This window comes from Euprymna scolopes, chromosome 46 (assembly GCF_053919585.1).
Source record: "Euprymna scolopes isolate OS-2025 chromosome 46, ASM5391958v1, whole genome shotgun sequence".
NCBI classification, from domain to species: Eukaryota; Metazoa; Mollusca; class Cephalopoda; order Sepiida; family Sepiolidae; genus Euprymna; species Euprymna scolopes.
Window position 1 is genome coordinate 94,448,489 of NC_136527.1, and position 72,089 is coordinate 94,520,577.

General features: G+C 34.9%; 1 protein-coding gene across 1 annotated transcript; it reads right to left on the reverse strand.

Moving 5' to 3' along the window:
• Positions 1 to 37,008: 37,008 nt before the first annotated feature.
• On the reverse strand, positions 37,009 to 51,806 carry LOC145271005 (nuclear valosin-containing protein-like). The gene is made up of 9 exons (XM_080126568.1): positions 51,626 to 51,806; positions 49,505 to 49,578; positions 47,612 to 47,661; positions 46,116 to 46,218; positions 44,961 to 45,045; positions 42,610 to 43,134; positions 41,769 to 41,853; positions 41,177 to 41,241; positions 37,009 to 37,681 (listed from the first exon to the last, which is right to left on the reverse strand). The coding sequence occupies exons 1-9, from the start codon at positions 51,704 to 51,706 to the stop codon at positions 37,469 to 37,471; spliced, it is 1,281 nt and encodes a 426-aa protein (XP_079982694.1). The 5' UTR covers positions 51,707 to 51,806; the 3' UTR covers positions 37,009 to 37,468.
• Between the last annotated feature and the right edge of the window lie 20,283 nt (positions 51,807 to 72,089).

The following is a 72,089-nucleotide window of genomic DNA, read 5'->3' on the forward strand; positions in this document are numbered from 1 at the left end:
TGGCAAAAAAAAAAAAAAATCCAGAAAATGTCGGCATGAGTTTGTTGCATCCGTCATCTGGTCGTCTTTTTATACGCTTGCATGTGGCGAGCAAAAAGGCGTGAAGGGGGCAGGCTGAAAGGAGAACAATACCCGAAAGATGTAAACCGAACGAAAGAGAAAAATGGGCCTCCCTCCAAGGCCCTGTGTTCTCCCCAGCCTGCTCCCAGTTTCCCCGACTTTGCATGCAACTGGTTTTGAGCTTTTGGAAAGCTCTTTTCTCAGTGTCGGGGTGTTGACTCCACTTCCAAGTTAACAAATAGCTGCAAGTCTGGGTACGGTCCGATTGGTTCCGAAGCTCTTCCGCTGTGAGGTGCGCTTTCGAATCTCCCGAAGGGGGCTACCCTCTAAGCAGGCGACACGTGCTCGTGTTACTATGTAATGCATGTTTGCCTCAACTCGACTAAGGACGACTAGAGTTCGACTAGATTGTGTGCTCACAAGCCGCTTTAAGGCCGCTTTTATTATTCCTACTGTCTAGGAACTCCGAAACGGTATGGTAGTGCAATTATATATGACCGTCCTCCAATACGAAATGGTAGTGCAATTATATACGACGGTCCTCCGATATGATAGTAGGAATGCCAGTTTTGTGAGCGATCATCGCCGTCTTATGAACACAAACTAGTGGTATCTTTACGAATCCTGTTGGGTAGAGAGAACACCCCTGTTTTCTCCTCCGCCTGTTATTCTGAGTAGAAACCGCTTTTTAGGAGATGTTCGCAGCAAAGCTTGTTTTTATATAGTGCCCCTCCTTTCGGGAGTTCATCACCTCGCTGCCCAGACGAGAGCTTTCCCCGGTGGAACCTCTTTTTTTTTTCTTATTTTTATTTTATTTTCCAGTTTAATGGCGAACGAACAGTCACCAGCAAGTGGTCTGAACCGACAGGAAGATGAGTATAGTATCACCCTTTCTTCTTTCTGTTTCGATTTCAGTCTTTGTGATTTGAAAATTTAATTTAACTGTTTCCATTGTTCCAGCTTTCACACAGCAGTAGATTATCAACACTATAAATATCATCTCTTTTTTATAGATTAGAACAAGCAACAAAACCTAGCAGCATCACCGTTCCTGTCTGCCACATGTCTTGTGCAGTTTGAATCAAGTATTTCTTTCTTTGCGTTCAAGCACATCTGGGTACAATCAAACTGTGTATGATGTATGTCTATCTGTTTCTTCCAACATTAGCATCTCAAAGTCTTGGCAGCAATCATTGTCATAGAAGTAGAGTAAGTATTCTTTTTCTTTCCTTCTGTGTGTATATTTTTGTAATTTCAGGTACTCCTCTTGATCATGATGGAATTCTACTATCAGCTATTGTGAGAATTATGTGGATTGGAAAAAACAACTGAATCCAGCAGCATCAGCTATCCTAGCTGCCACATGTTTCCTGTAGTTACAGAAGTCCTCAAGTAAGTGTTTCTTTCTTTGTGTACATGCACATCTGGATCCAATCAAATTCTAAACTATTAGCTTTATTTAAATGAATGCAGTTCTGCTTGTATTTCTTCTCATCAGCTAACTTATGCAACTGCAAAAAAGAAATAGTAGTACATGTGTGTTTGATCATAGCCAGAAAGTTAAATATATCATTTTTAAAAAATCCATTAGTTATGTTGTCTCTCTTTATTATATAAATCAAAAAAAAATTGTTAATAATTAAAAGAAAAAAAATCATCACAGTAAAAATTATATATATGTAACAAAGAACACAAACAAACATGAAATTGCCATGAGTTTCAGCAAGAAGCAGAAAAGAGAAAAAGTGGAGATAACACCTGGGAAGTAACAGGTAAGAATTTTCTTTATTTCTTTTATTTTTTGTCTCGAATAGCACATAGATTTTTTTCATGTATATATTAAAAAAGAAATAACCCAAGTCCAAAAATTGATGGAAAAACTAAGCATTAAAGTTCAATTAAGCATTAAACAAATAACTTCTAATAATTATGTGATCTATATACAAATTGTCTCCCTTGAATATATATATATATACATATGTATGTATAAATATGTATAAATATATTTATTCAAGGGAGACAATTTATATATTGTCTCCCTTGAATATATATATATATAACCAACCCAGAGATGTCTCGTGATGCGGAGTTCGAATCGTTCCACTGGTATTAATCGTGACACCCTGCACTGAAGATTCCCGAAAGGATGAAACACTAGTGTCTGTAGGTATTTAATAATTATTATAGTAAAAAAATAATTATATATATATATATAAATTGTATCCCTTGAATATATACTAGTATGGGTTCCTGGCGTAGCCCCGGTGTTTGGTGAGGAATGCTCACCCCCCCCCAACCAAAAAAAAAAAAGCAAAAAAACGGTTAATTTTTTTTGATTTGCCCCCTATTATGAACCCTTAAAATTGTTTGTTTTGGGCTCAAATCAAGATATAAAGTTAGATCCATGTCCAAGAAAACTATATCTAAAATTTCAAGTGTTTAGACCCATAATTGTCGGAGGAGTTTTGTAGAGTTCTCAAAGGTCAAATCGTTGAACTTTGACACCTTAATCGACAAATTTCTGTCCAAATACCAATCGCATAGATTTTCCAAAATCTCAGTACCCTGTATATCAAATTTTGAGTCTGTAGACTAAAATTGACAGAGTTATTGCCTAGGGAAATGTACACACACACAGACAGACATTTTCACTTTTATAGATAGAAAGGTATATAATGAGAGACAGAAAGATAACTATATACAATTATTAATGAATTAGTAGAGATAGTTGTTAAATTTTTGGGGATATGTATGGCAATTTAGATGACAAGACTTACTGCTAGAGTGCTCAATGCATTAGTAAAGGTTACTGTTTAGACTTAAAATATATAGAGAGAAATTCAAATGGCAGGACTTATATGTAGATCGCTCAATAAATCAGTAGAGCAAGGTAATAAGTTTAAAAAATGCATACGTCAATTTAGATAACCACACTGTTTTTGGTATTCATGTGTGAATATGACATAATGTAATATAAATTTTAATAATTTTATTCAAAATGTTATGATTCTCAATAAAAAATCCAAAATGTCAATATTGCTCTATGTATGATAAAGCATTGGCATATAATTTTCTTTCAATAATATAAACGTTTGATAGTATCAGCTGTTTCTAGTGATGAGCACTTATTTTAAAGTGTATTTATTAAGTAAAAATCTAAATAAATGTGTTTATTGCTCTGTCTTACTCATATAACTTTAGTTAAATCTTAATATTTATATCTCTTGTAATAAAATAAACGTTTTATAATATTAGCTCTGTCATGTGTTGAGCACTTACTTCAAGTGTAATTATAAAGTAAAATTCTAAATAAAATGTCTTCATTGCTCTATGTCTTATTAGGCACTCTTATATAACTCCAGTCCAATCTTAATGTTTATTAATCCTTTAATACAATAAACGTTTTATAATATCAGCTCTGTCTAGTGTTGAGCGCTTATTTCAAGTGTAATTATTAAGTAAAAATCTAAATAAAATGTGTTCATTGCTCTATGTCTTATTGAGCACTCTTATATAACTCTAGTTAAATCTTAATATTTATATCTCTTGTAATAAAATAAACGTTTTATAATATTAGCTCTGTCTAGTGTTAAGCAGTTATTTAAAATGTAATTATTAAGTAAAAATCTAAATAAAATGTCTTTATTGCTCTATGTCTTATTGAGTACTCTTATATACCTCTGGTTAAATCTTAATGATTATTTATCCTGTAATTAATTAATCGTTTTATAATATCAGCTCTGTTTAGAGTTGAGCACTTATTTTAAAGTGTATTTATTAAGTAAAAATCTTTAAAAAATGTCTTTATTGCTCTATGTCTCATTAAGCAGTCTTATATACCTCTGGTTAAATCTTAATGATTATTTATCCTGTAATTAATTAATCGTTTTATAATATCAGCTCTGTCTAGAGTTGAGCACTTATTTTAAAGTGTATTTATTAAGTAAAAATCTAAATAAAATGTCTTTATTGCTCTATGTCTCATTAAGCAGTCTTGTATACCTCTGGTTAAATCTTAATGATTATTTATCCTGTAATTAATTAATCGTTTTATAATATCAGTTCGGTCTAGAGTTGAGCACTTATTTTAAAGTGTATTTATTAAGTAAAAATCTAAATAAAATGTCTTTATTGCTCTATGTCTCATTAAGCAGTCTTATATACCTCTGGTTAAATCTTAATGATTATTTATCCTGTAATTAATTAATCGTTTTATAATATCAGCTCTGTCTAGAGTTGAGCACTTATTTAAAATGTAATTATTAAGTAAAAATCTAAATAAAATGTCTTTATTGCTCTATGTCTACTTGAGCACTCTTATATAACTTTGGTTAAATCTTAATATTTATATCTCTAGTAATAAAATAAACGTTTTATAGTATTAGCTGTGTCTAGTGTTGAGCACTTATTTAAAGTGTATTTATTAAGTAAAAATCTAAATAAAATGTCTTTATTGCTCTATATCTCATTAAGCAGTCTTATATACCTCTGGTTAAATCTTAATGATTATTTATCCTGTAATTAATTAATCGTTTTATAATATCAGTTCTGTCTAGAGTTGAGCACTTATTTTAAAGTGTATTTATTAAGTAAAAATCTAAATAAAATGTCTTTATTGCTCTATGTCTCATTAAGCAGTCTTATATACCTCTGGTTAAATCTTAATGATTATTTATCCTGTAATTAATTAATCGTTTTATAATATCAGCTCTGTCTAGAGTTGAGCACTTATTTTAAAGTGTATTTATTAAGTAAAAATCTAAATAAAATGTCTTTATTGCTCTATGTCTTATTGAGCACTCTTATATAACTTTGGTTTAATCTTAATGTTTATTTATCCTGTAATAAATAGACGTTTTATTATATCAGCTCCGTCTAGTATTGAGCACTTATTTAAAATGTAATTATTAAGTAAAAATCTAAATAAAATGTGTTTATTGCTCTATGTCTCATTGAGCACTCTTATATAACTCTGGTTAACTCTTAATGTTAATTTATCCTGTAATAAATAGACGTTTTATAATATCAGCTCCGTCTAGTGTTGAGCACTTATTTAAAATGTAATTAATCAGTAAAAATCTAAATAAAATGTCTTTATTGCTCTATGTCTCATTAAGCAGTCTTATATACCTCTGGTTAAATCTTAATGATTATTTATCCTGTAATTAATTAATCGTTTTATAATATCAGTTCTGTCTAGAGTTTAGCACTTATTTTAAAGTGTATTTATTAAGTAAAAATCTAAATAAAATGTATTTATTGCTCTATATCTCATTAAGCAGTCTTATATACCTCTGGTTAAATCTTAATGATTATTTATCCTGTAATTAATTAATCGTTTTATAATATCAGTTCTGTCTAGAGTTTACCACTTATTTTAAAGTGTATTTATTAAGTAAAAATCTAAATAAAATGTCTTTATTGCTCTATGTCTCATTAAGCAGTCTTATATACCTCTGGTTAAATCTTAATGATTATTTATCCTGTAATTAATTAATCGTTTTATAATATCAGCTCTGTTTAGAGTTGAGCACTTATTTTAAAGTGTATTTATTAAGTAAAAATCTAAATAAAATGTCTTTATTGCTCTATGTCTCATTAAGCAGTCTTATATACCTCTGGTTAAATCTTAATGATTATTTATCCTGTAATTAATTAATCGTTTTATAATATCAGCTCTGTCTAGAGTTGAGCACTTATTTTAAAGTGTATTTATTAAGTAAAAATCTAAATAAAATGTCTTTATTGCTCTATGTCTCATTAAGCAGTCTTATATACCTCTGGTTAAATCTTAATGATTATTTATCCTGTAATTAATTAATCGTTTTATAATATCAGCTCTGTCTAGAGTTGAGCACTTATTTTGAAATGTAATTATTAAGTAAAAATCTAAATAAAATGTCTTTATTGCTCTATGTCTCATTGAGCACTCTTATATAACTTTGGTTAAATCTTAATATTTATATCTCTAGTAATAAAATAAACGTTTTATAGTATTAGCTATGTCTAGTGTTGAGCACTTATTTAAAGTGTATTTATTAAGTAAAAATCGTAATAAAATGTCTTTATTGCTCTATATCTCATTAAGCAGTCTTATATACCTCTGGTTAAATCTTAATGATTATTTATCCTGTAATTAATTAATCGTTTTATAATATCAGTTCTGTCTAGAGTTGAGCACTTATTTTAAAGTGTATTTATTAAGTAAAAATCTAAATAAAATGTCTTTATTGCTCTATGTCTCATTAAGCAGTCTTATATACCTCTGGTTAAATCTTAATGATTATTTATCCTGTAATTAATTAATCGTTTTATAATATCAGTTCTGTCTAGAGTTGAGCACTTATTTTAAAGTGTATTTATTAAGTAAAAATCTAAATAAAATGTCTTTATTGCTCTATGTCTCATTAAGCAGTCTTATATACCTCTGGTTTAATCTTAATGATTATTAATCCTGTACTTAATTAATCGTTTTATAATATCAGCTCTGTCTAGAGTTGAGCACTTATTTTAAAGTGTAATTATTAAGTAAAAATCTAAATAAAATGTCTTTATTGCTCTATGTCTCATTAAGCAGTCTTGTATACCTCTGGTTAAATCTTAATGATTATTTATCCTGTAATTAATTAATCGTTTTATAATATCAGCTCTGTCTAGAGTTGAGCACTTATTTTAAAGTGTATTTATTAAGTAAAAATCTAAATAAAATGTCTTTATTGCTCTATGTCTCATTAAGCAGTCTTATATACCTCTGGTTAAATCTTAATGATTATTTATCCTGTAATTAATTAATCGTTTTATAATATCAGCTCTGTCTAGAGTTGAGCACTTATTTTAAAGTGTATTTATTAAGTAAAAATCTAAATAAAATGTCTTTATTGCTCTATGTCTCATTAAGCAGTCTTATATACCTCTGGTTAAATCTTAATGATTATTTATCCTGTAATTAATTAATCGTTTTATAATATCAGCTCTGTCTAGAGTTGAGCACTTATTTTAAAGTGTATTTATTAAGTAAAAATCTAAATAAAATGTCTTTATTGCTCTATGTCTCATTAAGCAGTCTTATATACCTCTGGTTAAATCTTAATGATTATTTATCCTGTAATTAATTAATCGTTTTATAATATCAGCTCTGTCTAGAGTTGAGCACTTGTTTTAAAGTGTATTTATTAAGTAAAAATCTAAATAAAATGTCTTTATTGCTCTATGTCTCATTAAGCAGTCTTGTATACCTCTGGTTAAATCTTAATGATTATTTATCCTGTAATTAATTAATCGTTTTATAATATCAGTTCGGTCTAGAGTTGAGCACTTATTTTAAAGTGTATTTATTAAGTAAAAATCTAAATAAAATGTCTTTATTGCTCTATGTCTCATTAAGCAGTCTTATATACCTCTGGTTAAATCTTAATGATTATTTATCCTGTAATTAATTAATCGTTTTATAATATCAGCTCTGTCTAGAGTTGAGCACTTATTTAAAATGTAATTATTAAGTAAAAATCTAAATAAAATGTCTTTATTGCTCTATGTCTACTTGAGCACTCTTATATAACTTTGGTTAAATCTTAATATTTATATCTCTAGTAATAAAATAAACGTTTTATAGTATTAGCTGTGTCTAGTGTTGAGCACTTATTTAAAGTGTATTTATTAAGTAAAAATCTAAATAAAATGTCTTTATTGCTCTATATCTCATTAAGCAGTCTTATATACCTCTGGTTAAATCTTAATGATTATTTATCCTGTAATTAATTAATCGTTTTATAATATCAGTTCTGTCTAGAGTTGAGCACTTATTTTAAAGTGTATTTATTAAGTAAAAATCTAAATAAAATGTCTTTATTGCTCTATGTCTCATTAAGCAGTCTTATATACCTCTGGTTAAATCTTAATGATTATTTATCCTGTAATTAATTAATCGTTTTATAATATCAGCTCTGTCTAGAGTTGAGCACTTATTTTAAAGTGTATTTATTAAGTAAAAATCTAAATAAAATGTCTTTATTGCTCTATGTCTTATTGAGCACTCTTATATAACTTTGGTTTAATCTTAATGTTTATTTATCCTGTAATAAATAGACGTTTTATTATATCAGCTCCGTCTAGTATTGAGCACTTATTTAAAATGTAATTATTAAGTAAAAATCTAAATAAAATGTGTTTATTGCTCTATGTCTCATTGAGCACTCTTATATAACTCTGGTTAACTCTTAATGTTAATTTATCCTGTAATAAATAGACGTTTTATAATATCAGCTCCGTCTAGTGTTGAGCACTTATTTAAAATGTAATTAATCAGTAAAAATCTAAATAAAATGTATTTATTGCTCTATATCTCATTAAGCAGTCTTATATACCTCTGGTTAAATCTTAATGATTATTTATCCTGTAATTAATTAATCGTTTTATAATATCAGTTCTGTCTAGAGTTTACCACTTATTTTAAAGTGTATTTATTAAGTAAAAATCTAAATAAAATGTCTTTATTGCTCTATGTCTCATTAAGCAGTCTTATATACCTCTGGTTAAATCTTAATGATTATTTATCCTGTAATTAATTAATCGTTTTATAATATCAGCTCTGTTTAGAGTTGAGCACTTATTTTAAAGTGTATTTATTAAGTAAAAATCTAAATAAAATGTCTTTATTGCTCTATGTCTCATTAAGCAGTCTTATATACCTCTGGTTAAATCTTAATGATTATTTATCCTGTAATTAATTAATCGTTTTATAATATCAGCTCTGTCTAGAGTTGAGCACTTATTTTAAAGTGTATTTATTAAGTAAAAATCTAAATAAAATGTCTTTATTGCTCTATGTCTTATTGAGCACTCTTATATAACTTTGGTTTAATCTTAATGTTTATTTATCCTGTAATAAATAGACGTTTTATTATATCAGCTCCGTCTAGTATTGAGCACTTATTTAAAATGTAATTATTAAGTAAAAATCTAAATAAAATGTGTTTATTGCTCTATGTCTCATTGAGCACTCTTATATAACTCTGGTTAACTCTTAATGTTAATTTATCCTGTAATAAATAGACGTTTTATAATATCAGCTCCGTCTAGTGTTGAGCACTTATTTTGAAATGTAATTATTAAGTAAAAATCTAAATAAAATGTCTTTATTGCTCTATGTCTCATTGAGCACTCTTATATAACTTTGGTTAAATCTTAATATTTATATCTCTAGTAATAAAATAAACGTTTTATAGTATTAGCTATGTCTAGTGTTGAGCACTTATTTAAAGTGTATTTATTAAGTAAAAATCGTAATAAAATGTCTTTATTGCTCTATATCTCATTAAGCAGTCTTATATACCTCTGGTTAAATCTTAATGATTATTTATCCTGTAATTAATTAATCGTTTTATAATATCAGTTCTGTCTAGAGTTGAGCACTTATTTTAAAGTGTATTTATTAAGTAAAAATCTAAATAAAATGTCTTTATTGCTCTATGTCTCATTAAGCAGTCTTATATACCTCTGGTTAAATCTTAATGATTATTTATCCTGTAATTAATTAATCGTTTTATAATATCAGTTCTGTCTAGAGTTGAGCACTTATTTTAAAGTGTATTTATTAAGTAAAAATCTAAATAAAATGTCTTTATTGCTCTATGTCTCATTAAGCAGTCTTATATACCTCTGGTTTAATCTTAATGATTATTAATCCTGTACTTAATTAATCGTTTTATAATATCAGCTCTGTCTAGAGTTGAGCACTTATTTTAAAGTGTAATTATTAAGTAAAAATCTAAATAAAATGTCTTTATTGCTCTATGTCTCATTAAGCAGTCTTATATACCTCTGGTTAAATCTTAATGATTATTTATCCTGTAATTAATTAATCGTTTTATAATATCAGCTCTGTCTAGAGTTGAGCACTTATTTTAAAGTGTATTTATTAAGTAAAAATCTAAATAAAATGTCTTTATTGCTCTATGTCTCATTAAGCAGTCTTATATACCTCTGGTTAAATCTTAATGATTATTTATCCTGTAATTAATTAATCGTTTTATAATATCAGCTCTGTCTAGAGTTGAGCACTTGTTTTAAAGTGTATTTATTAAGTAAAAATCTAAATAAAATGTCTTTATTGCTCTATGTCTCATTAAGCAGTCTTATATACCTCTGGTTAAATCTTAATGATTATTTATCCTGTAATTAATTAATCGTTTTATAATATCAGCTCTGTCTAGAGTTGAGAACTTGTTTTAAAGTGTATTTATTAAGTAAAAATCTAAATAAAATGTCTTTATTGCTCTATGTCTCATTAAGCAGTCTTATATACCTCTGGTTAAATCTTAATGATTATTTATCCTGTAATTAATTAATCGTTTTATAATATCAGCTCTGTCTAGAGTTGAACACTTATTTTAAAGTGTAATTATTAAGTAAAAATCTAAATAAAATGTGTTCATTGCTCTATATCTTATTGAGCACTTTTATATAACTCAAGCTAAATCTTTGTTTATTTATCCTTTAATAAAATAGACGTTTTATAATATCAGCTCTGTCTAGAGTTGAGCACTTGTTTTCAAGTGTATTTATTAAGTAAAAATCTAAATAAAATGTCTTTATTGCTCTATGTCTCATTGAGCACTCTTATATAACTTTGGTTTAATCTTAATGTTTATTTATCCTGTAATAAATAGACGTTTTATAATATCAGCTCCGTCTAGTATTGAGCACTTATTTAAAATGTAATTATTAAGTAAAAATCTAAATAAAATGTCTTTATTGCTCTATGTCTCATTGAGCACTCTTATATAACTTTGGTTAAATCTTAATATTTATATCTCTTGTAATAAAATAAACGTTTTATAGTATTAGCTGTGTCTAGAGTTGAGCACTTATTTTAAAGTGTATTTATTAAGTAAAAATCTAAATAAAATGTCTTTATTGCTCTATGTCTTATTGAGCAGGGTTATATACCTCTGGTTAAATCTTAATGATTATTTATCCTGTAATTAATTAATCGTTTTATAATATCAGCAAGTTAAATCTTTGTTTATTTATCTTTTAATAAAATAGAAGTTTTATAATATCAGCTCTGTCTAGTTTTGAGCACTTATTTCAAGTGTAATTATTAAGTAAAAATCTAAATAAGATGTCTTTATTGCTCTATGTCTCATAGAGCACTCTTATATAACTCTGGTTAAATCCTAATGCTTATTTATCCTGTAATAAAATAGACGTTTTATAATATCAGCTCTGTCTAGTGTTGAGCACTTATTTAAAATGTAATTATTAAGTAAAAATCTAAATAAAATGTCTTTATTGCTCTATGTATCATTGAGCACTCTTATATAACTCTGGTTAAATCTTAATGCTTATTTATCCTGTAATAAAATAGACGTTTTATAATATCAGCTCTGCCTAGTGTTGAGCACTTATTTAAAATGTAATTAATCAGTAAAAATCTAAATAAAATGTCTTTATTGCTCTATGTCTCATTGAGCACTCTTATATAACTTTGGTTTAATCCTGATGTTTATTTATCCTGTAATAAATAGACGTTTTATAATATCAGCTCCGTCTAGTATTGAGCACTTATTTAAAATGTAATTAATCAGTAAAAATCTAAATAAAATGTCTTTATTGCTCTATGTCTCATTGAGCACTCTTATATAACTTTGGTTAAATCTTAATATTTATATCTCTTGTAATAAAATAAACGTTTTATAGTATTAGCTGTGTCTAGAGTTGAGCACTTATTTTAAAGTGTATTTATTAAGTAAAAATCTAAATAAAATGTCTTTATTGCTCTATGTCTCATTGAGCTGTCTTATATACCTCTGGTTAAATCTTAATGATTATTTATCCTGTAATTAATTAATCGTTTTATAATATCAGCAAGTTAAATCTTTGTTTATTTATCCTGTAATAAAATAAACGTTTTATAATATCAGCTCTGCCTAGTGTTGAGCACTTATTTAAAATGTAATTAATCAGTAAAAATCTAAATAAAATGTCTTTATTGCTCTATGTCTTATTGAGCACTCTTATATAACTCTGGTTAAATCTTAATGTTTATTTAGCCTGTAATAAAATAAACGTTTTATAATATCAGCTCTGTCTAGTGTTGAGCACTTATTTAAAGTGTAATTATTAAGTAAAAATCTAAATAAAATGTCTTTATTGCTCTATGTCTTATTGAGCACTCTTATATAACTCTGGTTAAATCTTAATGTTTATTTAGCCTGTAATAAAATAAACGTTTTATAATATCAGCTCTGTCTTGAGCACATTTTTAAAATGTAATTATTAAGTAAAAATCTTAATAAATGTCTTTATTGCTCTATGTCTCATTGAGCACTCGTAATTAACTCTGATAAATCTTAATATTTATATCTCTTGTAATAAAATAAACGTTTTATAATATCAGATCTGTCTAGTGTTGAGCACTTATTTAGAGTGTAATTATTAACTAAAAATCTAAATAAAATGTCTTTATTGCTCTATATCTCATTGAGCACTCTTGTATAACTCTGGTTCAATATTAATGTGTATTTATCCTGTAATAAAATAAACATTTTATAATATCAGCTCCGGCTAGTTTTGAGCACTATTTCAAGTGTAATTATTCAGTAAAAATCTAAATAAATTATATAATGCTCGGTCATAGATATTTGAATAAAAGTAACCTGTTATAATATCAGCTCTTTTTTCGACGCTTTGTATTTAGTTTTGAAAACATTTGTCATTTATAGCAGAGAAATTTCCTTTAAGAGTGCTCAATGTTTGAGTTAATTTTTGGAGTTATTTGAAAAATACAAATTTCTGTTATGCGATCCAAAATTTTCTTTGAGACTGCAAAATAGATAAGTACAGCTCTGTAGTGAGTTTTAAAATTGTGTATTGCGAGTATGCTGGAAAAGTAATTACCAGAGTGCTTAATACTGTGGTAGAGTTCTGTGGAAAGATTTGAAAGAATTTTTCTCATTTGTGCTAGACAAATTTACTTTGAGTAAAGCTCTTTCGTACGTTTAAACAATATATATATATATATATATATATATATATATATATATATATATATATATATATGCCAATGATGCTTGCATGTGCTCCATAGTTTAATATAGTTGTGTAGTAAATTTAACAATTGTGTTTAATTATGCAAGACGATTTTACTTTAAGAGTGCTCAATGCATTTATAGAGCTTTGTAGTAAGATTTGGAAACATTTTGGCAATTATTTTAGACAAATCTACTTCCAGAGTGCTTAATATATTAGTAGAGCTTAATAAAACCTTTGAGAAACAGATATGACATTTCAACTGCATAAATTTATTTTTACAGTGTTCAATGCATTAGTAGAGCTAAATATAGACTTTCAAAAAATATGTATGGCAATTCAGCTACACGAATATACTTTGAGAGTGCTCAATACATTAGTAGACGAAAGCATAAAATTCAGAAAACATGAAGAGCTCTGCAGTATGTTTTAAAAACCTAAATGTCAATACGTAAGTATAGATATACTGTAAGTTTTTAATATATATATATATATATATATATATATATATATATATATATATATATGACAAGTATTTGAAACAAGCTTCCTATTTGAGTGCCTAATATATTTGATAGCTCTATGGTAACTTTAAAAAACATATTTCCAAATTATGTTAGACAAATTGTCTTTGAGAGTGCTCATTTTTAAGTAGAGCTCTGTAGAAAATTTTGGAGACATGTTCAGCCATTTAAATTCATATCAGTTAATAAATAGAGCTATATAGTGAGTTTTGCAAGCTTATATGTCACTTATCCTAGACAAGTTAACTCTTGTAGCTGTGCAATACATAAGTAGAGTTCTGCATTAGTTTTGGGGGTATGGTTCTCACTTTATTAGGGCAATAACTTGGACACATTATACTCTGGACAAATCCATTGAGGACAACCAAAGGTACCCTGTTTTTTTTCCACTCTGTTGAATAAGACTCATCCGTCTTGGTTCACTCTTGGGACATTAAAACAAAAAAGGTGAAGAATTAAAAAAAACGAATGAAAAAATATAAATGTCTTTGCAAGTCATTCATTTTCATAACACAAAAATATCTGTAAGAACTTGATAAAAGAATGCACAAACAATAAAATACAACTTTGCTGTCTTGGAATCTAAAATCAGTAGAAACTTCCCCTACTGAAATTCCCGCACACCTAAAAAAAAAAAGAATCCTTCCTAATGCAATACTTTTCAAGCAATTACAGTGTCAGACTTGGTACTGCAATGACTCTGTAAACTGAAAAAATATGTATAAAAAAAATTAAGCAAAATTGATTCATGTCAACACCTCTCCCAACACCACAGATTAACTACAAAAATACTTGATAAAGCAAAACACAATTACAAATGTATATGAAAAAAATAAAAATAAAAAAATTAAAAAAATCAACCAAGCAATGGATCATGATTTTCTGGTGTTTGATGGAATGTGAGTAGGCATACAGCCTGGATAATTTTCCAAGGTAAGTGATGATATTCATTATTATTGTCTTTTTGGATTAGTTCAGATATATCTCATAGCTATAATTGTTTTATGTATATATTTATATGTCTAGATGTTATGTGTGCTATTTGCATGTTCCCTTTAGAAAAGAAAATCTACAAGTGTATTCTGATGTAAAATTAACCAGTAAAACCAATGCTTGTGTTTCTGATACACCAACTATTTCTTATTAGCATATAAGTTGAATCATGAAATTTATCTCCCTTGCCTGTCTCTCTTTATACCTCTGTATTTATCTAGATCTGTCTATCTCTCTCTTCTTATTCTTTATCCCTATAAGCCGTCTTGCCAACCCCTATGTGCGAACTTATAAATTTCAACATGTCTAGATTGATAAGCTTCTCATTTACCGGTACCTAACTCCCGTTTTGAAGTTAGAAGTTTAAACTTGAATACACGTTGATATGTCAAGGTAACAGCAGGCATCGATCGGGCACTTCCAGACGCCAACCTACACGGTGCAGAGAAAGAAAAGAAAAGAAACTAAGTCCCGATGTGCCTAGCAGATTAAAAGGCATTTTGCGACGCCTACATGCACCCAACATGGAAGTAGGCGTCGATCGGGCACTTCCAGACACTTACTTACACTGTTTTGATCTTTTGGACTTAGACATTTTCAATTGAATGCACGTTGACGACTTGGTCTATAGGATTCTCACCTACCTATACCAACGTCCCCTCTTGTTTGGACTTAGAAATTTTCAATTGAATACACGTTGACTTGACTTGGTCTATAGGATTCTCATTTACCTATATCCACATCCCCTCTTGTTTGGACTTAGAAATTTTCAATTGAATACACGTTGAGATGACTTGGTCTATAGGATTCTCATCTACCTATATCCACATCCCCTCTTGTTTGGACTTAGAAATTTTCAATTGAATACACGTTGAGATGACTTGGTCTATAGGATTCTCATTTACCTATACCTACGTCCCCTCCTCTTTGGACTTAGAAATTTTCAATTGAATACACGTTGACTTGACTTGGTCTATAGGATTCTCATCTACCTATACCTACGTCCCCTCCTCTTTGGACTTAGAAATTTTCAATTGAATACACGTTGACTTGACTTGGTCTATAGGATTCTCATTTACCTATACCTACGTCCCCTCCTCTTTGGACTTAGAAATTTTCAATTGAATACACGTTGACTTGACTTGGTCTATAGGATTCTCATTTACCTATACCTACGTCCCCTCCTCTTTGGACTTAGAAATTTTCAATTGAATACACGTTGACTTGACTTGGTCTATAAGATTCTCATCTACCTATACCAACGTCCCCTCTTGTTTGGACTTAGAAATTTTCAATTGAATACACGTTGAGATGACTTGGTCTATAGGATTCTCATCTACCTATATCCAGATCCCCTCTTGTTTGGACTTAGAAATTTTCAATTGAATACACGTTGAGATGACTTGGTCTATAGGATTCTCATTTACCTATACCTACGTCCCCTCCTCTTTGGACTTAGAAATTTTCAATTGAATACACGTTGACTTGACTTGGTCTATAGGATTCTCATCTACCTATACCAACGTCCCCTCTTGTTTGGACTTAGAAATTTTCAATTGAATACACGTTGACTTGACTTGGTCTATAGGATTCTCATTTACCTATACCAACGTTCCCTCTTGTTTGGACTTAGAAATTTTCAATTGAATACACGTTGACTTGACTTGGTCTATAGGATTCTCATCTACCTATACCAACGTCCCCTCTTGTTTGGACTTAGAAATTTTCAATTGAATACACGTTGAGATGACTTGGTCTATAGGATTCTCATCTACCTATATCCACATCCCCTCTTGTTTGGACTTAGAAATTTTCAATTGAATACACGTTGAGATGACTTGGTCTGTAGGATTCTCATTTACCTATACCTACGTCCCCTCTTGTTTGGACTTAGAAATTTTCAATTGAATACACGTTGACTTGACTTGGTCTATAGGATTCTCATTTACCTATACCAACGTCCCCTCTTGTTTGGACTTAGAAATTTTCAATTGAATACACGTTGAGATGACTTGGTCTGTAGGATTCTCATTTACCTATACCTACGTCCCCTCTTGTTTGGACTTAGAAATTTTCAATTGAATACACGTTGACTTGACTTGGTCTATAGGATTCTCATTTACCTATACCTACGTCCCCTCTTGTTTGGACTTAGAAATTTTCAATTGAATACACGTTGACTTGACTTGGTCTATAGGATTCTCATTTACCTATACCAACGTCCCCTCTTGTTTGGACTTAGAAATTTTCAATTGAATACACGTTGACTTGACTTGGTCTATAGGATTCTCATTTACCTATACCTACGTTCCCTCTTGTTTGGACTTAGAAATTTTCAATTGAATACACGTTGACTTGACTTGGTCTATAGGATTCTCATTTACCTATACCTACGTTCCCTCTTGTTTGGACTTAAAAATTTTCAATTGAATACACGTTGACTTGACTTGGTCTATAGGATTCTCATTTACCTATACCAACGTCCCTTCTTGTTTGGACTTAGAAATTTTCAATTGAATACACGTTGACTTGACTTGGTCTATAGGATTCTCATTTACCTATACCTACGTCCCCTCTTGTTTGGACTTAGAAATTTTCAATTGAATACACGTTGACTTGACTTGGTCTATAGGATTCTCATTTACCTATACCAACGTCCCTTCTTGTTTGGACTTAGAAATTTTCAATTGAATACACGTTGACTTGACTTGGTCTATAGCATTCTCATTTACCTATACCTACGTTCCCTCTTGTTTGGACTTAGAAATTTTCAATTGAATACACGTTGACTTGACTTGGTCTATAGGATTCTCATTTACCTATACCTACGTCCCCTCTTGTTTGGACTTAGAAATTTTCAATTGAATACACGTTGACTTACCTTGGTCTATAGGATTCTCATTTACCTATACCTACGTCCCCTCTTGTTTGGACTTAGAAATTTTCAATTGAATACACGTTGACTTACCTTGGTCTATAGGATTCTCATTTACCTATACCTACGTCCCCTCTTGTTTAGACTTAGAAATTTTCAATTGAATACACGTTGACTTGACTTGGTCTATAGGATTCTCATTTACCTATACCAACGTTCCCTCTTGTTTGGACTTAGAAATTTTCAATTGAATACACGTTGACTTGACTTGGTCTATAGGATTCTCATTTACCTATACCAACGTCCCTTCTTGTTTGGACTTAGAAATTTTCAATTGAATACACGTTGACTTGACTTGGTCTATAGGATTCTCATTTACCTATACCAACGTTCCCTCTTGTTTGGACTTAGAAATTTTCAATTGAATACACGTTGACTTGACTTGGTCTATAGGATTCTCATTTACCTATACCTACGTCCCCTCTTGTTTGGACTTAGAAATTTTCAATTGAATACACGTTGACTTACCTTGGTCTATAGGATTCTCATTTACCTATACCTACGTTCCCTCTTGTTTGGACTTAGAAATTTTCAATTGAATACACGTTGACTTGACTTGGTCTATAGGATTCTCATTTACCTATACCTACGTCCCCTCTTGTTTGGACTTAGAAATTTTCAATTGAATACACGTTGACTTACCTTGGTCTATAGGATTCTCATTTACCTATACCTACGTTCCCTCTTGTTTGGACTTAGAAATTTTCAATTGAATACACGTTGACTTGACTTGGTCTATAGGATTCTCATTTACCTATATCCACATCCCCTCTTGTTTGGACTTAGAAATTTTCAATTGAATACACGTTGACTTACCTTGGTCTATAGGATTCTCATTTACCTATACCTACGTCCCCTCTTGTTTGGACTTAGAAATTTTCAATTGAATACACGTTGACTTACCTTGGTCTATAGGATTCTCATTTACCTATACCTACGTCCCCTCTTGTTTAGACTTAGAAATTTTCAATTGAATACACGTTGACTTGACTTGGTCTATAGGATTCTCATTTACCTATACCAACGTTCCCTCTTGTTTGGACTTAGAAATTTTCAATTGAATACACGTTGACTTGACTTGGTCTATAGGATTCTCATTTACCTATACCAACGTTCCCTCTTGTTTGGACTTAGAAATTTTCAATTGAATACACGTTGACTTGACTTGGTCTATAGGATTCTCATTTACCTATACCTACGTCCCCTCTTGTTTGGACTTAGAAATTTTCAATTGAATACACGTTGACTTGACTTGGTCTATAGGATTCTCATTTACCTATACCAACGTTCCCTCTTGTTTGGACTTAGAAATTTTCAATTGAATACACGTTGACTTGACTTGGTCTATAGGATTCTCATTTACCTATACCAACGTCCCTTCTTGTTTGGACTTAGAAATTTTCAATTGAATACACGTTGACTTGACTTGGTCTATAGGATTCTCATTTACCTATACCAACGTCCCTTCTTGTTTGGACTTAGAAATTTTCAATTGAATACACGTTGACTTACCTTGGTCTATAGGATTCTCATTTACCTATACCTACGTTCCCTCTTGTTTGGACTTAGAAATTTTCAATTGAATACACGTTGACTTGACTTGGTCTATAGGATTCTCATTTACCTATACCAACGTCCCTTCTTGTTTGGACTTAGAAATTTTCAATTGAATACACGTTGACTTACCTTGGTCTATAGGATTCTCATTTACCTATACCTACGTTCCCTCTTGTTTGGACTTAGAAATTTTCAATTGAATACACGTTGACTTGACTTGGTCTATAGGATTCTCATTTACCTATATCCACATCCCCTCTTGTTTGGACTTAGAAATTTTCAATTGAATACACGTTGACTTACCTTGGTCTATAGGATTCTCATTTACCTATACCTACGTCCCCTCTTGTTTGGACTTAGAAATTTTCAATTGAATACACGTTGACTTACCTTGGTCTATAGGATTCTCATTTACCTATACCTACGTCCCCTCTTGTTTAGACTTAGAAATTTTCAATTGAATACACGTTGACTTGACTTGGTCTATAGGATTCTCATTTACCTATACCAACGTTCCCTCTTGTTTGGACTTAGAAATTTTCAATTGAATACACGTTGAGATGACTTGGTCTATAGGATTCTCATTTACCTATACCAACGTTCCCTCTTGTTTGGACTTAGAAATTTTCAATTGAATACACGTTGACTTGACTTGGTCTATAGGATTCTCATTTACCTATACCAACGTCCCTTCTTGTTTGGACTTAGAAATTTTCAATTGAATACACGTTGACTTGACTTGGTCTATAGGATTCTCATTTACCTATACCAACGTTCCCTCTTGTTTGGACTTAGAAATTTTCAATTGAATACACGTTGACTTGACTTGGTCTATAGGATTCTCATTTACCTATACCAACGTCCCTTCTTGTTTGGACTTAGAAATTTTCAATTGAATACACGTTGACTTGACTTGGTCTATAGGATTCTCATTTACCTATACCAACGTTCCCTCTTGTTTGGACTTAGAAATTTTCAATTGAATACACGTTGACTTGACTTGGTCTATAGGATTCTCATTTACCTATACCAACGTTCCCTCTTGTTTGGACTTAGAAATTTTCAATTGAATACACGTTGACTTGACTTGGTCTATAGGATTCTCATTTACCTATACCTACGTCCCTTCTTGTTTGGACTTAGAAATTTTCAATTGAATACACGTTGACTTGACTTGGTCTATAGGATTCTCATTTACCTATACCAACGTTCCCTCTTGTTTGGACTTAGAAATTTTCAATTGAATACACGTTGACTTGACTTGGTCTATAGGATTCTCATTTACCTATACCAACGTTCCCTCTTGTTTGGACTTAGAAATTTTCAATTGAATACACGTTGACTTGACTTGGTCTATAGGATTCTCATTTACCTATACCAACGTTCCCTCTTGTTTGGACTTAGAAATTTTCAATTGAATACACGTTGACTTGACTTGGTCTATAGGATTCTCATTTACCTATACCAACGTTCCCTCTTGTTTGGACTTAGAAATTTTCAATTGAATACACGTTGACTTGACTTGGTCTATAGGATTCTCATTTACCTATACCAACGTCCCTTCTTGTTTGGACTTAGAAATTTTCAATTGAATACACGTTGACTTGACTTGGTCTATAGGATTCTCATTTACCTATACCAACGTTCCCTCTTGTTTGGACTTAGAAATTTTCAATTGAATACACGTTGACTTGACTTGGTCTATAGGATTCTCATTTACCTATACCAACGTTCCCTCTTGTTTGGACTTAGAAATTTTCAATTGAATACACGTTGACTTGACTTGGTCTATAGGATTCTCATTTACCTATACCAACGTTCCCTCTTGTTTGGACTTAGAAATTTTCAATTGAATACACGTTGACTTGACTTGGTCTATAGGATTCTCATTTACCTAAACCTACGTCCCCTCTTGTTTGGACTTAGAAATTTTCAATTGAATACACGTTGACTTGACTTGGTCTATAGGATTCTCATTTACCTATACCAACGTTCCCTCTTGTTTGGACTTAGAAATTTTCAATTGAATACACGTTGACTTGACTTGGTCTATAGGATTCTCATTTACCTAAACCTACGTCCCCTCTTGTTTGGACTTAGAAATTTTCAATTGAATACACGTTGACTTGACTTGGTCTATAGGATTCTCATTTACCTATACCAACGTTCCCTCTTGTTTGGACTTAGAAATTTTCAATTGAATACACGTTGACTTGACTTGGTCTATAGGATTCTCATTTACCTATACCAACGTTCCCTCTTGTTTGGACTTAGAAATTTTCAATTGAATACACGTTGACTTGACTTGGTCTATAGGATTCTCATTTACCTAAACCTACGTCCCCTCTTGTTTGGACTTAGAAATTTTCAATTGAATACACGTTGACTTGACTTGGTCTATAGGATTCTCATTTACCTATACCAACGTTCCCTCTTGTTTGGACTTAGAAATTTTCAATTGAATACACGTTGACTTGACTTGGTCTATAGGATTCTCATTTACCTATACCAACGTTCCCTCTTGTTTGGACTTAGAAATTTTCAATTGAATACACGTTGACTTGACTTGGTCTATAGGATTCTCATTTACCTATACCAACGTTCCCTCTTGTTTGGACTTAGAAATTTTCAATTGAATACACGTTGACTTGACTTGGTCTATAGGATTCTCATTTACCTAAACCTACGTCCCCTCTTGTTTGGACTTAGAAATTTTCAATTGAATACACGTTGACTTGACTTGGTCTATAGGATTCTCATTTACCTATACCAACGTTCCCTCTTGTTTGGACTTAGAAATTTTCAATTGAATACACGTTGACTTGACTTGGTCTATAGGATTCTCATTTACCTATACCAACGTTCCCTCTTGTTTGGACTTAGAAATTTTCAATTGAATACACGTTGACTTGACTTGGTCTATAGGATTCTCATTTACCTAAACCTACGTCCCCTCTTGTTTGGACTTAGAAATTTTCAATTGAATACACGTTGACTTGACTTGGTCTATAGGATTCTCATTTACCTATACCAACGTTCCCTCTTGTTTGGACTTAGAAATTTTCAATTGAATACACGTTGACTTGACTTGGTCTATAGGATTCTCATTTACCTAAACCTACGTCCCCTCTTGTTTGGACTTAGAAATTTTCAATTGAATACACGTTGACTTGACTTGGTCTATAGGATTCTCATTTACCTATACCAACGTTCCCTCTTGTTTGGACTTAGAAATTTTCAATTGAATACACGTTGACTTGACTTGGTCTATAGGATTCTCATTTACCTAAACCTACGTCCCCTCTTGTTTGGACTTAGAAATTTTCAATTGAATACACGTTGACTTGACTTGGTCTATAGGATTCTCATTTACCTATACCAACGTTCCCTCTTGTTTGGACTTAGAAATTTTCAATTGAATACACGTTGACTTGACTTGGTCTATAGGATTCTCATTTACCTATACCAACGTTCCCTCTTGTTTGGACTTAGAAATTTTCAATTGAATACACGTTGACTTGACTTGGTCTATAGGATTCTCATTTACCTATACCTACGTCCCTTCTTGTTTGGACTTAGAAATTTTCAATTGAATACACGTTGACTTGACTTGGTCTATAGGATTCTCATTTACCTATACCAACGTTCCCTCTTGTTTGGACTTAGAAATTTTCAATTGAATACACGTTGACTTGACTTGGTCTATAGGATTCTCATTTACCTATACCAACGTTCCCTCTTGTTTGGACTTAGAAATTTTCAATTGAATACACGTTGACTTGACTTGGTCTATAGGATTCTCATTTACCTATACCAACGTTCCCTCTTGTTTGGACTTAGAAATTTTCAATTGAATACACGTTGACTTGACTTGGTCTATAGGATTCTCATTTACCTATACCAACGTTCCCTCTTGTTTGGACTTAGAAATTTTCAATTGAATACACGTTGACTTGACTTGGTCTATAGGATTCTCATTTACCTATACCAACGTCCCTTCTTGTTTGGACTTAGAAATTTTCAATTGAATACACGTTGACTTGACTTGGTCTATAGGATTCTCATTTACCTATACCAACGTTCCCTCTTGTTTGGACTTAGAAATTTTCAATTGAATACACGTTGACTTGACTTGGTCTATAGGATTCTCATTTACCTATACCAACGTTCCCTCTTGTTTGGACTTAGAAATTTTCAATTGAATACACGTTGACTTGACTTGGTCTATAGGATTCTCATTTACCTATACCAACGTTCCCTCTTGTTTGGACTTAGAAATTTTCAATTGAATACACGTTGACTTGACTTGGTCTATAGGATTCTCATTTACCTAAACCTACGTCCCCTCTTGTTTGGACTTAGAAATTTTCAATTGAATACACGTTGACTTGACTTGGTCTATAGGATTCTCATTTACCTATACCAACGTTCCCTCTTGTTTGGACTTAGAAATTTTCAATTGAATACACGTTGACTTGACTTGGTCTATAGGATTCTCATTTACCTATACCAACGTCCCTTCTTGTTTGGACTTAGAAATTTTCAATTGAATACACGTTGACTTGACTTGGTCTATAGGATTCTCATTTACCTATACCAACGTTCCCTCTTGTTTGGACTTAGAAATTTTCAATTGAATACACGTTGACTTGACTTGGTCTATAGGATTCTCATTTACCTATACCAACGTTCCCTCTTGTTTGGACTTAGAAATTTTCAATTGAATACACGTTGACTTGACTTGGTCTATAGGATTCTCATTTACCTATACCAACGTTCCCTCTTGTTTGGACTTAGAAATTTTCAATTGAATACACGTTGACTTGACTTGGTCTATAGGATTCTCATTTACCTATACCAACGTCCCTTCTTGTTTGGACTTAGAAATTTTCAATTGAATACACGTTGACTTGACTTGGTCAATAGGATTCTCATTTACCTATACCTACGTTCCCTCTTGTTTGGACTTAGAAATTTTCAATTGAATACACGTTGACTTGACTTGGTCTATAGGATTCTCATTTACCTATACCTACGTCCCCTCTTGTTTGGACTTAGAAATTTTCAATTGAATACACGTTGACTTGACTTGGTCTATAGGATTCTCATTTACCTATACCTACGTTCCCTCTTGTTTGGACTTAGAAATTTTCAATTGAATACACGTTGACTTGACTTGGTCTATAGGATTCTCATTTACCTATACCTACGTCCCCTCTTGTTTGGACTTAGAAATTTTCAATTGAATACACGTTGACTTACCTTGGTCTATAGGATTCTCATTTACCTATACCTACGTCCCCTCTTGTTTGGACTTAGAAATTTTCAATTGAATACACGTTGACTTACCTTGGTCTATAGGATTCTCATTTACCTATACCTACGTCCCCTCTTGTTTGGACTTAGAAATTTTCAATTGAATACACGTTGACTTACCTTGGTCTATAGGATTCTCATTTACCTATACCTACGTCCCCTCTTGTTTAGACTTAGAAATTTTCAATTGAATACACGTTGACTTGACTTGGTCTATAGGATTCTCATTTACCTATACCAACGTTCCCTCTTGTTTGGACTTAGAAATTTTCAATTGAATACACGTTGACTTGACTTGGTCTATAGGATTCTCATTTACCTATACCAACGTCCCTTCTTGTTTGGACTTAGAAATTTTCAATTGAATACACGTTGACTTGACTTGGTCTATAGGATTCTCATTTACCTATACCAACGTTCCCTCTTGTTTGGACTTAGAAATTTTCAATTGAATACACGTTGACTTGACTTGGTCTATAGGATTCTCATTTACCTATACCAACGTCCCTTCTTGTTTGGACTTAGAAATTTTCAATTGAATACACGTTGACTTACCTTGGTCTATAGGATTCTCATTTACCTATACCTACGTTCCCTCTTGTTTGGACTTAGAAATTTTCAATTGAATACACGTTGACTTGACTTGGTCTATAGGATTCTCATTTACCTATACCTACGTCCCCTCTTGTTTGGACTTAGAAATTTTCAATTGAATACACGTTGACTTACCTTGGTCTATAGGATTCTCATTTACCTATACCTACGTTCCCTCTTGTTTGGACTTAGAAATTTTCAATTGAATACACGTTGACTTGACTTGGTCTATAGGATTCTCATTTACCTATACCTACGTCCCCTCTTGTTTGGACTTAGAAATTTTCAATTGAATACACGTTGACTTACCTTGGTCTATAGGATTCTCATTTACCTATACCTACGTTCCCTCTTGTTTGGACTTAAAAATTTTCAATTGAATACACGTTGACTTGACTTGGTCTATAGGATTCTCATTTACCTATATCCACATCCCCTCTTGTTTGGACTTAGAAATTTTCAATTGAATACACGTTGACTTACCTTGGTCTATAGGATTCTCATTTACCTATACCTACGTCCCCTCTTGTTTGGACTTAGAAATTTTCAATTGAATACACGTTGACTTACCTTGGTCTATAGGATTCTCATTTACCTATACCTACGTCCCCTCTTGTTTAGACTTAGAAATTTTCAATTGAATACACGTTGACTTGACTTGGTCTATAGGATTCTAATTTACCTATACCAACGTTCCCTCTTGTTTGGACTTAGAAATTTTCAATTGAATACACGTTGACTTGACTTGGTCTATAGGATTCTCATTTACCTATACCAACGTTCCCTCTTGTTTGGACTTAGAAATTTTCAATTGAATACACGTTGACTTGACTTGGTCTATAGGATTCTCATTTACCTATACCTACGTCCCCTCTTGTTTAGACTTAGAAATTTTCAATTGAATACACGTTGACTTGACTTGGTCTATAGGATTCTCATTTACCTATACCAACGTTCCCTCTTGTTTGGACTTAGAAATTTTCAATTGAATACACGTTGACTTGACTTGGTCTATAGGATTCTCATTTACCTATACCAACGTCCCTTCTTGTTTGGACTTAGAAATTTTCAATTGAATACACGTTGACTTGACTTGGTCTATAGGATTCTCATTTACCTATACCAACGTCCCTTCTTGTTTGGACTTAGAAATTTTCAATTGAATACACGTTGACTTACCTTGGTCTATAGGATTCTCATTTACCTATACCTACGTTCCCTCTTGTTTGGACTTAGAAATTTTCAATTGAATACACGTTGACTTGACTTGGTCTATAGGATTCTCATTTACCTATACCAACGTCCCTTCTTGTTTGGACTTAGAAATTTTCAATTGAATACACGTTGACTTACCTTGGTCTATAGGATTCTCATTTACCTATACCTACGTTCCCTCTTGTTTGGACTTAGAAATTTTCAATTGAATACACGTTGACTTGACTTGGTCTATAGGATTCTCATTTACCTATATCCACATCCCCTCTTGTTTGGACTTAGAAATTTTCAATTGAATACACGTTGACTTACCTTGGTCTATAGGATTCTCATTTACCTATACCTACGTCCCCTCTTGTTTGGACTTAGAAATTTTCAATTGAATACACGTTGACTTACCTTGGTCTATAGGATTCTCATTTACCTATACCTACGTCCCCTCTTGTTTAGACTTAGAAATTTTCAATTGAATACACGTTGACTTGACTTGGTCTATAGGATTCTCATTTACCTATACCAACGTTCCCTCTTGTTTGGACTTAGAAATTTTCAATTGAATACACGTTGAGATGACTTGGTCTATAGGATTCTCATTTACCTATACCAACGTTCCCTCTTGTTTGGACTTAGAAATTTTCAATTGAATACACGTTGACTTGACTTGGTCTATAGGATTCTCATTTACCTATACCAACGTCCCTTCTTGTTTGGACTTAGAAATTTTCAATTGAATACACGTTGACTTGACTTGGTCTATAGGATTCTCATTTACCTATACCAACGTTCCCTCTTGTTTGGACTTAGAAATTTTCAATTGAATACACGTTGACTTGACTTGGTCTATAGGATTCTCATTTACCTATACCAACGTTCCCTCTTGTTTGGACTTAGAAATTTTCAATTGAATACACGTTGACTTGACTTGGTCTATAGGATTCTCATTTACCTATACCAACGTCCCTTCTTGTTTGGACTTAGAAATTTTCAATTGAATACACGTTGACTTACCTTGGTCTATAGGATTCTCATTTACCTATACCAACGTTCCCTCTTGTTTGGACTTAGAAATTTTCAATTGAATACACGTTGACTTGACTTGGTCTATAGGATTCTCATTTACCTATACCAACGTTCCCTCTTGTTTGGACTTAGAAATTTTCAATTGAATACACGTTGAGATGACTTGGTCTATAGGATTCTCATTTACCTATACCAACGTTCCCTCTTGTTTGGACTTAGAAATTTTCAATTGAATACACGTTGACTTGACTTGGTCTATAGGATTCTCATTTACCTATACCAACGTTCCCTCTTGTTTGGACTTAGAAATTTTCAATTGAATACACGTTGACTTGACTTGGTCTATAGGATTCTCATTTACCTATACCAACGTCCCTTCTTGTTTGGACTTAGAAATTTTCAATTGAATACACGTTGACTTGACTTGGTCTATAGGATTCTCATTTACCTATACCAACGTTCCCTCTTGTTTGGACTTAGAAATTTTCAATTGAATACACGTTGACTTGACTTGGTCTATAGGATTCTCATTTACCTATACCAACGTTCCCTCTTGTTTGGACTTAGAAATTTTCAATTGAATACACGTTGACTTGACTTGGTCTATAGGATTCTCATTTACCTATACCAACGTCCCTTCTTGTTTGGACTTAGAAATTTTCAATTGAATACACGTTGACTTGACTTGGTCTATAGGATTCTCATTTACCTATACCAACGTTCCCTCTTGTTTGGACTTAGAAATTTTCAATTGAATACACGTTGACTTGACTTGGTCTATAGGATTCTCATTTACCTATACCAACGTTCCCTCTTGTTTGGACTTAGAAATTTTCAATTGAATACACGTTGAGATGACTTGGTCTATAGGATTCTCATTTACCTATACCAACGTTCCCTCTTGTTTGGACTTAGAAATTTTCAATTGAATACACGTTGACTTGACTTGGTCTATAGGATTCTCATTTACCTATACCAACGTCCCTTCTTGTTTGGACTTAGAAATTTTCAATTGAATACACGTTGACTTGACTTGGTCTATAGGATTCTCATTTACCTATACCAACGTTCCCTCTTGTTTGGACTTAGAAATTTTCAATTGAATACACGTTGACTTGACTTGGTCTATAGGATTCTCATTTACCTATACCAACGTTCCCTCTTGTTTGGACTTAGAAATTTTCAATTGAATACACGTTGACTTGACTTGGTCTATAGGATTCTCATTTACCTATACCAACGTTCCCTCTTGTTTGGACTTAGAAATTTTCAATTGAATACACGTTGACTTGACTTGGTCTATAGGATTCTCATTTACCTATACCAACGTCCCTTCTTGTTTGGACTTAGAAATTTTCAATTGAATACACGTTGACTTGACTTGGTCTATAGGATTCTCATTTACCTATACCAACGTTCCCTCTTGTTTGGACTTAGAAATTTTCAATTGAATACACGTTGACTTGACTTGGTCTATAGGATTCTCATTTACCTATACCAACGTTCCCTCTTGTTTGGACTTAGAAATTTTCAATTGAATACACGTTGACTTGACTTGGTCTATAGGATTCTCATTTACCTATACCAACGTTCCCTCTTGTTTGGACTTAGAAATTTTCAATTGAATACACGTTGACTTGACTTGGTCTATAGGATTCTTATTTACCTATACCAACGTCCCTTCTTGTTTGGACTTAGAAATTTTCAATTGAATACACGTTGACTTGACTTGGTCTATAGGATTCTCATTTACCTATACCAACGTTCCCTCTTGTTTGGACTTAGAAATTTTCAATTGAATACACGTTGACTTGACTTGGTCTATAGGATTCTCATTTACCTATACCTACGTCCCCTCTTGTTTGGACTTAGAAATTTTCAATTGAATACACGTTGACTTGACTTGGTCTATAGGATTCTCATTTACCTATACCAACGTTCCCTCTTGTTTGGACTTAGAAATTTTCAATTGAATACACGTTGACTTGACTTGGTCTATAGGATTCTCATTTACCTATACCAACGTTCCCTCTTGTTTGGACTTAGAAATTTTCAATTGAATACACGTTGACTTGACTTGGTCTATAGGATTCTCATTTACCTATACCAACGTCCCTTCTTGTTTGGACTTAGAAATTTTCAATTGAATACACGTTGACTTGACTTGGTCTATAGGATTCTCATTTACCTATACCAACGTTCCCTCTTGTTTGGACTTAGAAATTTTCAATTGAATACACGTTGACTTGACTTGGTCTATAGGATTCTCATTTACCTATACCAACGTTCCCTCTTGTTTGGACTTAGAAATTTTCAATTGAATACACGTTGACTTGACTTGGTCTATAGGATTCTCATTTACCTATACCAACGTTCCCTCTTGTTTGGACTTAGAAATTTTCAATTGAATACACGTTGACTTGACTTGGTCTATAGGATTCTCATTTACCTAAACCTACGTCCCCTCTTGTTTGGACTTAGAAATTTTCAATTGAATACACGTTGACTTGACTTGGTCTATAGGATTCTCATTTACCTATACCAACGTTCCCTCTTGTTTGGACTTAGAAATTTTCAATTGAATACACGTTGACTTGACTTGGTCTATAGGATTCTCATTTACCTATACCAACGTCCCTTCTTGTTTGGACTTAGAAATTTTCAATTGAATACACGTTGACTTGACTTGGTCTATAGGATTCTCATTTACCTATACCAACGTTCCCTCTTGTTTGGACTTAGAAATTTTCAATTGAATACACGTTGACTTGACTTGGTCTATAGGATTCTCATTTACCTATACCAACGTTCCCTCTTGTTTGGACTTAGAAATTTTCAATTGAATACACGTTGACTTGACTTGGTCTATAGGATTCTCATTTACCTATACCAACGTTCCCTCTTGTTTGGACTTAGAAATTTTCAATTGAATACACGTTGACTTGACTTGGTCTATAGGATTCTCATTTACCTATACCAACGTCCCTTCTTGTTTGGACTTAGAAATTTTCAATTGAATACACGTTGACTTGACTTGGTCAATAGGATTCTCATTTACCTATACCTACGTTCCCTCTTGTTTGGACTTAGAAATTTTCAATTGAATACACGTTGACTTGACTTGGTCTATAGGATTCTCATTTACCTATACCTACGTCCCCTCTTGTTTGGACTTAGAAATTTTCAATTGAATACACGTTGACTTGACTTGGTCTATAGGATTCTCATTTACCTATACCTACGTTCCCTCTTGTTTGGACTTAGAAATTTTCAATTGAATACACGTTGACTTGACTTGGTCTATAGGATTCTCATTTACCTATATCCACATCCCCTCTTGTTTGGACTTAGAAATTTTCAATTGAATACACGTTGACTTACCTTGGTCTATAGGATTCTCATTTACCTATACCTACGTCCCCTCTTGTTTGGACTTAGAAATTTTCAATTGAATACACGTTGACTTACCTTGGTCTATAGGATTCTCATTTACCTATACCTACGTCCCCTCTTGTTTAGACTTAGAAATTTTCAATTGAATACACGTTGACTTGACTTGGTCTATAGGATTCTCATTTACCTATACCAACGTTCCCTCTTGTTTGGACTTAGAAATTTTCAATTGAATACACGTTGAGATGACTTGGTCTATAGGATTCTCATTTACCTATACCAACGTTCCCTCTTGTTTGGACTTAGAAATTTTCAATTGAATACACGTTGACTTGACTTGGTCTATAGGATTCTCATTTACCTATACCAACGTCCCTTCTTGTTTGGACTTAGAAATTTTCAATTGAATACACGTTGACTTGACTTGGTCTATAGGATTCTCATTTACCTATACCAACGTTCCCTCTTGTTTGGACTTAGAAATTTTCAATTGAATACACGTTGACTTGACTTGGTCTATAGGATTCTCATTTACCTATACCAACGTCCCTTCTTGTTTGGACTTAGAAATTTTCAATTGAATACACGTTGACTTACCTTGGTCTATAGGATTCTCATTTACCTATACCTACGTCCCTTCTTGTTTGGACTTAGAAATTTTCAATTGAATACACGTTGACTTGACTTGGTCTATAGGATTCTCATTTACCTATACCAACGTTCCCTCTTGTTTGGACTTAGAAATTTTCAATTGAATACACGTTGACTTGACTTGGTCTATAGGATTCTCATTTACCTATACCAACGTTCCCTCTTGTTTGGACTTAGAAATTTTCAATTGAATACACGTTGACTTGACTTGGTCTATAGGATTCTCATTTACCTATACCAACGTTCCCTCTTGTTTGGACTTAGAAATTTTCAATTGAATACACGTTGACTTGACTTGGTCTATAGGATTCTCATTTACCTATACCAACGTCCCTTCTTGTTTGGACTTAGAAATTTTCAATTGAATACACGTTGACTTGACTTGGTCTATAGGATTCTCATTTACCTATACCAACGTTCCCTCTTGTTTGGACTTAGAAATTTTCAATTGAATACACGTTGACTTGACTTGGTCTATAGGATTCTCATTTACCTATACCTACGTCCCCTCTTGTTTGGACTTAGAAATTTTCAATTGAATACACGTTGACTTGACTTGGTCTATAGGATTCTCATTTACCTATACCAACGTTCCCTCTTGTTTGGACTTAGAAATTTTCAATTGAATACACGTTGACTTGACTTGGTCTATAGGATTCTCATTTACCTATACCAACGTTCCCTCTTGTTTGGACTTAGAAATTTTCAATTGAATACACGTTGACTTGACTTGGTCTATAGGATTCTCATTTACCTATACCAACGTCCCTTCTTGTTTGGACTTAGAAATTTTCAATTGAATACACGTTGACTTGACTTGGTCTATAGGATTCTCATTTACCTATACCAACGTTCCCTCTTGTTTGGACTTAGAAATTTTCAATTGAATACACGTTGACTTGACTTGGTCTATAGGATTCTCATTTACCTATACCAACGTTCCCTCTTGTTTGGACTTAGAAATTTTCAATTGAATACACGTTGACTTGACTTGGTCTATAGGATTCTCATTTACCTATACCAACGTTCCCTCTTGTTTGGACTTAGAAATTTTCAATTGAATACACGTTGACTTGACTTGGTCTATAGGATTCTCATTTACCTAAACCTACGTCCCCTCTTGTTTGGACTTAGAAATTTTCAATTGAATACACGTTGACTTGACTTGGTCTATAGGATTCTCATTTACCTATACCAACGTTCCCTCTTGTTTGGACTTAGAAATTTTCAATTGAATACACGTTGACTTGACTTGGTCTATAGGATTTTCATTTACCTATACCAACGTCCCTTCTTGTTTGGACTTAGAAATTTTCAATTGAATACACGTTGACTTGACTTGGTCTATAGGATTCTCATTTACCTATACCAACGTTCCCTCTTGTTTGGACTTAGAAATTTTCAATTGAATACACGTTGACTTGACTTGGTCTATAGGATTCTCATTTACCTATACCAACGTTCCCTCTTGTTTGGACTTAGAAATTTTCAATTGAATACACGTTGACTTGACTTGGTCTATAGGATTCTCATTTACCTATACCAACGTTCCCTCTTGTTTGGACTTAGAAATTTTCAATTGAATACACGTTGACTTGACTTGGTCTATAGGATTCTCATTTACCTATACCAACGTCCCTTCTTGTTTGGACTTAGAAATTTTCAATTGAATACACGTTGACTTGACTTGGTCAATAGGATTCTCATTTACCTATACCTACGTTCCCTCTTGTTTGGACTTAGAAATTTTCAATTGAATACACGTTGACTTGACTTGGTCTATAGGATTCTCATTTACCTATACCTACGTCCCCTCTTGTTTGGACTTAGAAATTTTCAATTGAATACACGTTGACTTGACTTGGTCTATAGGATTCTCATTTACCTATACCTACGTTCCCTCTTGTTTGGACTTAGAAATTTTCAATTGAATACACGTTGACTTGACTTGGTCTATAGGATTCTCATTTACCTATACCTACGTCCCCTCTTGTTTGGACTTAGAAATTTTCAATTGAATACACGTTGACTTACCTTGGTCTATAGGATTCTCATTTACCTATACCTACGTTCCCTCTTGTTTGGACTTAGAAATTTTCAATTGAATACACGTTGACTTGACTTGGTCTATAGGATTCTCATTTACCTATACCAACGTCCCCTCTTGTTTGGACTTAGAAATTTTCAATTGAATACACGTTGACTTGCCTTGGTCTATAGGATTCTCATTTACCTATACCAACGTCCCCTCTTGTTTGGACTTAGAAATTTTCAATTGAATACACGTTGACTTGCCTTGGTCTATAGGATTCTCATTTACCTATACCAACGTCCCCTCTTGTTTGGACTTAGAAATTTTCAATTGAATACACGTTGACTTGCCTTGGTCTATAGGATTCTCATTTACCTATACCAACGTCCCCTCTTGTTTGGACTTAGACATTTTCAATTGAATACACGTTGACTTGACTTGGTCTATAGGATTCTCATTTACCTATACCTACGTTCCCTCTTGTTTGGACTTAGACATTTTCAATTGAATACACGTTGATATGACTTGGTCTATAGGATTCTCATTTACCTATACCTACGTTCCCTCTTGTTTGGACTTAGAAATTTTCAATTGAATACACGTTGACTTGCCTTGGTCTATAGGATTCTCATTTACCTATACCTACGTCCCCTCTTGTTTGGACTTAGAAATTTTCAATTGAATACACGTTGAGATGACTTGGTCTGTAGGATTCTCATCTACCTATACCTACGTCCCCTCTTGTTTGGACTTAGAAATTTTCAATTGAATACACGTTGACTTGACTTGGTCTATAGGATTCTCACCTACCTATACCAACGTCCCCTCCTGTTTGGACTTAGACATTTTCAATTGAATACACGTTGATATGACTTGGTCTATAGGATTCTCATTTACCTATACCTACATTCCCTCTTGTTTGGACTTAGAAATTTTCAATTGAATACACGTTGAGATGACTTGGTCTATAGGATTCTCATTTACCTATACCTACGTCCCCTCTTGTTTGGACTTAGAAATTTTCAATTGAATACACGTTGACTTGACTTGGTCTATAGGATTCTCATTTACCTATACCTACGTCCCCTCTTGTTTAGACTTAGAAATTTTCAATTGAATGCACGTTGACTTGCCTTGGTCTATAGGATTCTCATTTACCTATACCAACGTCCCCTCTTGTTTGGACTTAGAAATTTTCAATTGAATACACGTTGACTTGACTTGGTCTATAGGATTCTCATTTACCTATACCAACGTCCCCTCTTGTTTGGACTTAGAAATTTTCAATTGAATACACGTTGACTTGACTTGGTCTATAGGATTCTCATTTACCTATACCAACGTCCCCTCTTGTTTGGACTTAGAAATTTTCAATTGAATGCACGTTGACTTGCCTTGGTCTATAGGATTCTCACCTACCTATACCAACGTCCCCTCTTGTTTGGACTTAGAAATTTTCAATTGAATACCCGTTGAGATGACTTGGTCTATAGGATTCTCATTTACCTATACCTACATTCCCTCTTGTTTGGACTTAGAAATTTTCAATTGAATACACGTTGAGATGACTTGGTCTATAGGATTCTCATTTACCTATACCTACGTCCCCTCTTGTTTGGACTTAGAAATTTTCAATTGAATACACGTTGACTTGACTTGGTCTATAGGATTCTCATTTACCTATACCAACGTCCCCTCTTGTTTGGACTTAGAAATTTTCAATTGAATACACGTTGACTTGCATTGGTCTATAGGATTCTCATTTACCTATACCAACGTCCCCTCTTGTTTGGACTTAGAAATTTTCAATTGAATACACGTTGACTTGCCTTGGTCTATAGGATTCTCATTTACCTATACCAACGTCCCCTCTTGTTTGGACTTAGAAATTTTCAATTGAATACACGTTGACTTGACTTGGTCTATAGGATTCTCATTTACCTATACCAACGTCCCCTCTTGTTTGGACTTAGAAATTTTCAATTGAATACACGTTGACTTGCCTTGGTCTATAGGATTCTCATTTACCTATACCTACGTTCCCTCTTGTTTGGACTTAGAAATTTTCAATTGAATGCACGTTGACTTGCCTTGGTCTATAGGATTCTCATTTACCTATACCAACGTCCCCTCTTGTTTGGACTTAGAAATTTTCAATTGAATACACGTTGACTTGCCTTGGTCTATAGGATTCTCATTTACCTATACCAACGTCCCCTCTTGTTTGGACTTAGAAATTTTCAATTGAATGCACGTTGACTTGCCTTGGTCTATAGGATTCTCATTTACCTATACCAACGTCCCCTCTTGTTTGGACTTAGAAATTTTCAATTGAATACACGTTGACTTGACTTGGTCTATAGGATTCTCATTTACCTATACCAACATCCCCTCTTGTTTGGACTTAGAAATTTTCAATTGAATACACGTTGACTTGACTTGGTCTATAGGATTCTCATTTACCTAAACCTACGTCCCCTCTTGTTTGGACTTAGAAATTTTCAATTGAATACACGTTGACTTGACTTGGTCTATAGGATTCTCATTTACCTAAACCTACGTCCCCTCTTGTTTGGACTTAGAAATTTTCAATTGAATACACGTTGAGATGACTTGGTCTGTAGGATTCTCATCTACCTATACCAACGTCCCCTCTTGTTTGGACTTAGAAATTTTCAATTGAATACACGTTGACTTGACTTGGTCTATAGGATTCTCATCTACCTATACCTACGTCCCCTCTTGTTTGGACTTAGAAATTTCAATTGAATACACGCTGGTATTATTTTAAATTAAGGCCCGTCTCACGTCCATATATAAGAAAATAATTTTTTTGTAGATTTAGGTGTGCTAAAACCGAATCTTAAAACCGTTTCCGTCGCAAAAAAATGATTTTCATGATATGAAGAAATTAGTTTTTCGAAAAGTAGTTGATCAGTTTCCATGTAAATTTAACTTAAAATGAGCACCCACTTTCTGGCCACCTTATAGATTTCCCCCACTCTATATCTGTGCCTAAATCAAAACGCAGATTCCATGAACAAAGCTTCTTTCTTAGAACTGCACGCCTGTGGAACTCTGTTCCGTCTGCCTGCTTCCCTCCGGACTACAACTTGGATGTCTTCAAGTCCAATGTTAACAAATTCCTAATGAACCGCCCCCTTAAGTAAACATTTCAGCAAATCTCCTCACTAACGTAATGTACTTGCAATAACCCTTATCCCTGAGTGGCTTCCGGGCCTTTATAAGTGGTGATCACTGTGTAAAAAAAAAAAAAAAAAAAAAAAAAAAGGTCGGTGTTTGGTCCGTCCTCTCTGCTTCTGTTGTCGTAAATCAAAGGATTCTTCAGCACTGATCAGGAGTACTGGTTAGATATTATGAAACAATGGCATAAACATTTCATAGATCAATTCTTCAGAAGTAGATGAATCTGTCATTGATGGCCACAAAAAGATCATGGAATTGGATGATTTGTCGACAAGAAAAGAAAAAGATCTTATATTGACCAGATCAACCCAGGCAAAGCACCTGGTTTGCAGAAGGAGAGAACATAAAATCAGCTCGTATTATTTAGATTCATCTTGAGTGTGATTTTCACGTTTCAGTCGATGTAACCTCCGACCTTCTTTAGGTGTATCTTGTCAAACTCGGGAATGTTTCTGGCGAACTCAGGAATTTGGACATAATTTCAAGTGGAACCCTTTATTTACTTCATAGGGGTAGCATGTTCTTGTTCCATCAGCCATGACTGGATAGTAACTCGCTATTAGGACCTCTATCCAGTCAAGAAAAAAAGTGTCCTCCAGATCTAAAATGCACAAATGCTCAACAATTATCGAAAAATAAAAACTATCTAGAAGATTCAGCAAACATGACAGCTGAAAGCCGACTCCAAATTTGCGACCCACATAAAACCATGCTGGGTGTATTAATGTCTCATGATGACGTGTTGCACTTGAAAATTTGGAGAGAAAGTGGTCTGGTATTGGCAGGTAAATGTCTTTATAGTGCCTGCCTGCTTCTTCGGGACTGATCACCGTATTCGAGCGCGACGGAGTGTAAACATAGTTCCTTTGCTTTTATGCATGCGTGTGGTCACATTCACAACGTCGTGTTCCTACGCGTTTTTAATAAGGCAGAGATGTTTCAAAGTGGTGATCGCTGGAAATGTTCCTGCCTGTTAAAAAAATTTAAAAAACAAAGATTGTGATTTTTTTTTTTTACCCCTGCAATGGCATTAGCCAGTAACGTCTTTCCGCAGCCTGGAGGTCCATGGAGTAAAAGACCTCGTGGAGGAGTGACACCCAGCTGACGATGGATCTCTGGATGTTTCATGTGGACCAGAATTTTGCATATATCCTAGAAAGATGAAAATAACAAAAAAAAAAAAAAAATATCTTATTATATTTAGTTGTACAGGTCCGATGTTACCTGGGAACAAGTTGTGTTACAAATAAAACGTTTAAAAGAGAAAAGGGCATCCACCACTAGATTACGAAGTCTGTTTTAAACTCTGTCAAGGCATAATAAGGTCTTTCTAGCATCTCCTGCCTCCTCCCTTGAGGCTTGCATTTACTAATATCCGCGGGCTTAGAACTAACTTAGATGATGTTGAGTCATTTCTCCTTGTAAACACCCCGGATATCTTAGCATTAAGTGAAACTAACCTTCACTCCTCCATTCCCTCTAACCACTTTAACATGCCTAGTTATCTCCCACTCTACCGTAAGGATTCGGACAGACATATGCATGGACTTGGAGTCTATATTCGTAACACCCTCCCCCTGACTAGAGAAATAAAACTAGAATCAGAGGACCAGGCCTTTATGTGCTTCAGACTAAATATGCAACACAATATTAGCTACTTGTATTTTCTCTACCGCTCTCCCTCAAACCAAGACTGTACCCTAATAAACAAAGTCTCAGACAGCATAGATATAGCACTCTCCCTCGATACTAGCGCACAAATACATGTATTTGGTGACTTCAATGTCCACCACAGTAACTGGCTAGGATTCTCTAATCACACAGATGTAGCTGGTAGCGCAACACATAGCTTCTCTTTATCCCATTCCCTATCTCAGTTGGTTACATTTCCAACACGTTTCCCAGGCCAGCACGATCAACATGCCTCACTTCTAGATCTCTTTCTGACAACGGTTCCCAATGACTGTATAACAAATGCCCACAGCCCACTCAGAAATGCTGATCACGCTGTGATAATGGTAAAAATCAGCCTAAATTCTCGCCCTAAAACTGAAGACCCACTACTCAAAACAACGAGGTATTACAAAAAGGCTGATTGGGAAGCCATCAGGGAGCTCATCAGAGATGCCCCATGGCAAAATATCTTTACTCTTCCAGCGAAACAGTGTGCAAATGAGACCACTGAATGGTTCAAAACTGCTATTGAAACACATGTTCCCGCACGGAAATTCTATAGCAAGCCCCACTCTCCCCAATGGTTTACTTCTGCTTGTGCAGCTGCCATATGTCAAAGGCAGCATGCGTTCCGCAGATTCAACTGACATAAGTCCAGCTCAAACAAACAGAAGTTTATAGAAGCTAGAAATAATTGTAAGAGAATGATAGAGACAGCTAAGACAGATTACTCTGAAACCACCAGAAAGCGCATCGTTAAGCGTAGTTAATAATGGGCAGTCAACTATTCCCCCATTAACAAACAATCATGAGGTTGCTTGCACGGCAACTGACAAGGCTAATCTGCTTGCCAGTCGGTTTGCCTCAAACTCCACACTGAACTCGGTACACCACTCACTCCCTGATTTTCCTCTGCGAACAGACGCCACACTAGACGATTTGAAAATCACCCCTTCTCAGGTACATGCTATTATAAAAAACCTAGACACCTCAAAAGCATGTGGACCAGATCTCATCCCGGCTGTGCTATTAAAAAAATGCTCTGCCGTGGTTGCTCCAGTTCTCTCCAAACTTTACAATAAATGCCTTAACGAATCTTGTTTTCCCGACTGCTGGAAAACTGCCTCTGTAGTACCAGTCTTCAAGAATTCTGGTGAAAGAACTGACCCACTAAATTATCGCCCCATTAGCCTCCTCCCGCTTTTCGCCAAAATATTTGAGTCCTTAGTTAATCAAGCCCTAGTCCAGCACCTAACAGCTGCTAAACTCCTGACTGACAAACAATATGGATTCAGGCAAGCCCGTTCAACAGCAGATATCTTAACTGTAGTTTCTGAACGTATATACCGTTCATTGGATAAAACAGGGGAGGGTAGAGCGGTAGCCCTCGATATATCTAAGGCTTTTGACAGGGTATGGCACGATGGTCTCCTAAGGAAAATTAGATCATATGGAATCACTGGAAGAATTCATAAAGTAATTAAATCCTTAAGTAATAGAAAAATCAAAGTTGTCCTCGACGGTCGTACATCCAAACAATATGACATAAATGCGGGAGTACCTCAGGAGTCTATCCTTGGACCTCTATTATTCCTGATATTCATAAATGACCTCCCTGATAAAATTGTTTTGGAGATGGGTATATTTGCCGATGACACCACTCTCTATAACAAATGAACACATATCCAAGGAAATGGCAGAAACACTAGAGGATGACCTCCAATCCGTAGTGGAATGGGGACAAAAATGGTCGGTCACATTCAATGCTGCTAAGACTAAGCTTGTTTCCTTCAATAACTACAAGAAACCTTCTCTACCACCAATAGCAATGGCCAAGAACACATTGCCTGAAAGTACTTCTTTTAAACTCCTCGGCCTAACGTTTACAGGGAATATGAACTGGAATAGATACATTGAGAGCATTGCCAAGGCTGCTGCAAGGAAGGTTGGCTCCCTCTACCGTGCTAGAAAACTACTTATGCCTGACAGTATCCTATACCTCTATAAGGCAACCATTCGCCCATGTATGGAGTACTGTTGTCACATCTGGGCTGGTGCATCTGCTGCTTGTCTCTCGCTCCTGGACAGGGTTCAAAAGAGAGTCGCCAACCTGATAGGTCCTAAACTGTCATCTAGGCTTCAGCCTCTGTCCCATCGACAAACTGTGGCATCCCTCTGCCTGTTCTACAAATACTTTAATGGTGAATGCTCTGACGAACTGCAAACACTTGTACCTCCCCGACGTAACTACCCCCGACAAACCCGACAAGCTACTAGGTCTCATCCCTTTACAGTAGAGATCCCTAGGTGCAAGAAAGCCTTTTACTCCAATAGTTTCTTCCCCAGAACTGCTGGTCTTTGGAACTCCCTTCCGGGATTCTGCTTTTCCAACTGCAATGATATGCAGAAGTTCAAGTGTAATGTTAACAAACATCTTTCTACTCTTCTCCCTTCATAATGACCCAGCTAATTAAGTCCCTAATAGTAGCCCCCTGCTTCAAAGTGGCACTGTGCCTTGTTTGGAGTGAAAATTGAATAAAAAAAAAAAAAAAAAAAAAAAAAAAAAGATGTTGCAATAATACTCCATCGTTGGCCGTACCTGGCTTTTATATAGGTAGAGAATTGCATCAGGAGTGAGATATCTACTAGAGCGGTAGAAGGATCCTACCATTTTTCCAGTGGCCTTGGCAATGGATTTGATGCATGTGTTCCATTTCAGATCAGGAGTAAAGGTCAAGCCTAGAAGTTTGTTAAAACATGGAGCCTCCCCAAGACGAGAGCCATTCATTTCAATTGATGCCAGATAGGGATCAGAGTGTTGATGATGTAAAGATAGAAGTTTGGTTTTAGATGTATTAAAAGTAACCAGCCACCGCTTTCCCCATTGTACCATTTGCTCAAGATCAAAGGAGAAAAAGTCAGATATATATATAAGCAGCTAGAAAGATGGAAATAAGTAAAATAATTACGTACCAATAAACACTGTTCATTACCTCCAACATCAGCAAAAGTTGTACTTGAAATCTGAAATCCAAACTCTAAAAAAAGACAAAAATAACATAAATTAAAACTCAATAATAAAGTAGAGATATTTCCGATAGTGTTCAATACTAAAATTCTTATTAGTAGAGCAAATATTTTATCATGTAATTTACACAAGCCAAATCTATATATCTATAAAAGTGAACGTGTCTGTGTACATTTCCCTACGCAATAACTCTGTCAATTTTTAGTCTACAGACTCGAAATTTGATATACAGGGTACTGAGATTTGGGAAAATCTATGTGATTGGTTTTGGGCCAGAAATTAAGCTGTTAAGGGGGTCAAAGTTCAACAATTTGACTGTTGACAACCCTACCAAACTCCTTCGACAATTTGGGGTCTACACACTTGAAATTTTAGATATAGGCTTGTATCTGGAGTTGGGTGCTTTCTGGAGCGATAAAATGATCCAATCATTTGTTCAACGACCTTAGCAATAGACTGGATATAAGTGTACCGTTTTAAGATGCAAATTGAAAGTTACTCTAAAGAGTTTTATTAAGAGTTAATCTTAAAACCTACCTTTGCTTTGTGTATTTTTATCTGGTTGTTCTTGCCGTGAACGTTCTGACAATCTCGGTCTTTTTGATGATGGAATATCTGCATCCTAAAAAAATAAATAAGCAGTATTAGTGGCTTTGTTTTTAATTGGAATTCACCACTTGTCTCTAACCTGAAGGATAAGAATTAACAAGCTGAGCATGTGGGGTCCCCCTTTCACAAGTGAAAAATTTACTTTTACCATGACTAATGTTTGTGTAAAATTTTTAAAAAATCCAAGTTGTGATCATTAAGTGCAAACGGATCAATTAAGAAAGATGGATAAATTAAGACCTGGCCAGAGATAGGTTATTTTCAAAGTTAATTTCTAAAAGTCGTCCGATACATACCAGCAACAACTGTCACTGATGCTGTTGTTAAGAAACTTGAATCTGAATGTAGTGTTAAACAGATAGATTCCCAGAGTTTGACAAAAAGATTCCCAGAGTTTGACAGAAAGATTCCCAAAGTTCGATAGAAAGATTCCCAGGGTTCGACAAAAAGATTACAGAATCCGACAAGACATACGTGAAGGTTAGAGATTATATAAACCATAACATTCAAGATGAGAACAGCAGTCCAAAGAATCCAAATAATATAAAAAACAAATCCTCATCTCAAAAATTCAGAAACAGAAGCAAAATCCTCAAATATTTTCAATACTTATCAATCATAATAATTTGCATGAAAGCGACACGTGCAAAATTACGATTAGTGAGATATCGACGGTAGGGGGATGAGGTCAAAGGAACTCAACAATCATGACATGAATGTATACGAAACTATAAGATCAAAGTAATAGAAATCCGAACATTATACCAACCTTGGACGCCTTCACGGCAGAGACAACGTCTGATGTCGCATTCTTTCTCCTCTCATTCGGTTGAGTTGGGGTTACATCATGAGCTGAGAACCTTTTGGAATCGTAAGCTTTCAGTCGATTTCCATCCACCATTTTGTTTTTGGTCAAATTTACATCATCTGCCAAATAAGAACGATTAGTATTGGATTTTTTGTTGTTAGAAGCCATATGTATGGGAGAGTGGTTCATTATGTAAGGAGTGGAAGAGGCGACTGGTGTGGACAAAGGGGTGAGAGACGGTTTGTGATGAGGGCTGGGTGGATGGGATGGTGTCTTCGAGGAACTAGACATGCCAGTGAGAGCAGAAGGGACCGACAGGGTCGGAGATGGGGCCGGAGACGAAACCCGCTTGCAAGGCGTGGAGGTTGGTAATGTCGGTTTTGAAACGTTTGTTTCATTTGGTACTTCCATGACGTTGCTGGATTTTTCCGTCTTTTTGTTATTCTGGTAGATGGAGGTCATGAAGTTGTTCATTGCGTTTGTGTCCTGCGGAAAATACGAAAACGTTAGGAATAGCAAATGAGAAATAAAAAAAAAATTTTAAATTAAAAATAAAAACTCAGGAAAAAATTATTATAGTAAATAATTTATATATATATATATATATATATATTCACAGACATACATATACGTATATATATAGAGAGTAGAACTCCAGAATAAAGCATTAATAAATGGTAAGATGGTGAACATCTTAAAATTTGGAATATAGACTTTTGTCATTTATTTGTTATATGCTCTGTAATTACATTGAGCTTCATAAATTAAAGGATTGGTATATATAAAAGGAGAAATTTCCATATATATATATAATATAATATAAACCTGAACGTCTGTGTTGTGTCTGGTCACGAATAGGCTCCTATATGGTTGACTATTATAGAAAACTGATCACATATAATGATGTATCGAGACACAGGAATGGGTATGTTTGATCTGGCATAATGATGATTCATTAAAATTGTGGGGTCTGCATACGCGCCTGGTCCACAAAGTATGGAAATAAAAAATTTAAAAAGTAAAAAAAAAACGTTTACAAGTGTTTTTGATATAGATGTACATAATAATACTTTGATAAGTATGTTTTAACTTAAATAGGGATGGTATAATAAAATTGTAGGGTCTGCGTTCGCGCCTCGCCTCCATAGAATGGAAATAGGCACAAACTTTAATAAAGACTTTTCATATCTATCTGCGTAAGTATACTTTGATAATTATGTTTCAGTTTGAAGAAATATGGTATAATAAAATTATGGGGTGTTCGTTTGCGCTTGACCTCCATAGAATGGAAATATGTCACAAAGTTTAACAAGGTTTTTTAATATAGATCCACAGAATATTGTGATAAGTGTTTCAGTGTGAACAGGTATGGTATAACAAATTATGGGGTTTATCTATTTTATGTTTACTTTCATCATATTTTGCTTTGGTTTTGATACCCCCAAATTCGAAGCTATCTCATTACAACCCTTCCTTTTGATAACCTATCATACTTTCATAAATCAGAGTCCATTTTCTGTAGGCTGTTTTTGAACCCAGTCAACGACGGGTACTTTTGCTAGTAATATATATATGTGAAAATATGTTTCTTCAATTATACAATGCTGGCTACATGTATGTATGTATGTCTGTGTGTGTGTGTATATATATATATATATATATATATTAAATTGTAATTCAATGAATTTCAAAAAACTCTCATTGAAATGAAATGAAGTGGTTGAGTTTCATATCAAAGAATTTTTATTATTCTAAGCAAGACAAAGAATGTTTTAGAAAGTTTATCTCCTTAACCTATAGGGTTTCGATGTCTACCATCTCATCAGAGGAGTGAAAATATTAGCAAATAGTTATAAAGGTATGCACCCTATTTGCTAAAGTCAGTGAGACATGGAAAGTCAAAGTGAAAATAATATATTTATCAGAAGTTATATATATATATATATATATATATATGTATATATATATAGTAGAACCCCAGAATATGGCATTAATCTGTTCGCGGGTTGGAATCGTAAGGTGAAATCGCCGTATGGTGGAGGCTAAAAAAAAGTACATATCAAAAATTACAACACAAAATACAGTACAATATATAATACACATGTATATAATCAAATAACATTATAAATAACACTGTAAGGCGGGGCAAATACCGTAACTAGGGGCTTGAAAAACATTGTATTCCACATCGTAAACTAAAAAACAACGTATCCTAGGGCCACCGTATCCCGAGGTTCTACTGCATAGACATACACGTAGTCAATAAAGAAATGTTAACGCAAAAAGAAATGTCGATGTTAAAATGTGAATACCTTGTACATGACGTAATCAGCGTTGTCAGAGGAAAAGCTTTTCTCCGTTGTGTCGCTTTCGGCATCGATGCAATCCTCACTGTATCTGGAGAAGGAAGACGGAAAACCAAACATCAGATCAGAATTTCAAGTTCACACATAACTGGATAGATATTTAGATAACGTTTTTTTTCCCCTGATCGTATTGCAGTAACAAAGTGTCGTTATTTGATTGGACAAGCTAGCTAGTTAGTTATGATAGTCCATCCATCTGGGGTCCTGGATATGACCTAAAACTATATCTGATGGTGAGGCCGCCACCTTGCGGGCCTTGGGGAGTGTGGAACCACCCTTTAATTGCCATTGCTCCCAGGTCCACTCTGACCCTGTTAGGGTCCTAACTATGAGTTAAATAGAATCCGACTTAAAAAACAAATATACTCCATTAAATAATCGTTCCTCAAAATAACTAGATTCGGCATTAAATAACCTGAAAAACGTTGATATGCCGTAAAACAAAAACAACCAACCATCCATGTGGATGACGATGTCTCCATTTTTTTTTAAAAATTGACTCTATGTCTCCGTTGATGACTGTGAAGCCCGATGCGTCGTCTACACTGCTTTACACAGATAGAGCACGGGAAGACAGGATTTGAGTTTGGATGATGAGTGGTCGCCGCTCGTTGGTGTCTCAGTCTGCGACGTTCCATAGCTGCTCGCTCAAAAATTTAATGAAAACGTAAACGAATCTCTTAGTAAACGAGAGTTGCCTCCCTCTGCAAAATGACAAATTGCAAGTCCAATGTAAACAAATTGCAAACAGCGCTTTGTTATTTACATACCGTACTTCGGAGTAATTGCACCAAATCCAGGGGTAATTGCACCGACTAAAAAAAAAAGTGCTCTTTATATGCATGCTTGCCAAAAGAGTACTTTTAACTAGTTGGCGCCACTAATCCCGATGTATAAACACTTTTGCAGTTTTAACAAAAGAGCTACAATAATATCAGGGCGTCTCCATTCACGCTGAACATCTACAGAATGCCAACATCAATATATTAGATATGAAGCAGTCCCCTGTGGAATTTCTACAGGTCCCGCTAGTGTTAAAGAGTTATTTTATTAAAATAATCAATAATCAGTAATAATCAATCAATAACCAGTAATACTTACCGGAAACCACTCTTCTTACTAGCAATGTGCTTCTTTTCCAACTGACTCGTAAAATCATCCGCCTCTTCCGAAGATGGTTCATCCTTACAAATGATTTCGTAGGCTACGCAATAGAATTCAAAACAAATTTAAAAAAGTAGATAATTCTATATTCATAAAGTTAGGTAAGTGGTAGATAAATAGAAAAGCTAAAAAATGTTGACACACACACACACACACACACACATATAACAGTGAACTGCACGCAAGAGCATGCAGACACACCCACGCCCGTATATGGAAGAACGGTGATAAACACACAGACCCGTAAAAGTACTCGTAACAAGAAAACGATTAGTAAAGTAAACGATTAAATAATAAACAGGACAGCAAAAGTTTCATGGGCACGAGCTGCTAAAAACAGCCTATCCTGCCTTGACAGAGTACAAAATAGGCTCCGTGGCCTACTGGGTGATGCCCTTTTCTCTTTCTTGCGAGCCTGTCTTTGTGTTATCGTTACTACCATGGCAGGTGCTTGTCTGAGCTCCAATCTTTGGTCCCCCTCCCTCACCCGTCTAGCTGAAACCACTGTCAAAAATTTGCCCCACTCTTTATCTGTGCCAAAATCAAAACGTAGATTCCATAAACAAGGCTTCTTTCTTAGAAGTGCACACCTGTGGAACTCTGTTCCGGTTGCCTGTTTCCCACCTGACTACAACCTGGATGTCTACAAGTCCAATGTTAACAAATTCCTGATGAACTGCCCCCTTAAGTAAGACACTTTATCAGATCTCCAACACTAACGTACTGTACATGCAATAACCCTTATCTCTGAGTGGCTTCCGGGCCTTGATAAGTGGTGACCACCTTGTAAAAAAAAAAAAAAAAAAAAAAGAAAAAGTTGACTTATGCAATTCTTGAGAGTATGTGTTTCGTAACACAAAATCAATCACTTAATTATTATATCAATCAGTGAATCTATTTTGCCCTTAACTCATCAGAAGAAATAGCAACAATTCATCCATGAAAAAAAATCCGAAAATTGGAAAAGAAGCTGTAAATACCTTATAACATGTTTACATTATGTCCTTTTGGAATTACACTGAGCTTCTTAAATAAGGATTAGTATATATTATAAGGAAATAAAGTATATTCTCACAAAAATACACGTGTGTACAGATCACGTTGACACATCGGTTCTTGCCAGATCACCGGAAGGTTAGGTGCTTTAGGTACCGCGCTGAATCGTAGAAATTTCTAGGTTGATATCAATTTTTTTTTTTTGGCTCAATTAACACCCTTACACACACCTCGACTTTCTTTTTCGCCTTCGCGTCACGGGTTCAAGCCTGCCTACCTACCACCACTTTTTATTTTTTTTTTTTGCTCAACACACACCTCAAATTACAAAAAGTGCGTGCAATTCGTATCCTGATGAAAATAAAAAAAATTTAATGATTTACAAAAAATGCAATTCGTATCCTGATAGAAAAAGAAAATGGAAATGTACCACTAACCTCTTTCGACACTTTTCAAGAATGCAGTCCTTTTTTTCCTGTTATAATCTCTGAAAAAAATTAAATGTATAAATAAAAATAAATTAGGTACTTTGCATTTTACGATTTCGCTTGGCCACAAATATTAGAATCAAAACAATAAACGTCGGAAAAATCATAACGACAAATTACCTGTCATCTGGCTGATTTTCGTCTATGGTAGCGAGACAATGACCGTGGCTGATTTAGCGGAAACTAAGGTTTTAACAACGACTAGCGGGTGATCTGTGCGAATAGCAAAGATTGACTTTGAATAGAAAAGTTTGAAAGACGCATGAGGGTCAATGAGGCTGATCGGCAGAAGCTGGAAATCTTTAACAAGAATATCTCTGTCGCATCTTGCTGACCATGTTCCACCTTACCTCGGCTAGGGATGTTTATCCTGTGCCCCCAGAATTAACAGAGATCATACCATTCCTGTAATGATCTGGTTTCTGTTGATTGGAACCTTGAGGAGGCTTAAAGCTACTCAAATTCCAGTGAAGACCAATAGCCGCTGCCAACGAGAAATCGATGGTAAGCAGCTGTTGGGATAATGCAAATTTATTTGCAAATCTTATCAAAAGAGATGGAGAGTGCTGACATGTTGTCACTCAGCTTTCAGGGAACAGCGCAGGCTGTTTTCAAGGAGAAACTATGTGAAGGCTCCTTGTGAGCCAATAATAACGACAACAACACAGGTTCACAATTTTCAATTTCAGATATACGGCCATGATTAAATGGACCCCTTCTATCTTACCTATTTTTACTGACACATGACGTCAGGCTTCGATGAAAATAGAGTACGTCTTTGTTCGGCCGTCTTCCCAGTAGTTACCTACTCCAGAGTGCCTCCCTGCCCCTCCTTTTTGAGAGAGGGTCTGAATTGCCTCCATATTAAACTGATTTATGCTGGGCCCCCAAAACCAACAGAGATTAGACCATTCCTGTAATGATACGGTTCCGGATACGATTTTGCAGTAGAAGTTTAGTTCTGTGCAGTTCTAAGAGGTCCACCCTTCCAAGCTTTGCCTTCTCTCTTTGAGAAACGGCTGGTTTATTGCTAATCACCGAGGCGCTCTTACCGGAGAATCCCGACAGGGCTGTCCAGACTCTTTTTGCAGATCAGAGTGCCCCTCTTCGGGATCACTGACTTCTCAATCCCATTTTCCGACCCTGGTGTCTAAGTTTTTGCAATTGGAGAGGACTAAACGCATTCTTTGCCAACATCTCAATCTTAAATTTCTGTCATGTTAAAGCGACGTCTTCAATGATTAGGCATGCAGCTCGTCACCTAAAAGGAGGCGCTAAAGGAGTTCATGAACAATTTTACATAAGGGAGATAATCAACCAAGCAAAAATAAGCATTTTTTTTTTTTTGCAAGAGATAATTTGAGACGCCAAACCAATCAATGGTACAATGAAACAATTCCAATCAAAAAAAACATCTTGTTCCCACAAGAGTATAGTCCCGGAAATTGCGGAGGTAGTTTTCAAAAAGGAAAAACACTAAGTAAAGATTCAAGGTCTTGGAACACATTCCACATGACCATACCAGCGTAACAGATTCACCCCCACCCCTCCTTTGTTTTTGTTTTTTTTTTTAACTTGGGAGTCATCATTTATGGCCATCTTCAAGTCTAATGCAAACAAGTTCTTGATGAGCCGTTCCACTTAAGTTAACAAATTTAACAAATCTCCACTACTGACGATTACTATGATTCTGATAATGTGCACTCTTTAACCCTTATCCTCGAGTGGCCTCTGGACCTTGATAAGTGGTGACTCCTATGTAAAAAAATAAAAAAAAGGATGAATCTAATACGCTGGTATGGTAAAAAAATTTAAAAAAATTCAAGTTTGATTTTCGCTTACCCATATGACGACTGCAGATCTCTGGCCATCGTGCCAACACTAAAACTTTTGCTTCTTCCATGACTAGACAAATACTGTCGAAACAAAAGAAACAGAAATCATTATCATATTCAGGGCTTTACATTTACTAGTGGTGGCCATAAAGTGAGTGATCATTATACGTTAAATTATTATAGAAAAGTGATCCCTCACTTTCTTTAAACTAACATTTCTTCATATCTTGGAAACTACTCGTTTGCTGGAATTTTAAACGTTATTTTCATTTTCAACATCCTCAAAAACTTATAAATGTCTTAATTTTCCAAGTTTTTTTTTCTATAGTGTGAAAAGTCGATTGTCTGCCCCTTGCTGATCTTATATTCCAAACATTCCCAATAGGTGTCGCTAGCAGTGTATCATTCAAAAACAAGATGGAGTGAAGTTTTTCTTCGATAAAATGTTGCATAATATTTGATTTTCTTAAATTAAAAAAATACTTGATCGATTTACGTGATTTTTGGAATATGACATCTTCATGCAGTGACAAGTACGTACATTATAAAGATTTTTTTTCAGATTTTTATAGTAAAAAAGATTACTTGTGGATCATTTATAGACTTGCACCGAAAAACGCAATTTTACCCAATTTTTTTTTAATTGCTTAGAACTATAAATAACTTTCTACTCATTGATTTTTCGTCATTTTTGGATTATTACTATTTTCGCCGAAAATTTTTCGCCATGACAATTAAGTACGTAATATTGTTTTTGGTAAATATCCAGATACGCTACAACAGAACACCGCGCTCGTAACGTAAACGGAAGCTACAAAATAGTGGAAAGTAGTTCGTGGGTTCAGGGGTTAATACCATGCAAACGGTAAATTTGCCCCAAGTTTGACTATCAGATTCGTTGTCAGCGACCTCAATTACCTATATAAAAACAAATTAGAGTGGTCTGTGTTCTGTTGTAGCGTATCTGTATATTTACCTCGTTTTTGCTTAAAACAATTACATAAAAAAAACTTGATCTGTCGACTCTTAATAAGCATTATCAGCCTTATGTTCAATAACAATTTAGTAGTAAAATCATAAATTTGGATTTTCTTAGTTTAAAAAAACTAATGGATCGGTTTAAGTGATTTTTGGAATATGACATCTTCGTTCTGTATAGACTTTCGGTGCTTCTACAGAATTGGCACGAGATTTTGTAGTCGATAAAGTGAGTTTTCAGATTTAAAAAAAAAAACAATGGTCTCAACTGATTTTCTTGTCAATTCTAATAAGTTACAATGGTACCACCTTCCAAATTATACAGTCGAAATTACCTGAATATTACTGAATTATTAAAAAAAAAACTTTAATCGTGTTAGCAGGAGAAAAATTGCTGCTATCTTGTTTAAACAAAACGGAAAATTACCTCCCTTTTGAACTCTCCTGTGTCTTACGATCGTTTTCATCAAAGTCTATTGTTTATTTTCTTTAATAAATAATTTTCTACCTTATCGATTTTCGTAATTTTTGGATATAATCATCTTAAAAATACGAGGAATACGTAGATACGATTCTTTTCATGTGAAATTCAGGATTATGGGTACTAGTGCACTTATTGATCCGTGCTGAAATATTAACGTTATTATTTAAAAAGCCATTCTTAACATGGGGAGGGGAGGGTATTTTGTACCTATTGTATAATTTAACCTTACAATTGAATAAAAAAAAACATATCATAAAACTTTTATTAAAATTGGAAATACGATTTTAAAAAATAGCGCTGATCAATCAGCAAGTGCACTAGTACCGGATTATGATTTTCGAAATTCCGTCCCAATAGTGTTTCCCGATTTTTCCGTGTTTTTTTTTTTTTTTTTTTTTTTAAGTAAGTGTCATTGTGAATATACAAAAAAAAAAACAAAATAAAAGCATCGCGGTTTTATTTTGTTTTTAAGAGCCACTATGCTAGAAAAGAACGAACTCTCATTTATAAATGAATTCATACACAAAAGAAAACATCCTTATTGATAATGTCGAAACATGTGCAAGAGAACACGTGTTCGCATTTTTAGTTGGTGATCGCGAGAAACGATTAGAAATTTAAAAAAATAAAAATGTTTTCTTTTAAAAAAAAAATGGCGTTGTTTACCTGCCGAATCCGTGGAATAAGTTTGGCATCTGCTAAATAAAAAGAATCTTTGCTGGAACCGGATTTCTTTTTTGAACTCATCCTAAATTTGGAAAAGATCGTATAAATTTAGAAAAATAAATAAAATCAAATAGGTTGTTTTAGCAAAATTATCTCCCTTTGACGGTGTTAGCCGAGATTATGTCCCTTATTAAAAATTGTCTTCATCCTATGTGTATTTGTGATTTAAAAAAAAACAAGAGGCAACAATGCCACACTGCCAACACTCTACATTCTACAATCAAGAACATCTCAACTGCAAAATACGACGCACAGCTGATACAACTCTTCACTCCTTCTGTCTGTATGAGATCTTACAGGCTGCCGAAAGAACAGGTTTATCACGAATTAATATTTGTTTTTTAATTCGTTAACTAACTTACACACAACTCAAGTAGATGTTGCTCATACAAGTCGATGATACGTCCTTGACAATTAGTTTGACCATATTGGTGGCCTTTTATCTATCAGGCTGTGATATTTGCTATGTTTAGAATGTCCACCCTTCCAGGTCTTGGCTTCTCATAGAGTTTTCTCTGCAACTTCTCTCCCTCTCACACACAGACGTGATGTTACTTGTCTCAGTCTTTTCTATAAATATTATTATTGCATGTGTTCTGTTCCCTGCTTCCTTTGTTCCAGCTCTTTGAATCGGTGGTCTAGTGGTCGTCACTAATTTGCTGTTTTGATGTAGCGACCACTACATACGGTCGAGTGTCGGCATTCTTGTCACTTTGAAGAAGAACTAAGTTTTGAAAAAGTTCAGTTTGAAATGGATTTTTGTTTACAATGCACGGCCCAGGTTGGCCGATAAGAATAGCAACAAATAATAACAATAATTATTATCTTCAAGTCTCTTCTTAAAGGGGCTTCTCCTTTAAGAATTTACAACTAGTTAATCGACAGTCGACACTTTCACTGAGTTATGCCAAACAGACGGACTGTTCCGCTGTATCACAGTGTGGCTAGACTAAAACTCATCAGAGAGTAATCTAATTTACAACTAGCTTATCGACGGTAGACACTATCAATGAGTTTACGTGTGTGTGTGTGTGTGTGTGTGTGTGTGTTACGTTAACATTCGAAATGTTGATTTTAAAAGCGTTCAGGTATGCTGAAAACGAATATCGCAAGGAAAATTAGCAGAGACAAATAGTTTTGTTGCTAGTTTTATTAATGTGTGTATTTTGAAATGTAAATCACTGGCGACCATGTTTAAACAGGCGGCATATGGAAGGGGCCAACCCTCAATTTGTTCAGGTATGCTGAAAACGAATATCGCAAGGAAAATTAGCAGAGACAGATAGACAGACTACTAGTTTTGGAGCTAGTTTTATTAATGCGTGTATTGTGAAATGTAAATCCCTGGCGACCATGTTTGAATAGGTGGCATATGAAAGGGGCCAACCCTCAGTTTGTTCAGGTATGCTGAAAACGAATATCGCAAAGAAAATTAGCACAGACTGACTATAGATTCACCATCATAGTATTGAAATATTTTTTTATTTTATAAAGGAATCACTACTTATCAAGCCCCAGAGGCAACTCGAGGATAAGGGTTAAAGTGTGTACAGTAGTCAATTGGACAATATCATAGTAATCGTTAGAAGTGTCAATTTGGTAAATTGGATTACTTAAGAGGAACGGCTCATCAAGAACTTATTTACATTGGACTTGAAGACGACGAAGTAAAAATATAAAGTTGAAAGAACTAGCGAAAAATACGATTTTAACGATGCCTTTCAAATCGTAAACTGCCTGTTTACATTTTTTGCGTTTAAAAAGTGTAAAAAAAGAGCAAACCTTCAGAATCCTAAAAAGATCTCCCGGGAGCATTTTTGCAACATGAAAAATATACAAACCAAAATAAAGAGAGGAGAGGCCACCCTATTTTGGTGAAACGCACGCACGCACACACGCATACACACACACAAACGCACACATAAGCACGCATGTCACCAAGCTAAAGAAGAGAGAAGGTGGGGGAAGGAGAGAAAAGGATCGTGTTCTCTGCACTGCACGTGCCGGGGTCAAACAGAAGTTAAATGAAATCGATTAAAAATGGCTCCACAAAGTTGTGTCTGAACTTTTTATTCTATGAAACTTAAGATTAATAAAACGAAATAATCGTGACCCGTGGAAATTCCACGGCGAATATTTCGCATTCAATAAGAACAAAACGAAAAAGTAGTGAACAAATAAATATATAAGAAAATGAATGTTACCAAAGGCAAGATAAGTTACCCTTCTACCTACCTAGATCACATTTTTGTTGTTTTAACTTATTTTAAAACGTTTATTTAACACAAACAAAAGTAGCGCACAGTTTTAAGTTAGAACAATAAAGAAAGTGTCTGACATTTTAAAGTCATCTTGTGAGACTCGATAATCGCTCCAAACTCGAAAATTAAGCAAAATACTGGTAGCAACACATCCAATAAATGTCAGCAAACGTTCGAACATGTTTTCTTTTTCACATTAGCGAAACTCTTATCAGAGCAAAAGCGAAAATGAGAAGCAAAAACAAATGAAGAAGTCGGTTTTTATCGTTGAGCACAAAAACAAAAACAAAAAGAGTATCTAATCTAATAGGCCCCGTGCTATAGGTCAATCTCCAAAGTCTGTCCCATCGCCTCAGTGTTGCATCCAGTTTGTTCAGGTATGCTGAAAACGAATATCGCAAGGAAAATTAGCACAGACAGACTACTAGTTTTGGAGCTAGTTTTAGTTAATGCGTGCATTTTGAAATGTAGATCACTGGCGCCCATGTTTGAACAGGCGGCATATGAAAGGGGCCAACCCTCAGTTTGTTCAGGTATGCTGAAAACGAATATCGCAAGGAAAATTAGCAGAGACAAATAGTTTTCGAGCTAGTTTTATTAATGCATGTATTTTGAAATGTAAATTACTGGCGACCATATTGGAACAGGCGGCATATGAAACGGGCCAACCCTATCTTTGTTCAGGTATGCTGAAAACGAATATCGCAAGGAAAGTTAGCACAGACAAATAGTTTTCAAGACAGTTTTATTAATGCGTGCATTTTGAAATGAAAAGGAAAACTAGCACATCAAAGTATTGAAATATTTTTTGTTTTACAAAGGAATCACTACTTATCAAGGCCCAGAGACCACTCGAGGGTTTAAAGAGTGTGCAGTATGGGACAATATCATAGTAATCGTTAGAAGTATAAATTTTGTAAATTGGATGACTTAAGAGGAACGGCTTATCAAGAACTTGTTTACATTGGACTTGAAGAGGACGAAATAAAAATATAAAATTTAATGAACTCGCTAAAAATATTTTAACGATGCCTTTCAACTCGTAAACTGCTTGTTTACATTTGTGTACATTTTTCGAAGATAATAAAAAGTGTAAAAAAAAGTAAACGTTTAGAATCCTAAAAAGATCTCCCGGAAGCATTTTTGCAACATAAAAAATATACAAACCAAAATAAAGAGAGGAGGAAACCTACTCAAAAATATGGTTTATTACATCGCTTAAAATAAAGAAGAATCGGGGCCTCCAATAATACGATAATTTGGTGGGGAAGCAAATTGTGTTCTTTTTTCTAACTTGGTTTTAAAAAGTTTTTATTGCTAACATTTATTTTCATGAACTCTAACCACACCTCACAACCCTAATCCGGCCGGTCGGGAAAAAGTTTTTACTTTTTTAAAATTTTGTTGAAACCGACGAAATGAATTTTAATTTAAACTTCGTTTGACGTTGGCACGTCGCACGCACGCACGCACACACACACACACACACACACGCACGCACGCACGCACACATAAGCATTCGCTTGTCACCGAGCTAAAGAAGAGAGAAAGTGGGGGAAGGAGAGAAAGGGTCGTGTTCTCTGCACTGCACGTGCCGGGGTCAAACGTAAGTTTTAAAAAATGGCTCGACAAAGTTGTGTCTGAACTTTTTATTCTATGAAACTTAAGATTAATAAAACGAAATAATCGTGACCCGTGGAAATTCCACGGCGAATATTTCGCATTCAATAAGAACAAAACGAAAAAGTAGTGAACAAATAAATATATGAGAAAATGTTGTTTTAACTTATTTTAAAACGTTTATTTAACACAAACAAAAGTAGCGCACAGTTTTAAGTTAGAACAATAAAGAAGTGTCTGATATTTTACAGTCATCTTGTGAGACTCGACAATCGCTCCAAACTCGAAAATTAAGCAAAATACTGGTAGCAACACATCCAATAAATGTCAGCAAACGTTCGAACATGTTTTCTTTTTCACATTAGCGAAACTCTTATTAGAGCAAAAGTTAAAATGAGAAGCAAACACAAATGAAGAAGTCGGTTTTTATCGTTGAGCACAAAAACAAAAACAAAAAGAGTATCTAATCTAATAGGCCCCGTGCTATAGGTCAATCTCCAAAGTCTGTCCCATCGCCTCAGTGTTGCATCCCTGTTTACAAGTACTTTAATGAGATGTGCTCTGATGAATCCATAGCACTTATACCAGTGCCCGGAAAACTTGTCCCGGGAAAACTCGTCTCGAAGTCGAGTGTCGGCGTTCTTGTCTCGAAGTAAGTTTTTTTTAACACAGTTGAGTTGGAAATGGATTTCTGCACGTGCATCATGGCTGGACGATAAGAATAACAATACAAATAACAATAATTATTATCTTCAAGTCTCTTCTTAAAGGGGCATTCGGCTACGAAGTTACAACTAGCTAATCGACACGCGACACTGTCAATGAGTTATGCGAAACAGACGGACTCTTCCGCTGTATCAAAGTTATTAAGTGTGGTTAGACTGAAACTCATTAAAGCCAGTAATCTAAGTTTCAACTAGCTAATAGACATTCGGCACTTTCAATGAGTTATGCGATCACCGCCACTTGTCCAAAAACGGACTGTTCCGCTGTATCACAGTTATTAAGGGTTGTTAGAGTGTAACTCATCAGAGCCAGTAACCTAACTTACAACTAGCTAGTCAACATTCGACACTGTCATTGAGTTATGCGATACACTGCTAATTGTCCAGAGACGGACTGTTCTACTGTATCACAGTTGTAAAGGATGGTTAGACTAAAACTCATAAGAGCCAGTAATCTAATTTACAACTACCTTATCGACAGTAGACACTTTCACTGAGTTTACGTGTGTGTGTGTGTGTGTGTGTGTGTGTGTCTTTTTGTGTGTGTGTGGTTCGTTAACAGTCGGACTGTCCATTATAAAATCGTTCGGGTATGCTGAAAACGACTATCGCAAGGCACAGACAAATAGTTTTCGAGATACTAATACGTATATTTCGAGATACTAATGCGTATATTTTGAAATGTAAATCACTGGCGACCATGTTTGAACAGGCGGCATATGAAAGGGGCAAACCCTCAGTTTGTTCAGGTATGCTGAAAACGAATATCGCAAGGAAAATTAGCACACACAGACAGAGTTTATTTTGGGAGCTAGTTTTATTAATGCGTGTATTTTGAAATGCAAATCCTTGGCGACCATGTTTGAACAGGCGACATATGAACGGGGGCAACCATCAGTTTTTCAGGTATGCTGAAAACGAATATCGCAATAAAAATTAGCAGAGACAGACAGACTACTAGTTTTGGAACTAGTTTAAATTATGCGTGTATTTTGAAATGTAAATCACTGGCGACCATGTTTTAACAGGCGGCATATGAAAGGGGCAAACCCTCTTTTTGTTCAGGTATGCTGAAAACGAATATCGCAGGGAAAATGAGCACAGACAAATACTGTTGTAGCTAGTTTTATTAATGCGTGTATTTTGAAATGTAAATCACTGGCGAGCATGTTTGAACAGGTGATATATGAACGGGGGCAACCATCAGTTTTTCAGGTATGCTGAAAACGAATATCGCAAGGAAAATTAGCACAGACAGACAGACTACTAGTTTTGGAGCTAGTTTTATTAATGCGTGTATTTTGAAATGTAAATCACTGGCGACCATGTTTTAACAGGCGGCATATGAAAGGGGCCAACCCTCAGTGTGTTCAGGTATGCTGAAAACGAATATCGCAAGGAAAATCAGCACAGACTGACTATAGATTCACCATCAAAGTAGTGAAATTTTTTTTATATAAAGGAATCACTACTTATCAAGTCCCAGAGGCCACTCGAGGATAAGGGTTAAAGTGTGTACAGTAGTCAATGGACAATATCATAGTAATCGTTAGAAGTGTACATTTGGTAAATTGGATTATTTAAGAGGAACGGCTCATCAAGAACTTATTTACATTGGACTTGAAGACGACGAAATAAAAATATAAAGTTGAAAGAACTATCATTTTAACGATGCCTTTCAAATCGTAAACTGCTTGTTTACATTTGTGTACATTTTTCGAAGATAATAAAAAGTGTAAAAAAAGGCAAACCTTTAGAATCCTAAAAAGATCTCCCGGAAGCATTTTTGCTACATGAAAAATATACAAACCAAAGTAAAGACAGGAGGCACCCTACTCTAAAATATGGTTTATTACATCGCCTAAAAAAAAAAGTAGAATCTTAATTTAGACGCTCCAATATATGATAATTTGGTGGGGGAAGCAAATTGTTTTCTTTTTTCTAACTTGGTTTTAAAAAGTTTTTATTGCTAACATTTATTTTCATGAACTCTAACCACACCTCACAACCCTAATCCGGTCGGTCGGGGAAAAAAGTTTTTATTTTTTTAAATTTTGGTGAACACGACAACACACATACGCACGCATGTACACACATACACACACACACACACACACACGCACGCACACATAAGCATATCGCTTGTCACCAAGCTAAAGAAGAGAGAGAGAGAGTGGGGGAAGGAGAGAAAGGATCGTACGTGCCGGGGTCAAACAGAAGTTAAATGAAATCGATTATAAATCGCTCGACAAAGTTGTGTCTGAACTTTTTATTCTATGAAACTTAAGATTAATAAAACGAAATAATCGTGACCCGTGGAAATTCCACGGCGAATATTTCGCATTCAAGAGAACAAAAGGAAAAAGTAGTGAACAAATAAATATATAAGAAAATGAATGTTACCAAAGGCAAGATAAGTTACTCTTCTACGTACCTAGATCACATTTTTGTTGTTTTAACTTATTTTAAAACGTTTATTTAACACACACAAAAGTAGCGCACGGTTTTAAGTTAGAACAATAAAGAAGTGTCTGACATTTTACAGACATCTTGTGAGACTCGATAATCGCTCCAAACTCGAAAATTAAGCAAAATACTGGTAGGAACACATCCAATAAATGTCAGCAAACGTTCGAACAAGTTTTCTTTTTCACATTAGCGAAACACTTATCAGAGAAAAAGCGAAAATGAGAAGCAAACACAAATGAAGAAGTCGGTTTTTATCGTTGAGCACAAAAACAACAACAAAAAAAAGAGTATCTAATCTAATAGTGCGTGCTATAGGTCAATCTCCAACGTCTGTCCCTTCGCCTCGGTGTTGCATCCATGTTTACAAGTACTTTAATGGGATGTGCTCTCATGAACCCATAGCACTTATACCAGTGCCCGGAAAACCTGTCCCGGGAAAACTCGTCTCTGGAAAAATCGTACCCGGAAAACTCGAACCGTTCAGTTTGTTCAGGTATGCTGAAAACGAATATCGCAAGGAAAATTAGCAGAGAAAAATAGTCTTGGAGCTAGTTTTATTAATGCGTGTATTGCGAAATGTAAATCACTGGCGACCATGTTTGAAGAGGCGGCATATGAAAGGGGCCAACCCTCAGTTTGTTCATGTATGCTGAAAACGAATATCGCAAGGAAAATTAGCAGAGACAAATAGTTTTGGAGCTAGTTTTATTAATGCGTGTATTTTGAAATGTAAATCACTGGCGACCCTGTTTGAACAGTTTAACCAGGCGGTGTATGAAAGGGGCCAACCCTCAGTTTGTTCAGGTATGCTGAAAACGAATATCGCAAGGAAAATTAGCAGAGATAAATAGTTTTGGAGCTAGTTTTATTAATGCGTGTATTTTGAAATGTAAATCACTGATGACCATGTTTGAACAGGCGGCATATGAAAGGGGGCAACCATCAGTTTGTTTAGGTATGCTGAAAACGAATATCGCAAGGAAAATTAGCAGAGACAAATAGTTTTGGAGCTAGTTTTATTAATGCGTGTATTTTGAAATGTAAATTACTGGCGACCATATTGGAACAGGCGGCATATGAAACGGGCCAACCCTATCTTTGTTCAGGTATGCTGAAAACGAATATCGCAAGGAAAGTTAGCACAGACAAATAGTTTTCAAGACAGTTTTATTAATGCGTGCATTTTGAAATGAAAAAGAAAACTAGCACATCAAAGTATTGAAATATTTTTTGTTTTACAAAGGAATCACTACTTATCAAGGCCCAGAGACCACTCGAGGGTTTAAAGAGTGTGCAGTATGGGACAATATCATAGTAATCGTTAGAAGTATAAATTTTGTAAATTGGATTACTTAAGAGGAACGGCTTATCAAGAACTTGTTTACATTGGACTTGAAGAGGACGAAATAAAAATATAAAATTTAATGAACTCGTTAAAAATATTTTAACGATGCCTTTCAACTCGTAAACTGCTTGTTTACATTTGTGTACATTTTTCGAAGATAATAAAAAGTGTAAAAAAAAGTAAACGTTTAGAATCCTAAAAAGATCTCCGGGAAGCATTTTTGCAACATAAAAAATATACAAACCAAAATAAAGAGAGGAGGAAACCTACTCAAAAATATGGTTTATTACATCGCTTAAAATAAAGAAGAATCGGGGCCTCCAATAATACGATAATTTGGTGGGGAAGCAAATTGTGTTCTTTTTTCTAACTTGGTTTTAAAAAGTTTTTATTGCTAACATTTATTTTCATGAACTCTAACCACACCTCACAACCCTAATCCGGCCGGTCGGGAAAAAGTTTTTACTTTTTTAAAATTTTGTTGAAACCGACGAAATGAATTTTAATTTAAACTTCGTTTGACGTTGGCACGTCGCACGCACGCACGCACACACACACACACACACGCACGCACGCACGCACGCACGCACACATAAGCATTCGCTTGTCACCGAGCTAAAGAAGAGAGAAAGTGGGGGAAGGAGAGAAAGGGTCGTGTTCTCTGCACTGCACGTGCCGGGGTCAAACGTAAGTTTTAAAAAATGGCTCGACAAAGTTGTGTCTGAACTTTTTATTCTATGAAACTTAAGATTAATAAAACGAAATAATCGTGACCCGTGGAAATTCCACGGCGAATATTTCGCATTCAATAAGAACAAAACGAAAAAGTAGTGAACAAATAAATATATGAGAAAATGTTGTTTTAACTTATTTTAAAACGTTTATTTAACACAAACAAAATAGCGCACAGTTTTAAGTTAGAACAATAAAGAAAGTGTCTGACATTTTACAGTCATCTTGTGAGACTCGACAATCGCTCCAAACTCGAAAATTAAGCAAAATACTGGTAGCAACACATCCAATAAATGTCAGCAAACGTTCGAACATGTTTTCTTTTTCACATTAGCGAAACTCTTATAAGAGCAAAAGTTAAAATGAGAAGCAAACACAAATGAAGAAGTCGGTTTTTATCGTTGAGCACAAAAACAAAAACAAAAAGAGTATCTAATCTAATAGGCCCCGTGCTATAGGCCAATCTCCAAAGTCTGTCCCATCGCCTCAGTGTTGCATCCCTGTTTACAAGTACTTTAATGAGATGTGCTCTGATGAATCCATAGCACTTATACCAGTGCCCGGAAAACTTGTCCCGGGAAAACTCGTCTCGAAGTCGAGTGTCGGCGTTCTTGTCTCGAAGTAAGTTTTTTTTAACACAGTTGAGTTGGAAATGGATTTCTGCACGTGCATCATGGCTGGACGATAAGAATAACAATACAAATAACAATAATTATTATCTTCAAGTCTCTTCTTAAAGGGGCATTCGGCTACGAAGTTACAACTAGCTAATCGACACGCGACACTGTCAATGAGTTATGCGAAACAGACGGACTCTTCCGTTGTATCAAAGTTATTAAGTGCGGTTAGACTGAAACTCATTAAAGCCAGTAATCTAAGTTTCAACTAGCTAATAGACATTCGGCACTTTCAAAGAGTTATGCGATCACCGCCACTTGTCCAAAAACGGACTGTTCCGCTGTATCACAGTTATTAAGGGTGGTTAGAGTGTAACTCATCAGAGCCAGTAACCTAACTTACAACTAGCTAGTCAACATTCGACACTGTCATTGAGTTATGCGATACACTGCTAATTGTCCAGAGACGGACTGTTCTACTGTATCACAGTTGTAAAGGATGGTTAGACTAAAACTCATAAGAGCCAGTAATCTAATTTACAACTACCTTATCGACAGTAGACACTTTCACTGAGTTTACGTGTGTGTGTGTGTGTGTCTTTTTGTGTGTGTGTGGTTCGTTAACATTCGGCCTGTCTATTTTAAAATCGTTCGGGTATGCTGAAAACGAATATCGCAAGGCACAGACAAATAGTTTTCGAGATACTAATGCGTATATTTCGAGATACTAATGCGTATATTTTGAAATGTAAATCACTGGCGACCATGTTTGAACAGGCGGCATATGAAAGGGGCAAACCCTCAGTTTGTTCAGGTATGTTGAAAACGAATATCGCAAGGAAAATTAGCATAGTCTGACTATAGATTCACCATCAAAGTATTGAAATGTTTTTATTTTATTTTACAAAGGAATCACTGACTATCAAGGCCCAGAGACCACTCGAGGGGTTAAAGAGTGTACAGTGGTCAATGGACAATATCATAGTAATCGTTAGAAGTGTAAATTTGGTAAATTGGATTACTTAAGATGAACGGCTCATCAAGAACTTGTTTACATTGGACTTGAAGACGACGAAATAAAAACTATACAGTTGAAAGAACTCGCGAAAAATATCATTTTAACGATGCCTTTCAAATCGTAAACTGCTTGTTTACATTTGTGTACATTTTTCGAAGATAATAAAAAGTGTAAAAAAAGGCAAACCTTTAGAATCCTAAAAAGATCTCCCGGAAGCATTTTTGCTACATGAAAAATATACAAACCAAAGTAAAGACAGGAGGCACCCTACTCTAAAATATGGTTTATTACATCGCCTAAAAAAAAAAGTAGAATCTTAATTTAGACGCTCCAATATATGATAATTTGGTGGGGGAAGCAAATTGTTTTCTTTTTTCTAACTTGGTTTTAAAAAGTTTTTATTGCTAACATTTATTTTCATGAACTCTAACCACACCTCACAACCCTAATCCGGTCGGTCGGGGAAAAAAGTTTTTATTTTTTTAAATTTTGGTGAACACGACAACACACATACGCACGCATGTACACACATACACACACACACACACACACACGCACGCACACATAAGCATATCGCTTGTCACCAAGCTAAAGAAGAGAGAGAGAGAGTGGGGGAAGGAGAGAAAGGATCGTACGTGCCGGGGTCAAACAGAAGTTAAATGAAATCGATTATAAATCGCTCGACAAAGTTGTGTCTGAACTTTTTATTCTATGAAACTTAAGATTAATAAAACGAAATAATCGTGACCCGTGGAAATTCCACGGCGAATATTTCGCATTCAAGAGAACAAAAGGAAAAAGTAGTGAACAAATAAATATATAAGAAAATGAATGTTACCAAAGGCAAGATAAGTTACTCTTCTACGTACCTAGATCACATTTTTGTTGTTTTAACTTATTTTAAAACGTTTATTTAACACACACAAAAGTAGCGCACGGTTTTAAGTTAGAACAATAAAGAAGTGTCTGACATTTTACAGACATCTTGTGAGACTCGATAATCGCTCCAAACTCGAAAATTAAGCAAAATACTGGTAGGAACACATCCAATAAATGTCAGCAAACGTTCGAACAAGTTTTCTTTTTCACATTAGCGAAACACTTATCAGAGAAAAAGCGAAAATGAGAAGCAAACACAAATGAAGAAGTCGGTTTTTATCGTTGAGCACAAAAACAACAACAAAAAAAAGAGTATCTAATCTAATAGTGCGTGCTATAGGTCAATCTCCAACGTCTGTCCCTTCGCCTCGGTGTTGCATCCATGTTTACAAGTACTTTAATGGGATGTGCTCTCATGAACCCATAGCACTTATACCAGTGCCCGGAAAACCTGTCCCGGGAAAACTCGTCTCTGGAAAAATCGTACCCGGAAAACTCGAACCGTTCAGTTTGTTCAGGTATGCTGAAAACGAATATCGCAAGGAAAATTAGCAGAGAAAAATAGTCTTGGAGCTAGTTTTATTAATGCGTGTATTGCGAAATGTAAATCACTGGCGACCATGTTTGAAGAGGCGGCATATGAAAGGGGCCAACCCTCAGTTTGTTCATGTATGCTGAAAACGAATATCGCAAGGAAAATTAGCAGAGACAAATAGTTTTGGAGCTAGTTTTATTAATGCGTGTATTTTGAAATGTAAATCACTGGCGACCCTGTTTGAACAGTTTAACCAGGCGGTGTATGAAAGGGGCCAACCCTCAGTTTGTTCAGGTATGCTGAAAACGAATATCGCAAGGAAAATTAGCAGAGATAAATAGTTTTGGAGCTAGTTTTATTAATGCGTGTATTTTGAAATGTAAATCACTGATGACCATGTTTGAACAGGCGGCATATGAAAGGGGGCAACCATCAGTTTGTTTAGGTATGCTGAAAACGAATATCGCAAGGAAAATTAGCAGAGACAAATAGTTTTGGAGCTAGTTTTATTAATGCGTGTATTTTGAAATGTAAATTACTGGCGACCATATTGGAACAGGCGGCATATGAAACGGGCCAACCCTATCTTTGTTCAGGTATGCTGAAAACGAATATCGCAAGGAAAGTTAGCACAGACAAATAGTTTTCAAGACAGTTTTATTAATGCGTGCATTTTGAAATGAAAAAGAAAACTAGCACATCAAAGTATTGAAATATTTTTTGTTTTACAAAGGAATCACTACTTATCAAGGCCCAGAGACCACTCGAGGGTTTAAAGAGTGTGCAGTATGGGACAATATCATAGTAATCGTTAGAAGTATAAATTTTGTAAATTGGATTACTTAAGAGGAACGGCTTATCAAGAACTTGTTTACATTGGACTTGAAGAGGACGAAATAAAAATATAAAATTTAATGAACTCGTTAAAAATATTTTAACGATGCCTTTCAACTCGTAAACTGCTTGTTTACATTTGTGTACATTTTTCGAAGATAATAAAAAGTGTAAAAAAAAGTAAACGTTTAGAATCCTAAAAAGATCTCCGGGAAGCATTTTTGCAACATAAAAAATATACAAACCAAAATAAAGAGAGGAGGAAACCTACTCAAAAATATGGTTTATTACATCGCTTAAAATAAAGAAGAATCGGGGCCTCCAATAATACGATAATTTGGTGGGGAAGCAAATTGTGTTCTTTTTTCTAACTTGGTTTTAAAAAGTTTTTATTGCTAACATTTATTTTCATGAACTCTAACCACACCTCACAACCCTAATCCGGCCGGTCGGGAAAAAGTTTTTACTTTTTTAAAATTTTGTTGAAACCGACGAAATGAATTTTAATTTAAACTTCGTTTGACGTTGGCACGTCGCACGCACGCACGCACACACACACACACACACGCACGCACGCACGCACACATAAGCATTCGCTTGTCACCGAGCTAAAGAAGAGAGAAAGTGGGGGAAGGAGAGAAAGGGTCGTGTTCTCTGCACTGCACGTGCCGGGGTCAAACGTAAGTTTTAAAAAATGGCTCGACAAAGTTGTGTCTGAACTTTTTATTCTATGAAACTTAAGATTAATAAAACGAAATAATCGTGACCCGTGGAAATTCCACGGCGAATATTTCGCATTCAATAAGAACAAAACGAAAAAGTAGTGAACAAATAAATATATGAGAAAATGTTGTTTTAACTTATTTTAAAACGTTTATTTAACACAAACAAAATAGCGCACAGTTTTAAGTTAGAACAATAAAGAAAGTGTCTGACATTTTACAGTCATCTTGTGAGACTCGACAATCGCTCCAAACTCGAAAATTAAGCAAAATACTGGTAGCAACACATCCAATAAATGTCAGCAAACGTTCGAACATGTTTTCTTTTTCACATTAGCGAAACTCTTATAAGAGCAAAAGTTAAAATGAGAAGCAAACACAAATGAAGAAGTCGGTTTTTATCGTTGAGCACAAAAACAAAAACAAAAAGAGTATCTAATCTAATAGGCCCCGTGCTATAGGCCAATCTCCAAAGTCTGTCCCATCGCCTCAGTGTTGCATCCCTGTTTACAAGTACTTTAATGAGATGTGCTCTGATGAATCCATAGCACTTATACCAGTGCCCGGAAAACTTGTCCCGGGAAAACTCGTCTCGAAGTCGAGTGTCGGCGTTCTTGTCTCGAAGTAAGTTTTTTTTAACACAGTTGAGTTGGAAATGGATTTCTGCACGTGCATCATGGCTGGACGATAAGAATAACAATACAAATAACAATAATTATTATCTTCAAGTCTCTTCTTAAAGGGGCATTCGGCTACGAAGTTACAACTAGCTAATCGACACGCGACACTGTCAATGAGTTATGCGAAACAGACGGACTCTTCCGTTGTATCAAAGTTATTAAGTGCGGTTAGACTGAAACTCATTAAAGCCAGTAATCTAAGTTTCAACTAGCTAATAGACATTCGGCACTTTCAAAGAGTTATGCGATCACCGCCACTTGTCCAAAAACGGACTGTTCCGCTGTATCACAGTTATTAAGGGTGGTTAGAGTGTAACTCATCAGAGCCAGTAACCTAACTTACAACTAGCTAGTCAACATTCGACACTGTCATTGAGTTATGCGATACACTGCTAATTGTCCAGAGACGGACTGTTCTACTGTATCACAGTTGTAAAGGATGGTTAGACTAAAACTCATAAGAGCCAGTAATCTAATTTACAACTACCTTATCGACAGTAGACACTTTCACTGAGTTTACGTGTGTGTGTGTGTGTGTGTCTTTTTGTGTGTGTGTGGTTCGTTAACATTCGGCCTGTCTATTTTAAAATCGTTCGGGTATGCTGAAAACGAATATCGCAAGGCACAGACAAATAGTTTTCGAGATACTAATGCGTATATTTCGAGATACTAATGCGTATATTTTGAAATGTAAATCACTGGCGACCATGTTTGAACAGGCGGCATATGAAAGGGGCAAACCCTCAGTTTGTTCAGGTATGTTGAAAACGAATATCGCAAGGAAAATTAGCATAGTCTGACTATAGATTCACCATCAAAGTATTGAAATGTTTTTATTTTATTTTACAAAGGAATCACTGACTATCAAGGCCCAGAGACCACTCGAGGGGTTAAAGAGTGTACAGTGGTCAATGGACAATATCATAGTAATCGTTAGAAGTGTAAATTTGGTAAATTGGATTACTTAAGATGAACGGCTCATCAAGAACTTGTTTACATTGGACTTGAAGACGACGAAATAAAAACTATACAGTTGAAAGAACTCGCGAAAAATATCATTTTAACGATGCCTTTCAAATCGTAAACTGCTTGTTTACATTTGTGTACATTTTTCGAAGATAATAAAAAGTGTAAAAAAAGGCAAACCTTTAGAATCCTAAAAAGATCTCCCGGAAGCATTTTTGCTACATGAAAAATATACAAACCAAAGTAAAGACAGGAGGCACCCTACTCTAAAATATGGTTTATTACATCGCCTAAAAAAAAAAGTAGAATCTTAATTTAGACGCTCCAATATATGATAATTTGGTGGGGGAAGCAAATTGTTTTCTTTTTTCTAACTTGGTTTTAAAAAGTTTTTATTGCTAACATTTATTTTCATGAACTCTAACCACACCTCACAACCCTAATCCGGTCGGTCGGGGAAAAAAGTTTTTATTTTTTTAAATTTTGGTGAATACGACAACACACATACGCACGCATGTACACACATACACACACACACACACACACACGCACACATAAGCATATCGCTTGTCACCAAGCTAAAGAAGAGAGAGAGAGAGTGGGGGAAGGAGAGAAAGGATCGTACGTGCCGGGGTCAAACAGAAGTTAAATGAAATCGATTATAAATCGCTCGACAAAGTTGTGTCTGAACTTTTTATTCTATGAAACTTAAGATTAATAAAACGAAATAATCGTGACCCGTGGAAATTCCACGGCGAATATTTCGCATTCAAGAGAACAAAACGAAAAAGTAGTGAACAAATAAATATATAAGAAAATGAATGTTACCAAAGGCAAGATAAGTTACTCTTCTACGTACCTAGATCACATTTTTGTTGTTTTAACTTATTTTAAAACGTTTATTTAACACACACAAAAGTAGCGCACGGTTTTAAGTTAGAACAATAAAGAAGTGTCTGACATTTTACAGACATCTTGTGAGACTCGATAATCGCTCCAAACTCGAAAATTAAGCAAAATACTGGTAGCAACACATCCAATAAATGTCAGCAAACGTTCGAACATGTTTTCTTTTTCACATTAGCGAAACGCTTATCAGAGCAAAAGCGAAAATGAGAAGCAAACACAAATGAAGAAGTCGGTTTTTATCGTTGAGCACAAAAACAACAACAAAAAAAGAGTAATCTAATAGGCCCCGTGCTATAGGTCAATCTCCAAAGTCTGTCCCATCGCCTCGGTGTTGCATCCTTGTTTACAAGTACTTTAATGGGATGTGCTCTGATGAACCCATACCACCTCGACGTACAATGGCAAAATCACAGCGGTTCGGTTCACGACGGTTCACTGCTGGGGTCCCTAAAGGTCGGAAATCCTTCTACTCTGATAGTGTTTACTTTACGCAGACTTGCTATCGTATAGAAAAGTCGGTACTTAGTTGGATACGGGGTAATATTTAAAGATAGCGACCAGAGAAAAAAAATAGTCAAAAGGTCGCAACCAGGTTAAAAAATAGTAAAATAGTTTTATTTTGCTTTTATTAATTATTAATAAACGAATGAATCATTTCTATTTAAAATCCATTAAGTATTATGCATGCAAAACTTAAAAAACAAAACATGTTTCTAATGCATCAACATTATGTGAACAAGCTAAATCTAAACTAAATGAATTTGACCTGATGTCGAGTTTATCTAAAAGCGATACTCGATTTTTCACTCGGAATTATTCCTCGTTCAATTCAAGTTTCACGACATATTGATTACATTGTTAGATGACAGTACAAAGAATAGATTTCTAAATAATAATGTTTTTATTTCGGCACGGTAGCACAACTGCATAGGATGCATATATTTTTTCAAGGAGAGGTTGGATGTTTATACTACGCTGGGGTAGGTCGTAAAAATAACCGTTTTTTTTCCTTCATTCTGACCAAAGACCATTTGCTGCTAACCTCTCTCTCTCTCTCTCTCTCTTTCTCTCTCTCTCTCTCTCTCTCTCTCTCTCTCTCTCTCTCTCTCTCTCTGGCTTCTCCGTGCTCCTGTTACGAAGTTTATATATATATATATATATATATATATATATATATATATATATATATATATATATATGAGAGATGGAGACAGAAAAGGAAAGGGGGGAGAAGGGAGAGAGAGAGAGGGAGGGAGACAGAAAGAGAAAGAGGGGCAAAGGGGGGAGAAGAGAGAGAGAGAGAGAGAGAGAGAAATATGTGTGTCTACGCTCTCCGCCATCACGTCAACGAGGAAGGGAGAAGAAACGGAGACAGCTGAGAGGCACACACTCTATATAAACGCACACATACACACATACTTGCATAAACACACATACACGCACTCGCATAAACACACACACAAATACTTAAACACACCAACACACAAAACACGAATCATTACTCTGTGTTTGTGTGTGTGTGTGTGTGTGTGTGTGTGTGTGTGTGTTTCGCTCCCCAGCTTTCTATATCATCTCCGTTTGACAAAGTTTTAATATTCAATACATTAAATCAACAGCTATAATTTATATGAATCGTCCTTGTATTTAGCTTGACTTTCTCAATTCAAATTGAGATTCGCCATTTTGATCCCAGGCAAAGAACAATTTTATTAGCGTAATGGTGCGAAGATCGGGGTGGCGACAATAAGTCGAGTGTCGGCATTCTTGTCACTTTGAAGACGAACTAAGTTTTGGAAAAAGTTCAGTCTGAAATGGATTTCTGTTTACAACGCACTGCCCAGGTTGGCCGATAAGTCTTCAAGTCTCTTCTTAAAGGGGCTTCTCCTTTAAGAATTTACAACTAGTTAATCTACAGTCGACACTTTCACTGAGTTATGCAAAACAGACGGACTGTTCCGCTGTATCACAGTGTGGCTAGACTAAAACTCATCAGAGAGTAATCTAATTTACAACTAGCTTATCGACAGCAGACACTTTCACTGGGTTTACGTGTGTGTGTGTGTCTGTGTGTGTATTTCGTTAACATTCGAAATGTTGATTTTAAAAGCGTTCAGGTATGCTGAAAACGAATATCGCAAGGAAAATTAGCAGAGACAAATAGTTTTGGAGCTAGTTATATTAATGCGTGTATTTTGAAATGTAAATCACTGGCGACTATCTTTGAACAGGCGGCATATGAAAGGGACCAACCCTCAGTTTGTTAAGGTATGCTGAAAACGAATATCGCAAGTAAAACTAACAGAGACAAATAGTTTTGGAGCTAGTTTTATTAATGCGTGTATTTTTAAATGTAAATATCTGGCGACCATGTTTAAACAGGCGGCATATGAAAGGGGCCAACCCTCAGTGTGTTCAGGTATGCTGAAAACGAATATCGCAAGGAAAATCAGCACAGACTGACTATAGATTCACCATCAAAGTAGTGAAATATTTTTTTATTTTATATAGGAATCACTACTTATCAAGTCCCAGAGGCCACTCGAGGATAAGGGTTAAAGTGTGTACAGTAGTCAAAGACAATATCATAGTAATCGTTAGAAGTTTAAATTTGGTAAATTAGATTATTTAAGAGGAACGGCTCATCAAGAACTTATTTACATTGGACTTGAAGACGACGAAATAAAAATATAAAGTTGAAAGAACTATCATTTTAATGATGCATTTCAAATCGTAAACTGCCTGTTTACATTTTTTTTTACATTTTTCGAAGATAATAAAAAGTGTAAAAAAAAGAAAACCTATAGAATCCTAAAAAAGATCTCCCGGGAGCATTTTTGCAACATGAAAAATATACAACCCAAAATAAAGAGAGGAGGCAACCCTACTCAAAAATATGGTTTATTACATCGCCTAAAAAAAGAAGAAGAATCGGGGGCTCCGTGGGGAAGTAAATTGTTTTCTTTTTTCTAACTTGGTTTTAAAAAGTTTTTATTGCTAACATTTATTTTCATAAACTCTAACCACACCTCACAACCCTAATCCGGCCGGTCGGGAAAAAAGTTTTTATTTTTTTAAATTTTGTTGAAACCGACAACACACACACACACACACACACACACACACACACGCACGTACACACATACACGCACGCACGCACACATAGGCATCGCTTCTTGTCACCAAGCTGAAGAAGAGAGAAAGTGGGGAAGGGGAGTAAGGGTCGTGTTCTGTGCACTGCACGTGCCGGGGTCAAACAGAAGTTAAATAAATGGCTCGACAAAGTTGTGTCTGAACTTTTTATCCTATGAAACTTAAGATTAATAAAACGAAATAATCGTGACCCGTGGAAATTCCACGGCGAATATTTAGCATTCAATAAGAACAAAACGAAAAAGTAGTGAACAAATAAATATATAAGAAAATGAATGTTACCAAAGGCAAGATAAGTTACCCTTCTGCCTACCTAGATCACATTTTTGTTGTTTTAACTTATTTTAAAACGTTTATTTAACACAAACAAAAGTAGCGCACGGTTTTAAGTTAGAACAATAAAGAAGTGTCTGACATTTTACAGACATCTTGTGAGACTCGATAATCGCTCCAAACTCGAAAATTAAGCAAAATACTGGTAGGAACACATCCAATAAATGTTAGCAAACGTTCGAACATGTTTTCTTTTTCACATTAGCGAAACTCTTATCAGAGAAAAAGCGAAAATGAGAAGCAAACACAAATGAAGAAGTCGGTTTTTATCGTTGAGCACAAAAACAACAACAAAAAAAGAGTATCTAATCTAATAGGCCCCGTGCTATAGGTCAATCTCCAAAGTCTGTCCCATCGCCTCAGTGTTGTATCCCTGTTTACAAGTACTTTTATGGGATGTGCTCTGATGAACCTATAGCATTTATACCAGTGCCCGGAAAACTTGTCCCGGGAAAACTCGTCTCCGGAATAACGTTACCCGGAAAACTCGTACTGTTCAGTTTGTTCAGGTGTGCTGAGCATTAGTTTTGGAGCTAGTTTTATTAATGCGTGTATTGTGAAATGTAAATCACTGGCGACCATGTTTGAACAGGCGGCATATGAAAGGGG

Bases quoted from the DNA above. Each gene is read 5' to 3' on its own strand.
- LOC145271005 (XM_080126568.1), bottom strand. From the start codon at position 51,706: ATGAGTTCAAAAAAGAAATCCGGTTCCAGCAAAGATTCTTTTTATTTA. The intron at 49,579-51,625 runs GTAAACAACGCC...TTGTTTCGACAG, and splicing joins TTATTCCACGGATTCGGCAG to TATTTGTCTAGTCATGGAAG. The intron at 46,219-47,611 runs GTTAGTGGTACA...TCTATTGCGTAG, and splicing joins CTTGAAAAGTGTCGAAAGAG to CCTACGAAATCATTTGTAAG.